Source organism: Centropristis striata, chromosome 7 (assembly GCF_030273125.1).
Source record: "Centropristis striata isolate RG_2023a ecotype Rhode Island chromosome 7, C.striata_1.0, whole genome shotgun sequence".
Lineage (NCBI taxonomy): Eukaryota > Metazoa > Chordata > Actinopteri > Perciformes > Serranidae > Centropristis > Centropristis striata.
In genome coordinates this window covers 7,406,121-7,478,209 of record NC_081523.1, presented here as the reverse complement: position 1 = coordinate 7,478,209, position 72,089 = coordinate 7,406,121, and the positions used below count along the sequence as shown (strand labels likewise).

The 72,089-nt window shown below is 37.0% G+C and overlaps 1 protein-coding gene across 1 annotated transcript; it reads right to left on the bottom strand.

The window, feature by feature from the left end:
* Positions 1 to 26,062: 26,062 nt before the first annotated feature.
* Positions 26,063 to 69,514, bottom strand: LOC131975027 (calcium-binding protein 7). Its single transcript, XM_059337554.1, has 5 exons — positions 68,602 to 69,514; positions 41,291 to 41,434; positions 39,512 to 39,624; positions 34,181 to 34,331; positions 26,063 to 28,854 (listed from the first exon to the last, which is right to left on the bottom strand). The coding sequence occupies exons 1-5, from the start codon at positions 68,708 to 68,710 to the stop codon at positions 28,724 to 28,726; spliced, it is 648 nt and encodes a 215-aa protein (XP_059193537.1). The 5' UTR covers positions 68,711 to 69,514; the 3' UTR covers positions 26,063 to 28,723.
* Positions 69,515 to 72,089: the final 2,575 nt, after the last annotated feature.

The following is a 72,089-nucleotide window of genomic DNA, read 5'->3' as shown; positions in this document are numbered from 1 at the left end:
TACAGACATGTAGACGGATATTAAACCTCTGAAGTCCAGGAGATTTTGGTTCAAATTTGTCAACTTACTATGCATTAACCCTTTGGAGTTTGGGGCTATTTTGTTGGCTTTTGACTCTTTTTTTTTCATTCTGCCTGTATATGCGACTTAAATAATGATTACCATGCCATGCTGATATCATCTTTTTCAACCTTACTTCATTTCGTCATTCATTTTGTCATTTTGACTTACTGGATCAACATTTAAAAAAACTAAAAAACACACAGAAACACACCAAAAAAAACAAAACAAAAAAAACACGTAAAAACTAAACAAAAACGCACACAAAATTACAAAAAACACAAATAAAAAACATACAAAAAACACTTTTTTTTATTTTTATTTTTTTTACAAAAAACATAAAAACACACACAAGAAACAGACAAAAACACACCAAAAGTAAAAACACACAGAACACACACATAAAAACCACACAAAACACACAAAAATGACAAAAAACACAAAAACACACACAAAAATGAAAAAAATACAAAAAACACAGATAAAAACACACGAAAAATAGCCTAAAAGAACACAAATAAACAGTAAACACAAAAGATTGCATTAAAAATGTTGAAACACACACTGCAAAATCTGAAAAATCTCTGCAAAAAAAGTAAAATCATGTTACATTTGGTTGTCGTGATGTAAACCTTTGCTGAAAAAGAGTTGATGCACTAAATTGGACATGGAAACTTCTGGAAAAGACAAAACTTTAGAGAAAAGCTGACAGCAGGGCTCCATGCTTCTTCGTTTTTACCTCATGAAGAAAAGTCATGCTCTGGCACTTTCATGGACTCCAGAGGGTTAAAGACTGAAGGTATTTAGCAAACATGCATGAAAAATCTGCATTGGAAGAGGTTGAACAAGCTTTTTAAAGTGCTGCCAGAGCGGCCACATGACTCCTTTGTGTCATTAAAGAAAGAGTGAAGACCACTGTCACAACAGTTATTTCAATTCTCCTCACAGTGGTGTCTCTCAGAGTCTGGCCTGTCATGGACCAGCTCTGCTGATCCATCATTACCTTCGGCTCTAACTTTGTTTTGATGCTCCGCCGTCGCCGCCAGGCTGTCGGCCTTTGAAATATGCATCATGTCATTGTTTTTAATACAAGACTCCTGAGCAGTGGTGGAAAAAGTATTCAGATCCCTTACTAAAGTAAAAGTACTAATACCACACGGAAATTATTGCACTACAACTAAAAGTCCTGCATTCAAAACTGTGATGGGCAACTGGAGGCCCGGGGCCCACATACGGCCCGCACCCTCACTTGAAGTGGCCCTCAGTACAACTACATGCATTTGAGCATGAAATCTTAAAAGTGCTGTGTAAAAATGCACAAAATTATTTCTTGCATTAATGTTGGTCTGCTGTTCTTGCACTGAAAAAAAAAAGTAAGTGATTATTTTTTATTTGCTTCAAACCTTTTGTATTCCTATTTATACTGTTTATGAGATTTAAAGTGGTGAATCTGCGAGAAAATAGTAGCTTTTTTCCCACTTTTTTCGCACAGATTTGCCATTTTAAATCTCTTAAATCTGCAACTTTTTTTCTTGCAGATTTGCCACTTTAATCTAAATTTGCAACATTTTTCTCGAAATATTACCTGAAGTTACCAAACAGTTCTTTGCCCGATAAAGGGTTAATATTAATAATAATAAAAAAAGGAAATGAACCCTTAAAAGAAGATAATTTAAGTGTTCAACATGCCTATTTTATCTATTAAGAAATCTTATCAAGTGAAATTATCTGTCCATGCAGCAAGATAATTTCCCTCAGATTTAGTGTTTTTATTAGTTTTTAGACACACCATTTTTGCAGTCTGCATATTGGATGCTACCATCTTTTGAAAAAAATGTCTCAAAAATGTTTCAGTGTATAAAAAGAAGAAATAAAATGCACCGATGGTTGCACAGCCTTCCCATGAGAGTTCTAATGAAGCAGAAACATTTTTAGTCAAAAATGGAAACATATCTTACTCCATTCTGGCTCCAGATACCTAATAATCGAGCCAGGGCTCTTGCCAAGCGAACGTAGCCCATCTATCCATCCATCCAGCACTGGAAGTTGTGAATTATACTTGCAGATAAAATTTAACTAGACCATAAAAGGCATCCATCTGCCTGTCAAATCCCTTGTCCTTGGTGCATTCTACAAGTAGGAGTTATTACTGTAACTCTTAATGAGTGGGAAACAAAGCCGAGCTGAAACACCGCCAGATCAGAGTCGTAGTCAAGGACACTGAATACAATCTGAGGATTCTTTAGCTGTGGTGGGTATTAAGCCTCCCTGCAGTTAATGAACAATTAAAACAATGTGTTATACCAAAGAGAGATACGGAGGGAACTTCAGGAGGAGAAAAGCATCTTATAAACCATGTAACTGGTTACTACGCTGCAAAACAAAGAAAAGTTGGGTGAACTCAGAATTTTAAGACAACAAACTTCCATAAAATTTTAAGTTGGACAATTAAACAAAATATTTTAAGTTTTGTTTTTGAGTTTGCTCAACTCTTGAATTCTGAATTCAGATTTTTGTCAACTCAACTGTAAGTTGTACTAACTTATAATTTAACATTGTAATAACTTTTAATCCTTACTTCTGCAATGTGCTGAATTGGCACGATTGTAACGCTGCTATGAAATGTCAGCTAATGTTGCGATTTTGAGTTAGCATTGATACGCTAATGGATACTCTTGTAGCTGTAACAAGTAGCGCTGCTAGCATCAGTTAGCCGCTAGCATCAGTTAGCTGCTAGCTTTCGCCGCTAATGACCGAATTTCATCGCTTTCCCGCATTTCACAACAAAGAAATAAGAGTTAGCAGAACTATTGTCCCTTGTTGTGAACCCCAACTTAAAGATATAAGTAACAACAACTCACCAACTTGTTTTTGAGCAGACAACTGGCTTCCTTTGTTGTGCTAACTTACATTATTGCCCTAAATGTCAATTTATATTTCCAAGTTGTACCAACTTAAATCACTGTTTTAGGCCAAAAAATACAAGTTGGCTTTTTTGCAGTGTATTTGAAGCTGAAACTCTGGTGTTGGTCATGGTTACTGGCTGGAAAACTGATGAATGAAAAGCAAAATGCAGCCTAAAAATGTGCAACCAAGCACTTCATCCAAATAAACCTGGGCTTGTGTGCCTTTTGGCTTCCTTAGTCATGAATATTCCCAGACGAGCCAGGTTGGTAAACACAAACATGCTGTCATGGATCCACTCGGACACAAAATCCAAACAGTTACGTATCCGAAAGTAATTTATGCGGATTTAATTTTAAAATGTGTAAATAAGTCGAGGCTTGAGAGCACTCATGTTAACAGATGATAAAAACACTGTAGGCTACATGGACAGGTGTGCTTTAATTCAGCCTTTGAATCCCTTTACTCCTGCCTGTATACACCACTTAAAAAAGCGTAACAATTTTTGTGTCTTTTTTTGGTCATTTTGTCTTTTTTGGTCTTTTTGTGTCTTTTTTTGTCATTTTGTGTCTTTTTTTAGTCATTTAGTCCAACATAAAATGTGATTTTGAATCTTTCTTTTAACTTTCAAAACACTATCATGCTCAATAAAGAATTTGAAATGTTGCAAATGTGAACAAAGGTTGCAAATATAACATATAAGAGGGTTACATCCAGTTATATCCTTTTAAACTAAATATAGTTGAGCTTGTCTCCAGTTTTACTTGGTATATCATCATCAAACTGAAACTGGCCTCATGGAGTTTACAGCCAGAACTTTAGAGGTAAATTTACAGTAGGGCTCCACGCTGCTTTGTTTTCTAGTCTGGATGTGATGAAGAAGTCATGATTTGGAGCTTTTGGAGACTCCAGAGGGTTAACCGTATGTGATGATTAAAGGGTCTGTCATTGAGTGAGCAGGTGGGGGTTAACAATCTCTTTCAAGGACACTTCAGATTGACACTTGATGGATCTGCAGTAACCTTGGCTGTCGCAGCACATGAACCGTCTTCCTTTCATCACCTGAGAAATATAGCATAAGACCTGCTTCAGGCAGGCACTCAGAAAGAAGCAGAGGCTTGACTATAGTGACCTGTTTGATCTTATGTAGTTATATGTGGTTTTCTGTGCTGTGGCCCTGAGAGCTCAACACGCTGCAGAGTTAGAAAACACATGCAAATACACATAATACATGCACTGAAAGAAACATTTTCCCCAGTTTGATGACTCATGTGCAGCATTTAGAAAATTGCTCCATGAAGCTCACAAGTCAATGGAATATTTTTCCAGGGTGCATTAAAAAGTATTGCACACAATTTTTTTTTTAACAATGTTTGTATTAATTTTCAAAAAGAACATACAAAACACATCAACACTCACCTCACTAGCCACACAATGAAAAACAGGCAAACCCTGCTGCACACACATACACACAAAATAAATAAAATAAATAAAAATACATAAATATAAAACAACAATTACCACAAATAATAAAAAATAATAATTGTTACACTCAATAGCCTTACAGATAAATATAATCTACTGTTGCTTGAGAAAGTCCATTAAGGCTGCCCACACCTGCCATTTCTCTAAATCCAAGATTGTGTAATGCAGTGGTCTCAAACTCAAATTACCTGGGGGCCGCTGAAGGCAGTATCAAAATTATCAAAAGACACAAAATTACCAAAAAAAAGACACAAAATGACCAAAAAAGACACAAAATTCTTTAAATAAGACACAAAATTACCAAAAAAAGACACAAAATAACCCAAAAAAGTAATTAAAGGGACCTTCCACACACAACACGGTAAAGTGCCATTCATATAAAACTCACATTAAACTTTCATATCAAGGTGGGGGCCACAAAATATCGTCCCGAGGGCCACAATTGGCCCTGGGGCCGCGAGTTTGGGACCCATGCCTTACGAGGAGCCACTGGCTTGGTGCTGGCTTTTATGCACCCAGTCACAATGGCCTAAACTGAAGACAGAAGTCTTATGATTAAACAGTAACATAAAATATACTACATGCTGTATGGCAAAAGAAGCAAAGGAGGATCAAAAATCTGCATCCTTGTGGCTCCGCTAAGGCACACCAACGTAAAGCATTCCTGTAGCGATTACAGTTGGCTCTTAAAGTTCTGTACTTGATTCCTGTGGTATAAGGCTAGAACCTTCAGGTTTAATGCACTTATTGTAAGTCGCTTTGGACAAAAGCGTCAGCTAAATGACACGTAATGTAATGTAACATCTTCCCTTCTCTCCCCTTTGTGCTCCTGCTCTATCACTGTAAAATAAGCATGGGAAATTATAGAAAAAATAGCTTAAAAAAAAGTGAAATCTGACACAAGTGATACAGAGTAATGATGTGCTGGTACACTGTTATGGCATCACATAAACTAACTTGTACATGATGATTTTTGAGACACTCTGTTAATCGATGAACTTTAACTTTAAAATCGTTTTTGATTTCTTGTTTTTTAATCTCATCGTAAATCCAAAGTTCTCAAACCTCATATTGCAAATTCCGTATGAAGTTTTGAAGTGTAAATCTCCTGCCATTTGTGGCTTTTGATTCGTGCTTTCTTTGTTCTCAAAAGAACATTTTGATGAAATGACTATGAATATAAATATGAAGGCTCATTTGGGGCTTCTATTAAACAGCAGAGCTCCACTTCCAAGCTGGGACCGAGCAGTTGCAGGCTTGCCAATCGTTTGATTCAGACGGGACTCTGATATCCGTTTGAGGTGTGTTCTGACAAAAGTATTAAAGCCTTTCTGGTCTGTGGGATTTCAGCAGGATAAGAGCAGTCACACTAATTGATTGGTGCGTGCAAATGCGACAAAATTACAATAAATTTCAGAATAATAGCAGACTCATTACCCCCTTAACTCTCCCACAAGTGCTCTCACATGAACTCTTATTTTCCGCATGTTGTGGTGTGTTTGTGTTTTGGTTCTGGGGTGGGAAAAAGCAAAATCGGCAGCCACCGAGCTTCTGAGAATTCTCCACAGGCACTTATGGGAAAACATGTTTTAACTGTGATAGTTTGCCGGATGATCGAACTGCCTCCAAGCTTGACAGTTGAGGGGAAAGATGTTAGAGAAGATGGTGCCAGGCTTTATAAAAAAAATATAAAAAAATCGAATATCTGTTTTCCAGCCTGACAATTCTTCATGTGAAGCCCAGCACATCAAAGAAATAAAAGCGTAAAAGTATTTGACAATCAAGATATAAAGATTAGAATTTATGATCAGAAGAGGGCACAACTTCCATCTCAGAGTCACATTTATCTCCACATTTTTCATGAAATATTTATTCAGGCTGTATGGTTTCAACATGGCCTCACAGGAATCTGTGAAATCCACTTCATCAAGATTGCGGATCGGAGATGGCAGCCATATAAAGTCTATGAGAACCAAAATATCTTCCAAGCCACATAGGTCAATCTTGGTGTCAAAATATATATTTGGTGGGTCAAAGAATCATTTAAAGCTATTGAGAATATCGAACCTGGTCTCACAGGAATCCATGAAATAGCCACGAATTCGCTTAACTCAAAATCCGTGGAATAGCCTCCGGAATCACTCAAATTTCCGTGAAACTGACACGGATTTCGCTACAATGCAAGTTAATGACAGTCATATCCCGTGGCTATTCCATGGATATTTTTTCCTATTGGTTTGTTCCAAGTCACGTGACTTTCAAGGTCCCGGCGGTCAGAACAGAAAACATGGCGGACAGTTCTCTCATTTTTTGTGAAAAAATCAATATTTTGACTTAGTTTCTGCATAAAAATGGATTTTGATCACATTTCTAGCGTGAAATATTTTTTCACGCTTTTTTTCACGTTTTATTTTCTAAATATTCACTCAGTGAATGTACATAATCACTTTGTATGTTGGAATAGCCACGGGATATGTCTGTCATTAACTTGCATTGTAGCAAAATCCGTGTCAGTTTCACGGAAATTTGAGTGATTCCGTGGCTATTCCACTGATTTTGACTTAAGCGAATCCGTGGCTATATCACGGATTCCTGTGAGCTTCTTCATGTGAAGCCCAGCACATCAAAGAAATAAAAGCATAAAAGTATTTGACAATCAAGATGTAAAGATTAGAATTTATGATCAGAAGAGGGCACAACTTCCATCTCATAGAGCCACATTTATCTCCAAATTTTTATGAAATATTTATTCAGGCTGTATGGTTTCCTAATATTAATGGTTTGTTTATATTCTCATGCACAGTCTGAAATGGAGCCACTTGTATTCTGACCATGAAAATGTCTAAGGGAAAAAATATATAATGTATTTATATTCACTGGCTATTAACCTCTTTAAAGCCTCCAGTTAATGCACCCTAACCATCTCATGCATATTCTTAATGCTCTGCTTAGTTTTTTCTACCCACGGGCCACTGGTAGACTCCTGGGGAGAGAGCAGCTTCAATTCAATTAAAACTGGAAGTTCGGTGACTCCTGATCCAATCAAGCTCTTGGCTGGGGTCCATGACCATGACATGAATGATAATGCAGCTGAAGACAATCGCAGAGACAGACAGAAACATGACACACTGGAATCCGGGAGGCAGTGATGGAAATTTATAGCTCTGCCATGAATTGAGAACAGTGACACCGCTCATATGTCTATAAGTCACTGCTGTGTGATCGCCAGATGTCTGGAGACACGATGATGCTTCAGTTTGAATAGAAGGAAAGGCTGGGAGGGAAAAAAGCTTAAAGCTTAATTAAATGAATTAGCTTAATTGTCCGATTGTTGTGGTTCAGTACTGCCAGTGAGGTCTACACTGCAAGAAAGCCAACTCGTATTTTTTTGGCCTAAAACAGTGATTTAAGTTGGTAAAACTTGGAAATATAAATTATTGACATTTAGGGCAACAATGTAAGTTAGCAGAACAAAACAAGCCAGTTTTATGCTCAAAAACAAGTTTGTGAGTTGTTGTTACTTATATCTTTAAGTTGGGGTTCACAACAAGGGACAATAGTTCTGCTAACTCTTATTTCTTTGTTGTGAAATGCGGGAAAGCGGTGAAATTCGGTCATTAGCGAAAGCTAGCGGCTAACTGATGCTAGCGGCGCTGCTTGTTACAGCTACAAGAGTAGCCATTAGCATATCAATGCTAGCTCAAAATTGTGGTTGCAACATTAGCTGACATTTCATAGCGGCGTTACAATCGTGCCAATTCAACACATTGCAGAAGTTAGCAGAAGAAAGGATTAAAAGTTATTACAGTGTAAAATTATAAGTTCGTACAATTTACAGTTGATTTGACAAAAATATGAATTCAGAGTTGGACAATTGAACTAAATATTTTAGGTTTTGTTTTTGAGTTTGCTCAACTTAAAATTTTATCGAAGTTTGTTGCCTTGAAATTTTGAGTTCACCCAACTTTTCTTTTTTTTTCAGTGTATGTTGTAAGTCAAGGGGCTGTGGTTTAAACCTCTGAAGTCCAGGAGATTTTGGTTCAAATTTGTCAACTTCCTATGCATTCATTTCTGTCTCTGTTTAGCATCTTTCAGTCTGTCCTTACATCACATGCATGGCTCCTTTTTCTCCACACAAACTTGGCTATCAGTCAGATTTTTCAGTATAAGTATAAAGCTGCCAGGAACCGAAATTACAAACAAAAGACACAGGTGTCTATGGAAATGTACAATTTTTTTAAACCATCTATACACTCACAAAAAAAAACCCACAGAAAAAATAATAAATAATAAAACCGTCTATTTACATACATTTACTTTAAAAATGGTCTAGAAAACATAAATGTCTAGAAACATAAATGTCACACTATGAAAAGCTTCTATGATTGCACTTTCAACTGGCTTTCTCAGCTTGTCTACATATCATATGTAAATAAAGGTATTACTGAAAATAAAATGTGTATTTTCAATAAATAGATGGACTCCAGAGGGTTAATTGTGCACAAAAATGAGAAATGTCATTGTCGTGCAAAAATAATTATTGTTGGTAAGTCTCATTGTTTCAATCAGTGTATTTGTATCTTCCAAATATACTTAAATGAGCTAAAATAAAGGTTTTGAATGCCTAAATATAATCTTTGCCGTTTTTTAATGTGCCCCTCTGATTAAACACTGGCCCCTGCTTGGCCCCCACAGTAAAACTGGTCTACAACCGCCACTATTTGTCAGAGAGTTAAAGTAATTTAATTTAAATAAATGTCTGTTAGGGTCATATCTATGGCAGATATATTGGGAGAAATACACCTAAACCCAGTACAAAGACCAGGATATGTTGGGGAGCAGCCTTGGAGTCGGGTCTATCCGCAGGGAGCTGGACGCCGTGACGCCTCTGGACGCCGTGACGCCTCTGGCGAGCGATGCGCCTGTCTGTGCAGAACTCAGCCTGCTGCCACCAACAGTGCACCGAGTGCTACGCTCGCTGGTTCCCATGGAGATGCCGCATGACAGTATCCAGCTGAATATTTGCCCAGAACATCAGACAACAGTGAATACCAACACTGCCTCGGATGGCCTCTTTATTGATATTAACCATGAGCCTTTAACAAGGCACCAGCCTATAGGGAAATAGGGGAGAACAAATGGGGGAAAACTCAAAAAGAAATGGAGAAAAAACAGACTAAAAGCTTGCAAAGACATGAATGGACACAAGCTTTACACACAGTGGCGGTTCTACACAGGGGCCTACAGGGGCCACTCCCCCTGTGAAGAAGTCTTTGGCCCCTGCTGTGGCCCCTGTGTCAAATTAATAATAAAAGGATAAATTTATAACAATGAACAATGGAACAATTCTAACCTTTTTTATTGTTCAAACAATATCTCATTGTACACAAAAGGAACCCATAATGTGTACATTGTATAACAGTTTAACTCTATGGAGTCTTATAGGGCTATTTTGTCCATTTTTTTAATCCCTTTCATGTCTTTACGTGTCTTTTTTGGTCATATGTGTCTTTTTTGTGTCTTTTTATTTTTTATTTTTGTCTTTTCTGTCTTTTTTATTTTATTTTTATGTCTTCTGTGGGGTTTTTTGTGTCTTTTTTGTCATTGGTGTCATTTATGTGTCTTTTTTGTGTCTGTTTTAGTTATTTTGTGTCATTTTTTTTGTCATTTTGTGTCTTTTTTTGTCATTTTTATGTCTTCTGTGGGGGTTTTTGTGTGTTTTTTGGTCATTTGGTGTCTTTTTCAAGACATTCAAAGATTTTGAATGCTTGAATATCATCTTTGCCGTTTTTTCATGTGCTAATGTGACCCTCTGATTAAACACTGGCCCCTCCTTGACCCCCACAGTAAAATTGGTCTAGAACCGCCACTGATTACACAAGGTAAAAACTTGACTGTCAGTGAGGGAACACTGCAAAAACATGAAGCTTACCAAGTATTTTCTTCTTATATCTAGCAGTAGTATGTTAATTATCTTGTTTTGACAGATTTGATGCAGATTTGTACTCGCCATTAGGGGTGGTTAAAAATATCGATAAATGTAAGAATCTCAATTCTGAATCGATTCACACACGGTAAGCTTGATGTTTTTTGCAAAGTATTGTCTTCTTATATCTAGCAGTAATATCTTAATTATCTTGTTTCAAGTATAATTTAGCTACTGACCATAGCTTTATGTGCTTATTTTAAGAACATCTTCACAGGGATTTCAGTCTTGTGTAAAGACTTATTTTTAGGATTGACATTGTGAGCTTTTTCATGCTTTTCAGTCTATTCAACTGTTGAATATGTTGAGTTTTTACCTAAAATATTGGTTTCAATTGAGAGTTTTAGTTGCATGTAGTTTAAATGCTATTTCAAAAGCATTTTCTACCACCAGTATCTACCCACAGATACTGAAATGAGAAAAAAATGTCCTCGTTTCAAGTATTACTGGCTTATTTTAATGTTACTACAGTTGGGCTTTTCAAGCTACAGTTGCTCAAAATTAGTATATTTGGATTTATTTCAAGACATCATTGTTTTTTGAGTACCGAGATATTTTTACTTATTTAAAGAATTCTTACAAAGAAAAATGTACTCACTGCACTGGCAGATAAATTTGCTTGTTTCAAGCCGTATTTGCTTAATTCTAGTTATTTATTTCTCATTTTTTTGTCAGTGTTTTCAGTTATACACTGCAAAAACCAACTGTTTGTTTTTCCAGACTGTAAATCTTGCCTAAATGATCTGAGATCAGACACTAAAAACCCAAGAAGGTATTTCTGGAGGACGTCTGAATATCAGAAGCGACTACATAAACCTGATCAAATACATAATCTCCTGATTCATTCTAACATTGAGTTCCTGTCTCCTTCTGAAACACGACTTAGTTTTAATACCTGGATATAATTGCTACTGCAAGGATAGATACTCAGGGAAAGATGGTGGTGTAATAATGTATGTTAAAGATACCCTTAAAAGCTGTGGAAATGTAATCTCAGCTGGGATATTTAGCTTTAAATATTCATTCATTCCCCTTTGATGTGCTGATCCTTTATAACTCTCCATTGCATGAAACTTCAGCATTACTTAAAACTTCTTATATAATGAAGAAGATTCACCATCATAAAGAAAAATGTAGTTGAAACATAAACTAGTTTGACAAAAAAAACACCATTAAAAAACAACAACCAGAAAGCTAAATCAGAAATTTTCAGACCTTGATTGACTTTATTTCAAATAATTCATGTTGGGTAATTAAACATCCAACTTAATCACAAGTCTAGTCTATCTGATCATAACCTGACAGTATTTTGCTCATTAGGAAAAAAAAGATTTTCAGCTCATGCCAGTAATTCAGTGACGATAAAAACCCTTCCAAATCTTAACTGGGCACATTTTCAGTCCAAGTTTCAACAAATTAGTTTGGAAGAAATGTGACAATATGACGATTTGAGTAACTGCTGCAATAACTTAATTGGTACAGTCAAAATATAATGGAGACACAGTTCATTTTTCCAAATTTGGATAAGAAATAGTAGGTTTATAGTAGGTTTATTTCATTTTTGCACAGTTAGAATTACATAAAATGACAAAGATAACAAATAGTGTAAAGTGCAGGGAGAGGCAGAAAATCCACCTAAAATTTCAGTAGTAGAAGTAATAAACTGATAATAGAAAAAAACATATGTATAACATCAACAAGTTATGACAATAACAAAAACTATTTAAAAAAATGAACATGTTATAAAAGTGTATTTGTGTGTGAATTAGAATTTTAAAACAGCAGTTAAATGAGCTTTTAGACATCTTTTGAAACATTTTAAATAGATGGAGTCCTTTTCCAGATGGGAAAAGGTATTTATCCATAATTTAGTCCCTAAATTGAACAATAAATTGACCTCTGCGTGTCAGAAATCTTGGAGGATGAAGATCTAAAGACTGACGCGTTGGATAAGAGTGAAAAGAAATCATACCATAAAAATCTCCCTGAAATCAAACTGCAGCGCTGATGTCATAACTTTCTGAATCCCTAAGAAACAAGGTGGTTACAGTATATGATTCTGGAGTCCTTGGACTCAAGGATGAAATTATTATATTTTGGAGATCTTGGTTCAAAGTCACTGTACTGTGAATCTGTCTGTCCAAATCTGGTGAACACAATATCTAAGGAAAGCATCAAGGGAATTTCTTCAAATTTGTCACACGTGTCCATTTTGACTCAAGGATGAACTGTCACTGTACTGTGAACTTGTGTCTGTCCAAGGCGGCAACCTCCAGGTCTGAGCATGGAGGCAAACCAGGAAGTACCTTAAGCTGCATTCTACTAAAAATTCCAGCAGGGGGCGCTAACTTTGGCTGCAAAAACATTTCTGTCCATTCATTTCAATGCAAAATGAGAAAACTTCTAACTTGATTTATTACCTCAGAGCATTTTTTTAGGACAACACTATGGTCTCAATCGCAAGTTAAACATCTAGCCGTCATCAGGAGAGAAGCAGAGCAATGCGTATCCACGGCAACGTGTCAATAAAGTTATATATAACGTTATATAGATATAAAAAAAAGGACGTTTAGCGGTTTGGTCTCATAACTTTGACCTTTTCACTGTATTTTCACTTAATGACAGTTTATTTGAACGTTTTGTTCATTAAAAATGTCTTGTTCAGGAGTCGCTGTTCAGTTTTCTGAGGTAAGTATCATACATTTTGTTTTTGTTTTTTGCTAGCCAAAACTAACATCCCAGTTAATGCTCCAGCTAATGCTAACATGAGTCAGTCAGGTTGAGGTGTAGAGAGGCTGTAGTCAGTGTTGTCAGATCCCTCTCGCTCCGCCACAGTCCAAATATGGTCTGCTTCCTGTATCGGAAACAAGATAAGTGTAACATGAACTCGATGCTTCCAACGGGCCACAAACCAACGGGTGACGTCACGGTCACTACGTCCATTATTTATGTACAGTCTATGGTCCTTCCCAGTCTGAACACAATATTTTAAGAAACAATTAAGGGAATTTCTTCAAATTTTGCACATATGTTTATTCGGACTTAAACCTCTGAAGTCCAGGAGATTTTGGTTCAAATTTGTCAACTTCCTATGCATTCGTTTCTGTCTCTGTTTAGCATCTTTCAGTCTGTCCTTACATCACATGCATGGCTCCTTTTTCTATATCAGTCTATATCTTCAGTCTATATGCACGTAAATTAAAAATAGTAATAGTTTTCATTGCAGAAAGAAAATTCACAATTTAAAAATGGTCTAGAAACATAAATGTCACACTGTGAAAGCTCCTATGATTGAACTTTCAACTGGCTTTCTCAGCTTGTCTACATATCATATATAAATAAAGTTATTACTTTAAATAAAACACATGTATTTTCAATAAATAGATGGACTCCAGAGGGTTAAGGTCCAATTTTGGAGCAGTCACACCAATCCTGTTCTTGGGAATGAGATATCTCTTTGGGTTGAACTATTACTGCATTTTGTGTTTCTGCCCAGAGAGAGAAATATCTTTTTCAGCTTCTGGCAGTTATAAAATGAAGTCTCATTGTTTGCGAGACCGGAGCTTTCTGTTAAATTATTAAGGATGTCATGTATAAGTGAGGCTGTGTAATAACCCCCTATACATTTAGAATTTGTGGAGGAAGCACACATAGTACAGAGCCTTGTATCTGTCGACTCTCTATAATCCTCCAGTACCTCGTGTGACCGCCTCCTGCAGCACCACAGCCTCTGCAGCAGAGCCTCTGAATCTGCAGTGGAGGGGTATTATCCTCCCTGCAGAGGGGCCTGACTCTGCTGATGGCCACAGGCAGGCAGAGGGTCACGTCTCTCTAAATGCTGAGATCCAGGCGCCGTATATTTCAGGTATTACCAACTGCTCATGAAATTGACTAACCGTGGCCTTTCACTTGCTGTGGCCTTAAGCTTCAATTAAGAGCTTTGTAAAGGTGAAATGATTGGGCAGGTTTCCAACTATATCTCATTAGGCATTAGAGCAGCTTTCAGTCTTTTTTTGGGAGGGATGGAAAGTTACAATAGCTCATGCACAAACACTGTGTTTACAACAACTTCAGATAATTCAATTCAATTCAATTCAGTTGGCTTTATTGGCATGACGTAACACTGTACATATTGCCAAACCAAGCGTCAGAAAAAAAAAGAAGAAGATAACAGTAAGGAAAGCAACATTTACAATAAATGATTATAATTTTATCATTCATTTTAAAAGAAAAGAAAAACTAATAACAATAAAAGAAAGCAATATTTACAATCATTGAATTACAATCAATCAGATAATATCACAAACCTTAACCCTCTGGAGTCCATCTATTTATTGAAAATACTCATATTTTATTTACAGTAATAACTTTATTTATATATGATATGTAGACAAGCTGAGAAAGCCAGTTGAAAGTTCAATCAGAGGAGCTTTCACAGTGTGCCATTTATGTTTCTAGACCATTTTTAAAATGTGAATTTTCATTCTACAATGAAAACTATTACTATTTTTAATTTACATGCAAATAGACTGTTTTGTAGTTTTATTATTTATTTATTTTTCTGCTGTTTTTGTGTGTATAAATGGTTAAAAAAAATGGTACATTTCCACAGAAACCTGTTTTGGGTTCCTGACAGCTTTATACTTTGTTAATTAAAATAAAATGAAAAATCTGACTGATAGCCAAGTTTGTGTTGAGAAAAAGGAGCCATGCAAGATACTGAACACAGATAGAAATTAATGCAAAGAAAGTTGACAAATTTGAACCAAAATCTGCTAAACTTCCGAGGTTTAACTGGCAAGCTGCATAATCTGAACACAAATCTACCTTTTTGACCACTCATTTACATGTTAATTAGGTAGATTTTTTTAATTTTTGCACAATAAAACAAGGACAAGAGACTCAACAGAAAAAACAGATGCAATTTGTGCAGGTGAAATTAAATAAACTTTAATTAAAAAGGGCTTATAGAAAAATTCTCACCTTTTTTTAATAAGGGAAATTACAACAAATACAACTGTTGTGTAATCCACAAAATTAAATAAATTGGCAAATAATACAAAAAACTATCACAAGGTAAGCAACATTAATCACACAAATGAATGAAATTATAATTAAAATCTTAATGAATAAACCAACATCCAGATGTTTTTTTTTTTCCTCAGTTAAATTAATTCTCCTGTTCATTTATTGCACTTTTAAATGTTTGGGGATTTTTTAAGCCAGAGACAAAATAATTGAAATATTATTTGTAAGGTCTTAAAGAGACCTTCCTGGCAGGAGTAAAATAGATAGTTTCTACAATATATTTTTTGCTTATTTACTGAGTGACTTCGAAAAAGGACCAGTTTCCAAATTCTATTTAATTGTTGACGATAGTACCAAGATGGTACAAAGTTAGCCAAAATATTTTACAACTGCAGCCAAAATGCCATACATCAGGTTGAAATATGACTGTGGCACCTTTTACACACACATATACACACAAAACACAGCCTTTAAGCACCAATATACAGTATTTTAACTCACTATGACACTGAATTTAACCTTCCTGTTGAAAATACAACCCAGTTTAATACATTAAAGGGTAAAAAGCTTTCTGTCAGCTTTAATAGTCTTTGAAGTCTTAAACCTAACAATTAAAGGAAACTGAGAGTATGTGAGTATTCTGTTGAAATACAACAAAACGTCTAACTAACGGACACACAAAAAGTCTTAATTGGACTTGGATTTTAGTTCATTTTGCCTTCTGACCTCTCAGTAACCGCGCTGCTCAGAAGGGTGTAAAACAAGACTCTTTGCAGGCTGAAGCTCTGTCACGTAAGCTGAAAAACACCAAAGCTCTTCCTCCTTGTCAAGAAAGAACACACATAAAATAAATAAAAACATTAATAAATAACCATTTATAAAATAAAAGCTGTGAAGCTTCTGGCAGCCACAGCTGGTCCCACATCAGCAGCAAACACTCCATCTGGCCCCATCAAATCCAGCACTGATGGCATCAAATAGGTCCCCAGATCCTCACTGACATAAGCAAACTGGCCTTGACCTCGGGGTCGCTTTGAATGACATCTCTTCCTGGCAGGAAATATAACATTGTTTAAATTCCTGGAAGTCTGTTGATTACTTTTCATCACCCGAGCTGTGAACGTGCTGGAAGGTGGAGCAGGATGGGAGGAGGCGGCTGCCAGAGCTGGACAGACGTGCTGTTCCGGTGATTGATGGTTTGAAGTGGCAAGTGGCTGCAGATGAGCAGGTTTGGCCATGTGGACGCCTGTTTGTGAACATGGACTTTAGTATAAAGACTGCTGGTGTTGCAGGCTTACCGTCACATTCTTGTGAACGTGACATTTCAGAAATGCCTTTCAGGAATTTCTTCATATTTGGCATACATGTCCACTTGGACCAGGGGTGGGCAATTAATTTTCGCAAGGGGCCACATGACCAATACCACGAAGGTTGCAGGGGCCGGACCAAAACTCTGAACTAAATTCTGCTCAATATTAATTTAATCGCTTTATAAAATACAGTAAATTATCTGGTTTTGAGCTGCTACTGATGAGAATACATGTTATCATAAGACTGTTAATGTGGAGTAAATCAAATATAGCAGTAGTAGTAGTAAATACTCCAATCACTATATCACTTTTCCATTTATTTTAAACACAACTGTAAATTACCTTTAGCAAGGTTCCTATTGGTGTTTTTGTATTATATTGCTTGTTTTTTATGTTTGTACATTTTCTCGGTGTTTTACAATGTTGTGGTGATTTTATTTTGAAAAGGTGCCGTCCAGTGTGAAACGGGTGCTTTAATTTGAAAGGTAGTGACAAGAAAAAACAGGTGGAGGTTAAATGAAAAACGAACTGATTATATTTTGGAGGTCTTAGTTCAAAGTCACTGTACTGTGAAATTGTATCTGTCCTAATCCAAACACAATATTTCAGCAAAACTGTGAGGGAATTTCGTCAAATTTGGCACATTTGTTTGATTTTGGAGGTCAATGGTCAGGGTCACATCGATCCTGTTCTTGTGAATGTGAACGTGAAATCTCAGTAACACCTTTAGGGAATTTCTTCATACCTGTCACAGACAACCACTTGGACTTAAGGATGAACTGGTTCGAGTTTTGGAGGTCATAGTTCAAAGTGACTGCACTGTGAACTTGTGTGTGTGTCCCAATCTGGTAGCTCAGGAAAGTATTGGGAGAATTTCTTCAAATTTGGCACATTTGTCCACTTGGACTCAAGGATGAACTAATAAGATCATGTAGTCAATGGTCTAGGTCACTGTGACCTCACATCTGCCCAATTCTTGTGAATGTGATCTCAGGAACGCCTTGAGGGAATTTCTACAAATTTGGCACACATGTCCACTTGGACTCAAAGATGAACTGATTCAATTTGGGGGTCAGAGGTCAGGGTCACATCCGTCTTGTTCTTTTGAATGCAATAACTCAGGAACACCTTAAAATAATTACATATATTCAATCGGACTCAAAGATGAACTGTACTATACTGTTGTTGTTAACGTGAAATCTCAGGAACACTTTTAGGGAATTTCTTGAAATTTGGCATACGCAAACGTCCACTTAGACTCAAGGATGAGCTGATTATGTTTTGGATCATGCATGTCCCATTTTTTGTGAATGTGATACTTCAGGAAAGAATCAAGCAAATTTCTTCAAATTTGGCAAAGGTGCACTTGGACTCAAGGATGAACTAATTTGATGTTGTAGGTCATCGGTCAAAGACCTCACATGTTACGTTCTTGTAAACCCTATCTCAGGAACATCTTAAGGAAATTTTTTTAATCATAATCATCACAAACATCTACTTGGACTTAAGGATGAACTGAGTTATTTTTCTTGACATCATTTAATGCCATAACTAGGGAACAGAAGGGGAAACATTTGGTAGGATACTGAATTGTTGACACTAATATTGTGTGTGCCTGTGAAACTTTGATTGTATAGATCTTCTACGCTGCTGGGTAGAAGATCTATACTTCTTCTTTAAAGCAAAATCCATATTTGAAGCATTGTCTGATTTCATGACTATATAAGTCTGGACAGACAAGGGTGTTAACTGCAACTTGGCTCAAACCACAAGGCGGTAATTCTAGTTTTTTCAGCATTGTGTCTGACAAAAACATTTCCTCTGTGGGTTTGAGAACAGAATGCAGCAATGGTTTAGCACAAACTGTTCAGCCAAAAGATGAGAGAATTCTTAGAGGGGGAGGGACAAAGTTTGGTGTATCAATATGCTAAAAATATGAGAGTGGTTGTGCACCAAATCTATAACATACAGAGGCCTTTGCTTGAAGCCGTACATCTATAATCTTTATAGAGGAAGTTAAAGTGCAGCATTTACAGAGCTGTGTATTCATTTGCAGCCCACAATAACTTGGGTCAATGCCATTGATCACTCTGAACTTTCCTAAATGGTTTAACTTTTCTGCACCTTTGTTTTCTATTAATTACTGTGCATGGTATGTCCTTTTAAAAAGCTCATTTAAACAATTCTAAGTTTGCCCTCACTTAAATTTTGAATTGAATTGAAAGAATAAATCATTCATAAGCCCGGATCCCAGTTTCATCTATGGAGGCTAAACAGGCTCATCAGTAATGGATGAGAAATGTCTCCATTTTTCTGCTGCTGCTGTGAGAACCAGTCCTTTTAATCACTCGCTCTCCGTGGGAAATCATGGTGTGGCCTGATGCGACTGCTAATGTCGCCATTGAAAACAATATGATCTGACGCTGCAATATGCACTGATACAAATGACGGTGCTGCTGTTTCAGAGGGCTTGCTGCATGTGGGGCCTATAGATCACAAACCAGTAATCTTTATGCAGCCTGGGCGCTCCAAATTGATGGTGATTGGCAAACAATCCAGACAGTCCCTTGACGATTAACTTAGTGCAAATGTGTTTAGCACCTTATTGGGAAATGATAATGATCTGTTGTGCTCAGACACCCAGGGGAGTGGGGAGGATAAAAAAAAAACTGGCTTGAAGAAGAATGTGCAGCCTTTAATGGTTTGAAGTGAAGCTCAGTCTTTTTTAGAATTGGTTGCAAATATTCTCTCATCTGCACACAAATACACAGAATGCACCTGACTGGCAAACAATCAAGCAATTAGCAATTTTACATTCAATCTTTTCTTGCATGAATATTGCTGTCGTCCCATGTGAACATTTGCTTATCCATCTAAATATGTTTTTTTATGGCTTCAGAGATCCCCAGACCAAACTTTAATTTGCTCTCTAATTCGCTCCCTTCCATAAATAAATTTGATTACCACTAGTGCTGCAGCATATCGGCTTAGCTCGAGTGCTTATTTAGGTTTGGTAGAGAGGAAAACACGCTCAATTGCCCATTTTGTTTGTGCAGCTGCAATGAGATTAACAAAAGTTCCTCGAAGGGTTTACACAGCTCTAGGTGTTTTTTTTAAACCTGTTTTCATGTCCTTTCTCTACCGCCCATTGAGCCCATGCCAAAATCTGGGTTTAGAGTTATATCTCAAGTCATATTAAGAACTATGTCAAACCTTGGCTTTCTTTTGAAGCAGCATCAAGATGTTTTTTTTAAAGGAAAAGCCTTTAAGCCCTGCCAAGGAGGGAGATCGTCCCTGTGTGCATCAAGCCACTGGCGTTATGCAGAACTTCAGTGGGAGCCCTTTACGGACTGATGCAATAGAGCTCTCTCTGAACCCTGCAGTTGAGTAATAAAGTAACCGTGAGTCACTGATCCCACAGAGGAATCTGGGATAAATCTGGCTCCTGACTTTTTACCACCAGGTAGAAACTGACAAGTGCCTCCTCCTTTTCCATTATGATTTATGTCTTCATGTGGAACTTCATTTTCTGACTTTCATTGATCATCAGGTCACCGTAATGGTTGAGGCAGCAGCTTGCGCACACAATTTTTTTTTCTTTTTCTATTTTTGTGTCTCCAAGGTTTCTACACGGCTCACAAAAAAAGATGAATGTCACGCCACTTATTTCTTTTTGATTACCAGTGTTCACCTTGAGGCATTCAGTAACTGATTAATGTTGAGACAAAAGAAATGAAATACTTTTCCTATTTCCTCTCCCTCTGGGAATGACAACACCGTTAGTCACTCTGGCGAGGGCTCCTGCTGCCATTTGGAACCTTGTGGAGCATATCAGGCTCGAAAAATGTAAAGGACACAAAATAATCATCAGTTTCTGTTTTTTTTTATAGTGACCTTCCATAAGATGGAGTAATGCTCAAAAAAGCTCTCTTAAGGCTGTTATGCCGCCCTCAAAGTCTGTGCAAATATTTCATTCACAAATGTATTTTTAACATAAAGTTTTGCCTTGAATACATGTCATATATTCATGTAGAACTTCCCTAAAGCGACAGGGGCGCTTCAGTTCTCTCTATTTCAATACATGTGTATCTTTTTTAGCTGTTTCTATTTCAGGCATCAATAACATGCAGCATCAATCATCATACTGCTGTCTGATTCCACGAGAATGTTACCAGCGCTGACACTTCCAACAATGTGGCTCCTTTTTTTAAATTACTATGCAGAATTGACAGTTCACAGATTTGAATGGCTACTGGCAAAGATGGAAACTACATCAAGATGCAGATTTGCAAGAGCTGTGCAAGTAGGAATAGAGAGTAATTTAGGATAAAGCGGCAACCTCCGGGTCCTGAGCAGGGAGGCAAACCAGGAAGTGCCTTAAGCTGCATTTTACCGAAAACTCCAACAGGGGGCGCTGACGGTGGCTGCAGAAGCATTTTGGTCCATTAATTTCAATACAAAATGAGAAAACTTCTCACTCGATTAATTACCTCAAAACATTATTTTAGGACAACGCTAAGGTCTCAATCGTAACTTTGACCCCTTCACACTGTATTTTCACTTAATGACATTTATTTAAAGTGAATATTTAGAAAATAAAACATATATTTCTCGCTAGAAATGTAATCAAAATCAATTTTTATGCAGAAACTGTTTTATTTTCTAAATATTCACTCAGTGAATGTACATAATCATCAATATGTTGGAATAGCCACGGGATATGACGTGGCTATTCAACGGATTTTGAGTTAAGCGAATCTGTGGCTATTTCACAGATTCCTATGAGACCATGTTGGATAAAATAGTGATAAAATAATTGTACCTTACTCAACCTAACTGAGCCATGTCTAACAATCTGCTATATGTATGTTAGGCTCATAACAAAACTCAAGGCACGTAGGAGTCAGCTCTTCATTTTGAATTACAGATGCACTTTGCAAACCAAGCATGCGTTGGTTACAAAATACAAGCTGGTTATGGTCAAAATGCCCAGCTCAAAGCTTAAAACTGTAGTCCACTAACAGGTGGCATCATGGTGAATATATTCATTGTTTTTTTACAGCCTGTGGTAAAATTGTGTGTGCTTTTTATCAGGAAGAAAAGGATGTTATCTGGGTGGTTGGGACCCTTAACGGGACACTTTGCCAAACCTCAACCAGCTTTGTGTCACTGCAGTGTGGGCAGCGTGTGAATATGAACAGAGCACACACTGCCCACACTGTGGTGACACAAAGCTGGTTAGATAGCTGCAAAGTAGCTCTTTATGATTCTACTAGTCTTTTTTTTGCAGCCCCCATGGTGTAGAAATCCTTTAGACAGGGTAGAGCACTGACTATTGTATGTTAAGCTGTTTCCTGTCAGAACACTTTCTATGTGCAGGAGGAGAAATTCCTAGTATTTGAGGGGATACCTGGAACTTCCTCAGACGTCTTAAGGTGAAAGTCTCTGCTTTGCTTTTCTCACAACTGAGTCAGTATGAAGTGTCAAGGCCAGGCCCTTTATGTGGACACCAAGGTACTTGAAACTGTCCGACCGCTCCATGGAGATGATATTGAGGCAGCCCGTAGTCCACTATAAGTTCCTTGCTTACATTCAGATGTGGATTGATGTCCTGACAGCAATCAGTCAGGTCCTTTACTTTATTTAGATAGGCCTTTTTTTATTGAGCTTTTGCTACATAAGGAGTGTTTCCATCAACAATTTCTATGTGCATTTTGAAGATTCGCATGAAAAACACTTAATGGAAACACCAAAATTCAAAAGTTTTGAAAATGCGCATAGAAATTGTTGATGGAAACACTACTTTATTTAGATAGGCCTTTTTTATTGAGATTTTGCTACATGAGCAGAGGACCTGAATGACTGATGTCAGGACATCAATCCACTTCTGAATGTAAGCAGTCATTCAGGTCCTTTCAGATTATGCGCATTTTGAAGATTCGCATGAAAAACGCTTAATGAAAACACCGAAATTCAATACAACTTTCGAAAATGCGCATAAAAGTTTTTATGCTCACTTGAGGTGGTTTTTGTCTTTTTCTAAAAATAGTTAATGCGGTAAACTGGAGATGGAAACACTTTTTCCAGATCAGTTTCCGAGTTGAAATGAAATAACAATTATAATTTGTCCAGTTGAATCTAATTCCTGAAGACTTCTCTCCATTTTCTCTCGGGGATGGCCAAAGTTTTTCCGATTAGCAACCTCTTTTTTGTTGTATTTTCTCTACCTCTTCTACTTTTAATTGACATATTATCCAACAGCAATACATTACAGCGCCATCTTCTGACCAAAGTACACTGATGCCGCTTTGTTTATTCACTCTAGACTAGTTAATGTCCTTAATTTGCATTTTAAAAATTTCACTTCCGTATTCGACTTTACACACATGACTATAGTCATGTTTCCATTACAGGGAGTACAGCAGGGGGCTTGAAATGCAGCCATGGGGTGCTCCGGTTTTAAGGATGAGGGTGGAAGAGATGTGTTAGCCCCCCATAACCAGCTAGGGTCAGGAAATCAAAGATCCACATGCATAGTGGGGGGTTTCATCTCAGCTAATGAGCTTTGTGGTAAACCATAAAGGAACTATGAACAGCAATCTCATGTAGCTACGTCTGTCTGAAGCACAGTTTTCTGATATTTTTCATTCTTTCTGATTTTCACTGTATACCATGCACCTTTTTGTTTTTATACAACCCTTACTTAGTGAAAGACTAAACATCTATTTAGATAGAAGTGCACTTGAACAATCTCTCACTCCAGTAAAAAGCAATGAGCTTCCTCCAAAGCACTGACATGTCTATTCGGCAATTTAAAAGATAAAGTGTTTAAACCTGTGAAAACCACACTAATGCTTTTGTCGAGTGCTGTATCTACCCCAAAACACGCAGTCATCATATTGCACAAAATAATCATAACTCTCTGTACAAACGATTCCACAATTACATCAAAGGCAGCCTGGATTTCCAGCATTCACTATTATTGGCTAACTCAGTTTTGGGAAACAAACTCTCTGCCTCCTGGCAATTCTCGACACTCCTAATCTCCTCTCACCACCTACGTGCATTTTCAGCAGCTCAAAGACGGAACACGGTGCTGTGAGCGAGACACCGGCGTCACAACATTTACTGGCTAAAAAAGGACGAGATGTTTCCTTTTTGAGCCCAGAAAGCAAATGTACATGCAGTGATTTTTTTTTCCTTCCAGTATGTTGATGAATTACTGCCTCTTTCATATTTGACCACCTAACCAGCGGCCATTACAGCCCACTGTAGCTGAGGCTGCAGCCAACTAAATGATGTTTATAGATGGTTTATAGACTGACTATTAACCATTTACAAAGTGCTATACAATTTTAATCTTTAAATGTTTTCAACCAATTTCTTAAAGGTATATGAATCATTTCAAAATCATTAACCCATTGAAGCCTGGAAAGCGGATACGTCGTTTTGTAGTATTTGTATAAGCTCTCAAATACTTTTTGAATTTCATTTCTATCTGCTACAGAGGCTGAAAAATCTATTATTTAGTAGAAGCGTTGACACTTCTGTTGAATTTCCAGAAAAACTTCAGGTTTTAGGGGATTATTTTAAAATCACCCAGAGGTTTTACAGGCAGTTTTTACAGGTGTTTTAGGCCTAAATGGGTTAACATACTTAATATGGTGTTAAAAATGTTAAATTGAGTGCAACTACAACTATTGATATTTAATCTTTAAATGTTTTCAACCAATTTCTTAAAGGTATATGAATCATTTCAAAATCATTCTCATACTTAATATGGTGTTAAAAATGTTAAAATGAGTGCAACTAGAACTATTAATAAACTATTAATTATAATTTAATTGTTTGTTAATGGTAAAGTAACTAAACGTACATTAATATACCATCTATTTGTCATTTTTAAATTATGTAGTTAGTTAAACATTAATAAATGATGTATTTACCATTCTAAATGGTCTATATACGGTTTATAAATGATGATTTCTATCTGTTTACCATTTATAAATGATGGTTATTGTAAAGTGTTACCTGCACCTTTTGCAATTTAGTGTGTAAAGATAACTCGGTAACGCTTTATATTAAGGTCCTTGTAATAACCATTAATTAACAAGTAATAAGGCCCTTGTAAGTCCTTACAAGATGCTTATTAACATTATTGTGTGTTTATAAGCTTATATAAGTGTTAATAATGGCATTACAAACACCCATGAGCCACCCATTATGTCTTTGCCATGCCTTTATTAATCTTATTTTGTTTGCTTATTGATATTAAAATATACTTTATTGCTCATCTATTATAAGTTAACTATAAGTTAACTATGCTTTTTGCAACTACCGGATCTAAAGCGAGAACAATGCCTTATTACTTGTTAATTAATGGTTATTAAGGACCTTATTATAAAGCGTTACCCATTAACATACTTAATATGGTGTTAAAAATGTTACAATGAGTGCAACTAGAACTATTAATAAACTATTAATTATAATTTAATTGTTTGTTAATGGTAAAGTAACTATAAACGTACATTAATATACCATGTATTTGTCATTTTTAAATGATTTAGTTAGATAATCATTAATACATTTTGTATTTACCATTCTAAATGGCCTATATATGGTTTATAAATGATGATTAACAAGTAATAAGGCCTTGTAAGTCCTTACAAGATGCTTATTAACATTATTGTGTGTTTATAAGCTTATATAAGTGTTAATAATGGCATTACAAACACCCATGACCCACCCATTATGTCTTTGCCATTCCTTTATTAATCTTATTTTGTTTGCTTATTGATATTAAAATATACTTTATTGCTCATCTATTATAAGTTAACTATAAGTTAACTATGCTTTTTGCAACTACCGGATCTAAAGCGAGAACAATGCCTTATTACTTGTTAATTAATGGTTATTAAGGTCCTTATTATAAAGCGTTACCGATAACTCAAGTAGATAATTGTGTGTCGTACATATAAAGCAGAATTTTTCTTTTTCCCTCCAGCTCCTTTTAGACTGTAACAGTCGTCACTAGTGGACATAAGAGATATAAGAGGTGGTTTTATTGGGATAAATGTGACAGATGGGGCCAAACACTCTGCTAAGCCAAAGGGTATCTCAAAATGGAATAAAGGCAATCCACCGATTCAGTTAACCTTGAAAAATCCATCACTTTCTGTGGATTTCAATCTGAAATGTCAGGATGTCAATCGATAACAGATCCTCAGCGTTTCATGGAGTCGCGATTTGAGGATTTCACAAACCGAAAATAAATGATTTCACAGACACATAACATGGTCGTTATTTTATTCATGTGAAATACCATTCCACAGACATAGAAGAAGAACATCGGGTGGAGTTAATGAACAGATATCACATGGTCAATAAACATTTTTGCAAGATCCAAAGACAAGTATCAAAGTACAGTACGATGGAAATAGAACATTCAGTAGACTATCAACATGTTCGTACAGTTTTTTTTCATCGGTAGAAAGAAAATAAATATTGATTTGTACATTTTTCTCTGGTGATAAAATAATAAACCCATGGTTTGTGTGTTTGTATGTATGCCAAAGTGTCTCAAAAGAATAAGGCAACAAATTAAATTGTTATAAATTTATTCCCCATGAAAATGTCCCCTCGGTGACGGTGTTGTAGAAAACGAATGAGACGGTATCATTTGTCAGTCAGTTTATATTCTATTCCATCATATTCTTATCACAAAAATAGATACATCTATGGTAAAGTAATTCTTTATGCCTAAACTATATCAGGAATTGGATGAACAATCATGGCGGTGAGTTGTTGTTGTGCGCTGCAGCACATCTTAAAGTGCAAAAATGGAAACAAAGGTATCTGTAATAAATGGGCTTTTTTTTTTTTTCTTCTTCCTCGTGTTCCCCACAGACTTGACACTTTTGACAAATTGCCCGAGTGCATCAGATAATCGTTATCCCGCCTGGCTCTGGGCGATAGGGTAGTCTAATTTTGTTGCTTCTGTGAGGTTTTGGCTTGTGTGTGATCCAAGTTTGAGGAGCTGCCAATAGAGATCCTAAAAAAGGGATATTCATAAGATGTGAATTATTTACATCTCTGTATTGCAGTCTTGTTTTGAGGGCATTTTGAAGGGCTTTTTTCCTGTTCCAAATATGTCTTTTTTTTCTTAGTTTCAGGTAAGAAATCCTTCCTAAAAGAAGTCAGCGAGCACAACACTTGTGCTGGATTTCTGGTTATCTTCTCAATAATTCAAATGTTAATTTCATCAGTTGTTTATTGAGCTTGCTCTGGTTTATGTGTCCCAGTTCTGTTGTCACAGATTTCCTCCAAAGCTTTGGTTGAAGTTCATATGTACAATACACATTGATAATGAAAGACCTAACCCAGATGCATGCACGACAATCTAATCTACACCCAATCGAAATGAACGTGGTGCTTCACAGATATTTATGTTTTATTGCAACAGTTTACACCATTTGGCTCCTCAACGTTTCCACTCATCTCTGTGTCTCTGGTTGTATTGCCAAAACCTTTATTTTGAAAAGTGCTATAGAAACTTTTCCATCCTCAACAGTTAAAAGGTCCATTGGTGTTTTTAAAAGATTCGTGTCGGTCAAAAAGCAAAGTGAGATGTCGACTCTACGTACATTTATTGCTCTATAGCAACGCATCCAGACAGAAAACCAACAACTGAAAAAAAAAAAAAGAACAAAATACATTCCTGCGCATTTGTATCCGCACTACCAACCAGATCAGTTAGATGCATATTATTTAAATGGTTGACTGACACAAATCTTGGAGTTGTTTGCTCTTGGGTGGCGTGGGAGGCGCCCAGCAAGGCGAGGTCCACTGCACAGCGTAGCAATCCTACATTTTTTTTTTTTTTTTTTTTTTAAATTTACGAGCATCTTCTACAGCAGCCCTTCTTTTTCATGCAGTTGTATGCTTTACTCTTGTTGTGATTGCCGATACCCCGCACCACACACAATTGCTCACAGTTGTCATGTAGTAATTGAAAACAGCTGTTACACAGTCATAATGAGTAATACATTGATAAGAACTTTTACAAATGTGTCAAGACGACTTGTTTAAATCCATGCATTTCATGCATAGATGATGGTCATCCTCCGAGGCCTGCAGAGCCTCACAGCGGAGACGGAGAGAGTCGAGTGTTTTGCTGCACGTCCGGCCCGTTTCCTGTCCGTTTTTCCGACTTCAACGCCTTCCTCCCCGCCAGCTCTTTAACCTGCTGCATGTCGCTCAGGCTGAATCCCTGCAGCCTGCGAATGAGCAAAAAAAGTATCCACGCAATCACATCCACCTCCCTGCAAACCCTATTATTTGTTTCCTACCAAGCTGCTGTTATTCTCAAGTGGTTTTTTTGAACAATGTTGCACCGCATACGATATCTCCACAACGCTGTGCACTCCAGACTTTTACACATAACAAACCCCTTCCAGGCTCAGGAATACATTTTCTCCAATGTCCCCACAATATTTCACAGATTTCTTTCTACCGACAAACCGCATGGTACACTGGACAAATACACAACTGGACACTGGTCACTACACTTCTCTTTTATAGCTGCCACCGTACGAATGCAACACTGCTCAAATGCACATAGCTAATCAATACTAAATGTTGTATTACGAAGAGTGATATGTATAGTCAGCTGTCCACTTTAAACACAGCGCTGTCTCTTTGTTTGTGAGTTCCTGTTGTCCTCTGCAAGTTGTCAGCATGTCTCCGGGCAAAAAAAAAAAAAAAAAAAAAAAAAGACAAATTCCTGCACATGTAGTGTCCTTGGTGACTCCAGTTCCATGTGTGGGCGTGTTTTACAGCTGCGTGATTGTCTGTTAGATTTGTTATATATTTTTTTTAGCTTGATCTCTGCAGTCATTTATCTGTAAGGCAGCCTTTAGGTGGTGGTCAAGGCTGAAAAAAGCAGCTACTCCTATTTCATGCCGCTCCGCAGCACCTGATTGGCCGCGATGAGCATGACGCTGATGATGAAAGCGATGGCGAAGGCGCATATCAGGCTCTTGCGAACACAAGTTTGCTTCACTTGCTGCGTCGGGCTGGAACCTGGAGAAGAGATAAGAGAATAATACAGGAGGTGAAAAACACGGTAACACTTTCTATGAAGACTACATCTATAGTGCATTATGAGCGCATTCATAGTGAATTATAATGCTCATTATAATCAATCATAATGCATTATGACTGCACTCATAAACACATATAAAGCTTCATGATGCACTATATGAACAGTTATAAATATAGCTTATAATGACTTATAAATCCAAGTGTCTTATGAGTGATCTTGACTGGTTATAAACTACAGGCTGACTGATGAGGCTTATAATACATTACAAATCATGATGAATCATGAAACATCATGATTAGCTATACTGCATTATAGATGCGTCTATATGAACCTCACTTTACTTAAAGCATACATTGATCATTTATTTATACTTATGGCATCCTATGAGTCCTTATAACAATTGATTGTTGAGGTGTGTGTATAGAGGGGTATGAGTAGTTGTAATGTATTATAAGCCTCATCAGTCAGCCTGTAGTTTATAACCAGTCAAGAGCACTCATAAGACACTTGGATTTATAAGTCATTATAAGCTATATTTATAACTGTTGATATAGTGCATCATGAAGCTTTATATGTGTTTATGAATGCAGTCATAATGCATTATGATTGATTATAATGAGCATTATAATTCACTATGAATGCGCTCATAATGCACTATAGATGTAGTCTTCATAGAAAGTGTTACCAACAACACAAAAAAAGGGAAAGACTTTACCTGAAGGTCTATTGAATCATGTGTTATTTAATGCTTGAAAGATATCTTGATAGTCATTTCCGAGTGAAAGAGCTCATCACAAAACCGTACAATTACATGAACACAATTATAAGGGATGAACACAGCCAAGAAAATTTGTTTTCACACCTGTACGCTGCGTAACTGCATCGAGATTGAAATGTTGATTGCCGTTTTGGAACGACAAACAAATGGATCAGAGCCTGACTGGCATATTAAAGGATGATCTAAACAGCAGCGCTGCACAGGAAAGGTGTAGTTTACCTGCAATATCATCATCCCGAAGCAGGGACCAAGGAAGGTTGGAGCAAAGCAAAATGTTCAAATAGAAAAATTTCTGTCTCAATAGATGATATTTCAACCTGCTTAAGAGTGATATTGCTTTTGATTTATCTTTATTTCCTCCAGAGGTCATTGCCGCTCTCTGAGAACAGCAGCTCACGTCTTCAAAAAGTGTTTTCCAACACACACAAAAGAAGATTTTCACTTTGAGTTTGAAATCCCTGACCTAATGTGTAGGTTTGGTGATTGTTGGAGCCAAATTACCTTGGGGGCCGCTGGAGGCAGTATCACAATGACCAAAAAAGACACAAAATGACCAAAAAAGACACAAAATGACCAAAAAAAGACACAAAATTACAAAAAGATACACAGAATTACCAAAAAGGACACAAAATTATTTAAAAAAGACACAAAATTATTAAAAAAAGACACAAAATTATTAAAAAAAAGACACAAAATTACAAAAAAAGACACAAAATGACTGAAAAAACACTAAATTACTTAAAAAAGACACAAAATGACAAAAAAGACACAAAATGACCAAAAAAGACACAGAATTACCAAAAAAGACATAAAAATTATTAGAAAAAAGACACACAATTATTAAAACAAGACACAAAATCCCCAAAAAAGACACAAAATGCCAGAAAAAAACTAAATTACTTAAAAAAGACACAAAATTACCCCCAAAAGACACAAAATTACCAAAAAAAGTAATTAAAGGGACCTTCCACACACAACACAGTAAAGTGCCATTCATATAAAACTCACATTAAACTTTCATATCAAGGTGGGGGCCACAAAATATCGTCATGAGGGCCGCAATTGGCGAGTTTGAGACCCACGCATTAGATAAATGACCACATAAAAAGCAAAACAAAGTCCTCTGTAAATTACCAATTTAGGAAAAACTCCACCCTCTGATGCAGCAATTTGCCATTATTTTATATTGTGGAGGTGTAATTTACTCCCTAAACCTGCCTGTACTTCAGTTAAGGATTTCCTCAATTTCTGACAATGACTTTCAAATGAGGGGTTCTCCATGCAGAGTCTGTGTGGGCGGATGGAGCTTTAGCGATAGCGTTGTGATTTCTACGGGCGAGGAGAAGGCGAGAGAGGAGAGTGGGAACAATGCCATTTGCTGTGCACAGTTGCTCAAATTACAAAACAGCTGCCTAAGAGGGCACAGCGCTTCATACGCTGCTGCTGAGTGGCTGCAGTACATTATGATCTATCGAGGCCGCTGAGGGGAGAAATTGGTATCACTGCTGTTTGTACAACACGCGCCTCCCTCTGGGGCTGCTGGGTTTTACTGCAAAATGATGAGACTAAAAAGATGTGATTGTAAGAAGTGTTTAAAGGAGAAATCTGTTATGTGTTAGATGAAGTCTTTCACCACAAGCTATATAAATGTCTGTTTTACTATAGGGGTGTTTCCATTACAATCCAATACCCGGAATGAGGCGGGTCTCACTAACCGAAACGCCCCTAATTTGAATATGAGCCGTCCGGAGCAGACTTTTCACGGACATTTTTTCGCCCCTGTAGAAGAGCAGGGCTGTTTTTCTACCCTGAAAAAAGAACGTTAAACAGGATGTGACGTAGTACTCGACGCCACGACAACACGCGCCATTTGTAAAAGCCGGCAAAGAAGTGTTGGCATCTTTTATTTAGCGGCTTTTCAGACCCCCCCAGACGACAAATCCAGCGACTTTTTTTGTTGTTAATGGTGACTTTTGGAGATTCGTTCTTAGAATTAGAGAGTAGTTAGAGTTAGAGTTAGTAAGAACAAGTCGAAGCTGCACATTCCTCCTGCAGCAGTCTCTCCCAGCTGCAGTCACAGAGCCGGAGGGGATGTTAATCCCTTAGCGTCCAGTCTGCAAATTGCTAACAGGCTAACAGTTAGCTCTGTAGCAGTACAGTGTGTATGTGCTGCTGCTGCAGGAGGTGTTCACTTAGCGATTTCTTTTTGTTTACAACAAGCACCGGACACTCTGTGCACAGTTATCGATGCCGGTTTATTCACGATCACTATGTTTATGATCAGCGGAGACGCTGTGCATAATTCGCCATGCTGCTTTGTTTATGATCAGCTGCTTATGTTGTGCACACGGTCGAAACTGTCGCTAAGTGATTAGACTTGCTCTACTCAATACAGTGCAACAGAGGAGTGTTGATCAGGTCTGCTGGGTCATCTTCACATCGTTAATATTATAAATGTCGGCCTGTGATCGTCCTATAATAATCAAACACATTACTATAAGTTTGCAATCATGCATCCTACTGTTTCAAAGTTTTTGTTCTTGATTTTATCACATGAATGCAGTCTGTGGAACATGTAAATGATAAGAAAAGCTTGTCTACCATGCATTATGATTAAGTAATTAATAAGTAATTAATTTGGTGATCTGTCAGGCATATAATATCAATTTGCCATCCACATTTGTTTTGATCTTTTTTCTTTCTGTGTTTCTCAAATTTAGTTTTTTACGTGATGTTAAGTTGTCTGACTGTATGCTATTATAAGATACGATCACAATATGGGATAATATAAGAAAAAAACAATGAACAAAATAGAAAAACGATATATTATGAATAGACACATAGACTATTTTTTTTATATTGTTATAAGGAGTAAAGTGAGAAAAGTGCAGATGACATGGCAGGATGTAATATACAGATATATTGCACATGATAATGAACAGAATATATTTTGTGGTGTTATAACCCTTATTAAAGTTACTGTTTTAAAAAGGGAAAAAAATGAAGTTGTATAATCTTTGATGCAGTTTTAACAAGAGACGCTGCTTGCATCTTAATTTCATTCAAATTAAATACCATGAGCGGAAAGTTTGTTTCCATGCATTATTGTTTGGGTTTTATTCACTTGAGACATCCACCTTTAACATTTGAATATAATGAAAGTAAATTAAGTTTATTTGTGGTGCCGAAAGCTTAGAAACAATGCCTGGTGGTAGTTAAAATGCATGCAACGTAACTGTAGCGGTCCTGGTTGAATTCCAGCTGGGACTGTAGTTGCATTATATAAAAAAAAATGCACATCAACACCAAAGCTAAACCAAAGGAACCCAAAGCTATCGGTTGGATATTGATTCAGTCTTTGGGGGACAAAGGTTGAGCGGATATCTGGATATGCCCAGGAATACTTCTTCTATGTGCCGTTCATTGTTTCCAATGCAATTAAAAACTTAAGACATGAGAATGGACATGCAATTAAATGGTTTCACAAGTGGCCAGTTTATCTCAGTATGCTAAGCTACTAAAAGTTAATTTAAGGGCAGACGAAGAGTTCTAAGATTGCATTTCGATCAATGAATTCCACTTCTTTTGCTCTCCACATGGACCGTTTACTCAAACGTGACTGTTCAATACTCAAACAGAAACCACATTGTTTCTGATACCAAAAGCTGCATGAACTGTATGGAGTCTTGGGCTATTTTGTCCATTGTTGAATCCTTTCCATCCTGCCTGTATACACCACTTAAAAAATGTTTAAATGCCATGTTGGGGTTTTTTTTTTCCAGCAAAACCTCACCTATATCAACATTTTAAACGAAAAAGATGCAAAGAAAAAACAACATAAATGTGATCTTGTGGGACTCTGTTTTATTTATGTCTTGTGTGTTTAGCGTAACAATTTTGGTAATTTTGTGTCTTTTTTGGTCATTTTGTGTCTTTTTTGGTCATTTTTGTGTCTCATTTTGGTAATTTTGTGTCTTTTTTGGTCATTTTGCGTCTTTTTTTAGTCGTTCTGTGTCATTTTTGTGTCTCTTTTTGGTCATTTTGTGTCTTTCTTTGGTCATTTTGTGTTGCATTTTAGTCATTCTAAGTCTCTTTTTGGTCATTTTGTGTCTTTTTTGGTCATTTTGTGACTTTTTTTAGTCCTTTAGTCCAACATAAAATTTGATTTTGAATCTTTTTTTTACTTTCAAAACACTATCAAGCTCAACAAAAAAAATTTAAATGTTGCAAATTAGAACAAAGGTGTCAAATATAACATATAAGAGGGTTCCATCCAGTTCTATCATTTTATACTAAATATATTTGAGCTTGTCTCCAGTTTTACTTGGTATATCATCATCAAACTGAAACTGGCCTCATGGAGTTTACAGACAGAACTTTAGAGGTAAATTTACAGTAGGGCTCCACGCTGCTTTGTTTTCTAGTCTGGATGTGATGAAGAAGTCTGGATTTGGAGCTTTTGGAGACGCCAGAGGGTTAAAGTGCAGATATGTTTACGGTGTGAAAGTATTAAAGTTCTTGCTTACTGTCTATATCCACCTGGCATTCCTCAGGGTTCTCTATGTGGTTCTCCTCGGTCATGATGATGTTCTCGATGTCTTTCATGGAAAGGTGATCACAGAAGGTGTCGTAGAGAAGCCGCTTCAGCTCCTCCACCGTCAGCTTCTGCATGTCACACTGCAGATAGACACACATAACTGAACATTAACTTAGACACAGGCTGCTGGACATGATAGCACACACACACACACAGACACACACACACACACACACACACACACACAGATACAGTAAACCCAAAGAATGTTGGCACACACACACAAAGCATAAAAAAGAACAGTTACAGCAGAAATATCAGTATATGTAGGACGTTTTTTTAGCAGTTATGGTAATGTATATAAAGTTTTAACACATGTATTCATGCTTCCAAAGCTGACATCCAATCAAAATGCAAGGTTTCCCCAGTTTGATTCCCTATTGCACTATTATAGAGGTGTGATGAGATCAAACTCCTCATTTTGATTAAAACCTGCAGCATGGTTGTAATTTTTACGTTTTTTTTTAATTGTGATTTTGCGTACACTATAAAAAAAAGAAGTATTATCAACAAAGTGTACTTGTGCTCATTATGGAGTTTGGCTCCTTTCAGTGTCATTTTATTAGTCTTATACTGTAGCTTTTTACAGGCGTAGTGAGACGATTTTATGCATGTATGCATCCATTGTATTTATAACCATCATATCATATCATAGCAAAGACCTACTTACTCATTTAGTCTAGCTTTTAACTAAGTTTTATCTTTAAATAGAGCTTAATTAGCTATATATATATTTTTAGTATAATTATTAATTAGGCTTTATGATGGTAATATGAATTATTATGATCTATCTATCTATCTATCTATCTATCTATCTATCTATCTATCTATCTATCTATCTATCTATATATATATATATATATATATATATATATATAGATAATGATATGATTACATAAATTTTTATCTGCCGTTTCCTCACTGAAAATTGATGAGATTTAAGATGCCGTTTCCTCAGTTCTTGTTTTTACTCTGCAGTCTTTTAATTGTTTTGAATGTTCTTACTACCTTTAATAATCATTAATTTATTAATTGCTTGGTTTGTGGGCAGGTAGGGTGTGAGTTAAGCACTTTGTGTTATTGTGTATGTTATTTGTATGAAAAGTTCTATATAAATTGATTGATTGATTGATTATGATTTGGGAGCGAAATCGTAATGTAGTGTAACTACAGCTGTTGACTTAATTCAGCTGAGTAAAAAAAAAAATACAAATTGCCTCAAAGGAATAAAGGAGCAAAAACATACCTCCAAGTTTAGCTCTTGAGTAAATCTTTGTTATAATCCACCACTTGTATTACATCAAATTTAAATCAAATCAAATAAAGAATCCGTGAATGAATACAACCCAAAAAAACTAACAACAAAATAGTCGTCCAGGATCTGTGGCAGTTTAGAAAGCACATCTTTGCTCCTCATTTTCTGCTCAGCTTGAGCCGCGCTCACCAGTGTGACCGGAGGCTCTGTGTGATCAATCCAGCAGCACATGCTTGATACTACTATTCTGTTATATAATGTGAAGTGAGACTATGCAGCCTTTGCAGAAGTCCCTCGGGTTTCTCGTCTCTCCCGGCAGGTGTCTCTTTTTTTTTTCTTCTTTTTTTTAACGTACGCTGACTGCACCAAGAATTCCCACAAATCCTTCTATCTTTTCTATTTCACACTCAATTTGGAGCCTCACTTTCTGACAGTTACACGAAGCTACAACAAAGGCGGCTCAGACTGGAGCTCCATCCCATTAATTTCATCCCACTGTCAAAGTGAGCAGCTGATTATCTAATGAGGTGTCTGTAAATAAATTAATATCTATTTTACATAAAAATTTGACTTTAATGTTCTAAGTAACAAGACCGTGGCCACACGCGAGGAGGCGGAGACATCAAGTCTTGATGAGGGACACAGTTCTTAAGGGAATCCAAACCGCTCCCAGATTAAAATCAATTTTGGTAGTTTTGTGTATTTTAAGTCATTTTGTGTCTTTTTTGCCATTCTGTTTCATTTGGTGTCTCTTTTTGGTCATTTTGTGTCTCTTTTTTGGTCATTTTGTGTCTTTTTTGTGTCTTTTTTTAGTCATTCTGTGTCATTTTGTGTCTTTTTTGGCCATTTTTTGTCTCTTTTTGGTCATTTTGTGTGTCTTTTTGGTAATTTTGTGTGTCTTTTTGGTAATTTTGTGTCTTTTTTGGTCATTTTGTGTCTTTTTTTAGTAATTCTGTGTCATTTTGTGTCTCTTTTTGGTCATTTTGTGTGTCTTTTTGGTCATTTTGTGTCTTTTTTTAGTCATTCTGTGTCATTTTGTGTCTCTTTTTGGTCATTTTGTGTCTTTTTTGTGACTTTTTGAGTCTTCTGGTTTTTGGTGGGTTTTTTTGGTCATTCTGTCTTCTCATTTTGTGTCTTTTTTGGTCATTTTGTGTCTTTTTTGGTCATTTTGTATCTTTTCTAGTCCTTTAGTCCAACATAAAACTTGATTTTGAATCTTTTTTTTTTTTTACCTTCAAAACACTATCAAGCTCAATACAAAAAAATTGAAATATTGCAAATGTGAACAAAGGTTGCATAGTATTTCACACTCAATTTGGAGCCTCACTTTCTGACAGTTACACGAAGCTACAACAAAGGCGGCTCAGACTGGAGCTCCATCCCATTAATTTCATCCCACTGTCAAAGTGAGCAGCTGATTATCTAATGAGGTGTCTGTAAATAAATTAATATCTATTTTACATAAAAATTGACTTTAATGTTTTAAGTAACAAGACCGTCGCCACACACGAGGAGGCGGAGATATCAAGTCTTGATGAGGGACACAGTTCTTAAGGGAATCCGAACCTCTCCCAGATTAAAATCAATTTTGGTAATTTTGTGTATTTTTTAAGTCATTTTATGTCTTTTTTGGACATTTTGTGTCCATTTTGTGACTTTTTGAGTCTTCTTCTGTTTTTTGGGGGGTTTTTTGGTCATTCTGTCTTCTCATCTTGTGTCTTTTTTTTAGTCATTTTGTGTCTTTTTGGGGACTTTTTGAGTCTTCTGTTTTTTGGTGGGTTTTTTTGATCATTCTGTCTTCTCATTTGTGTCTCTTTTTGATCATTTTGTGTCGTTTTGTGTCTTTTTTGGTCATCTTGTGTCTTTTTTTAGTAATTTTGTGTCTTTTTTGATCATTTTGTGTCTTTCTTTAGTCATTCTGTGTCATTTTGTGTCTTTTTTTGGTCATTTTGTGTCTTTTTTGTGTCTCTTTTTTGGTCATTTTGTGTCCTTTTTAGTCCTTTTGTGTCTTTTTTTTGTCATTCTGTGTCATTTTGTGTCTCTTTTTTGGTCATTTTGTGTCTTTTTTAGTCCTTTAGTCCAACATAAAATTTGATTTTGAATCTTTTTTTTTACCTTCAAAACACTATCAAGCTCAATACAAAAAAATTGAAATATTGCAAATGTGAACAAAGGTTGCAGAGTATTTCACACTCAATTTGGAGCCTCACTTTCTGACAGTTACACGAAGCTACAACAAAGGCGGCTCAGACTGGAGCTCCATCCCATTAATTTCATCCCACTGTCAAAGTGAGCAGCTGATTATCTAATGAGGTGTCTGTAAATAAATTAATATCTATTTTACATAAAAATTGACTTTAATGTTCTAAGTAACAAGACCGTGGCCAGACACGAGGAGGCGGAGACATCAAGTCTTGATGAGGACACAGTTCTTAAGGGAATCCGAACCTCTCCCAGATTAAAATCAATTTTGGTAATTTTGTGTATTTTTTAAGTCATTTTGTGTCTTTTTTGGTCATTTTGTGTCTTTTTTGTGACTTTTTGAGTCTTCTTCTGTTTTATGGGGGGTTTTTGGTCATTCTGTCTTCTCATTTTGTGTCATTTTGTGTCTTTTGGGGTCTTTTTGTGTCTTTTTTTAGTCATTCTGTGTCATTTTATGTCTCTTTTTGGTCATTTTGTGTCTTTTTTGTGACTTTTTGAGTCTTCTTCTGTTTTTGGAGGGTTTTTTTGGTCATTCTGTCTTCTCATTTTGTGTCTCTTTTTGGTCATTTTGTGTCTTTTTTAGTCCTTTAGTCCAACATAAAATTTGATTTTGAATCTTTTTTTTTACCTTCAAAACACTATCAAGCTCAATACAAAAAAATTGAAATGTTGCAAATGTGAACAAAGGTTGCATAGTATTTCACACTCAATTTGGAGCCTCACTTTCTGACAGTTACACGAAGCTACAACAAAGGCGGCTCAGACTGGAGCTCCATCCCATTAATTTCATCCCACTGTCAAAGTGAGCAGCTGATTATCTAATGAGGTGTCTGTAAATAAATTAATATCTATTTTACATAAAAATTGACTTTAATGTTCTAAGTAACAAGACCGTGGCCACACACGAGGAGGCGGAGACATCAAGTCTTGATGAGGGACACAGTTCTTAAGGGAACCCGAACCTCTCCCAGATTAAAATCAATTTTGGTAATTTTGTGTATTTTTTAAGTCATTTTGTGTCTTTTTTGGTCATTTTGTGTCTATTTTTTTGTCCTTCTGTGTCATTTTGTGTGTCTTTTTGGTAATTTTGTGTCTTTTTTGGTCATTTTGTGTCTTTTTTTAGTCATTCTGTGTCATTTTGTGTCTTTTTTGGTCATTTTGTGTGTCTTTTTGGTAATTTTGTGTCTTTTTTGGTCATTTTGTGTCTTTTTTTAGTCATTCTGTGTAATTTTGTGTCTCTTTTTGGTCATTTTGTGTCTTTTTTAGTCCTTTAGTCCAACATGAAATTTGATTTTGAATCTTTTTTTTTACCTTCAAAACACTATCAAACTCAATACAAGTTGCATAGTATTTCACACTCAATTTGGAGCCTCACTTTCTGACAGTTACACGAAGCTACAACAAAGGCGGCTCAGACTGGAGCTCCATCCCATTAATTTCATCCCACTGTCAAAGTGAGCAGCTGATTATCTAATGAGGTGTCTGTAAATAAATTAATATCTATTTTACATAAAAATTTGACTTTAATGTTCTAAGTAACAAGACCGTGGCCACACGTGAGGAGGCAGAGACATCAAGTCTTGATGAGGGACACAGTTCTTAAGGGAATCCGAACCTCTCCCAGATTAAAATCAGCCTATTAACAGCCCAGTGGATGTGGCAATTAAATGTGGATTTCCTTTAAAGTCGCACTGTGACACAGTCTAAATGTTGCTGCGCTCGGAGGTTTTTGCTCCAGCTGCAATTCTGCTGTCTGTCTTCTGGCTAATAGGGAGGGAAATGAGTGACTGAATAAATGAGCACCTTCCAAAAAACGGAGTCAAAGTCGGTGCCGTGGAACTTATCTGGCAACCCAGCTGCCGTCAGCTTTGGGCCCAGAAGAGTGACAAACTCCTCAAAGTCCACCTGGCCGTCGCCTGCAGGAAAGAGGAACAGTTGGTTTTTATTGTCGCAGGTTTTACTGCCTGCAACACTGCCCTAACAAAGCCTAACTGCAGTAACTACATTTTTGGTTGAATTTCAATTATAACTCAAAATGAACTCCTTGATGTCCGTTTTATCTTGTGACAAAGTTTTTAGATTTCAATTTTGCTTTTTTTTCAGAGAAAAATTGCAGTAACTACAAAATCCGGTAACACTTTACAATAACCCTCATTTATAAATGGTAAACAGATAGTTTATTAATGTTTAATCGTCATTTGTAAACCGTATATAGGCCATTAAGAATGGTAAATACATAATTTATTACTGTTTAACTAACTTAATCATTTATAAATGGCTAATGGATGGTATATTAATGTAACTTTATAGTTAATTTACCATTAACAAACAATTAAATTATAATTAATAGTTTATTAATAGTTTTAGTTTATTTATTTTTTTTATGTCATTTTAACATTTTTAACACCATATTTAGTATGTTAATAATTTTGAAATGACGCACTTTGTAAATGGTTAATAACTGGTTTATAAACCATCTATAAACATCACTTAGATGGTTATTGTAAAGTGTTACCCAAAAGCCAACTCAAAACCAAAGGAGACCTCAGTAATAACACTTACCACCATCTGCTTTGGATAAATATGAGAATTTAAACATAAAACCAAAGCATAAGATCTGATAAGGTATAGCCTTGGACTTTTTCATTGTGTTGAAAAGTGGGGACAAGAAAAATAGACATTCTAAGTTTATTTGATTGGGAAATTATTATTTGGATAGTAATTAAGCAAAAAAAGTGAGATAAAATTATATTCAGACTCAAATATAACATTAGCTTGTCATATAATGTCTAAAATACACAAACCTTTGAATAGAGCTGTTAAACACTTTTAAATAAATGTATAACAAAATCAATTTGAAAATGTTTATTCACTGAAAACAAAATATAAAATCTGAAAAAAAAGACAAAAACATTGTACTTCCTGCACTCTGGTTTTGCTTTAAAAGGTTCTAATAGTAATGCAGAAAAAGTAACAGTAACTAAATTTTTTGGTTCAAAGGTAAAATAAATCATCGTTTTTGAGCTTAAAAAATTACATCATCAATACATGTAGACCAAGGATGGGCAACTGGAGGCCCGGGGGCCGCATACGGCCCGCACCCTCACTTGAAGTGGCCCTCAGTACAAATCACAGTAAGTGGTTATTTTTTATTTGCTTCACACCTTTTGTATTCCTATTTATACTGTTATATGCATTTGAGCATGAAATATGTTACGTTTCTGCACTGTAAACATTTAAAATTGCAGTTTCATTATATCTGGTTAATAGCACGGTCCTATATGTGGCCCTGTGGTAGTGTCCATGAAAAATTGTGGCCCCCTCCAGCATTTAAGTTGCCCATCCCTGATGTAGAAATTAATGCGTCATATCACTTATCTACCTATAACCCATTTGGCTGGCCAGTTTAAAAACCTTAAAAATCTTTAAAGCAGTTTTTCTCAGTTTCACCCTTTGCGTTGTTACTGCAGTTTGACTTTGTAGGGCAGTACAGTCCAGTTTTTCTGGGCAAATGGAGAGTAAATGCTTCAGTGCTTTTCTGACTTAAGATAATAAAAATCCAAGCTGTGTTTTCTGCCTCACCGTCCATGTCCAGTCTCTGAATGATGACTTCCAGCTCCACCTCGTTTGGCATGTAGCCCAGGGAGCGCATGGCCATCCCCAGCTCCTGTTTAGAAATGAACCCATTCCCATCGCGGTCAAACACTTTGAAGGCCTCGCGGATCTCTGCAGAGAACACACACACACATACACACACGAGCTGAAGTCTTACGGCAAAGCAGGATATGAAAGTGGGAAATGTTCCACGCAGCAAAGACACATTTGTTATGCCGCATCAATGCTTGAGTCATAGTTATATGAGGGTTGGCAGCTCAAGAGAACAAATTCCACCAGTAAAATGACAAAAAAAAAGAGCCAAAATAAAATAAATACCCTTGAACAAAGAGCTAAAAAAACAGGACAAATTTTCAACATTTTAGAGCGCGATGCTCTCTGCTGTCCTTGTATTTGAAATTTTACGGGGATGAATCAAACCTATGAAGTCTTTTTCTCTCTAAAAAAGCTTTAAAGCCAAAAATAACCTAACAAGAATATGTTCAGCTGTCATATGAGGTGGGGAAAGTGTCACAGGCTGCTGGTTGCATTTCCTAGACTCCCGTCCGTACTGTCATTTCTTAGAAAGGAAGAATGACATTAAGGTGATAATGTGATATCCAATATTTGAAACAATTACTGTCAACCCAAAGTGTGCAGAGTTGACATTAGAAATAAAAGACTACCCTGCACTAACAAGCAGGTTTTAAGAAGCTCCACTGCCTTAAATGTATAACAAAATGTAACTATGGTATAAAAAAAATAGGTTTTGCTGCTGTACATTGTCAGTTTAACTCTTTGATGCACAACATGGGTCTAAAGTGACCCAGCAGAGTTTTTATGTTCTATATCTTTGCAATAAATTATTTTCGTCATTCAGTATTCCAGGTTTTCCTCAATTAGTTTGTTTTTGATCATCATACATCCTAATTTTCATTTTTCCCCTTATGAATTTTTGAATAAAATCCTTTTTTGTGTCACTACCCTTCTAATCCACAACATGGGTCAAAAATGACCCATATCCATTTTTAGCTAAGCTAAAAATGACCCATATCCATTCTTGCTAAGCTAAATACTTAGCTAACTTCTTGGCTAAGTATTTAGCTAAGTAGCTAACTACTTAGCTAATTTCTTGGCTAAGTATTTAGCTAAGTGGCTTGTTAAGCTAACTACTTAGCTAACTTCTTTGTTAAGTATTTAGCTTAGCAAGCTACTTAGCCAAGTAGTTAGCTATGTAATAATACAAAAACTTTTTTTCTTCATAAAGTATGAGAGGCAAAATGGAAATAATGATCTGTTGTTATCAAAAACAAGATATTTAAAGAATACTTGGGATATTCAATCATAAAATAAGTTGATATCAAAAGATAGAGCACAGAAACACAGCAAGCATTAAATAACATGGAAATAAATGCGTGTCATTTTTGACCCATGTTGTGCATTAGAAGGGTTAAAGAATCACTCCACTGTTTTTTGCATTAAGATCAGCTGAAATCATTAAGAGTTCTGCTCAGCCTGTGAAAACAGTTGCATAACATCTCCTGCAGCTGCGGAGGGAACTTTTTAAGTCTGATGCAATAACCCTAATGATATTTTTATCTCCGCTTGTACTAGAGTCTGCTACTCTGTTTCCCTACTTCTAAATAAGTTATTTCTGTTAGAAATGTGGGGGAGTTTAAGATGTGTATTCATGAAACCTTTAGTTCTTGGTACCAGAGAAGAGGAGGCTGTCTCAAAGGCTTCAATTTAGTAAGACCAGAGTTTCTATAATTTGTTAAACCTTTGGACAGATGTGATGCAGCTGTGTACAGATTTAAAGCTAGAACAAAGGTCTTTTATACCTTTAAAAAAAACATGACCCTTTAGTAGTAATTCATAGTTATATTCGCCATTAGGGGTGGTAAAAAATATCTAAGTGTAAGAATCTCAATTCTGAATCGATTCACACACTGCAAAAAACATCATTTTCTTCTTATATCTAGCAATAGTATCTTAATTATCTTGTTTTGAGTATAATTTAGCTACTGACCACAGCTTTATGTGCTTATTTTAAGGACATGTGTCTTTTTGTAACAAAAATGAGTGAATAACCTCTTCACAGGGATTTCAGTCTTTTGTAAAGACTTATTTTCAGGATTGCATTGATAGCTTTTTCATGCTTTTCAATCTATTCAACTGTTGAATATTATGAGTTGTTACCTAAAATATTGGTTCCAGTTGAGAGTTTCAGTTGCATGTAGTTTAAATGCTATTTCAAAAGCATTCTCTACCCACCAGTATCTACCCACAGATACTGAAATGAGGGGGAAAATGTGCGAGTTTCAAGTATTGCTGGCTTATTTTAATGTTACTGCAGTTGGGCTTTTCAAGCCACAATTGTTCAAATTAAGTAATTTTGGACTTATTTTTAGTCCTAGTTGTTTTTTTCAGTGCCTGGATATTTTTACTAGGAAGTCTATGTAGAGTAAAATGGAGAAAAAAGCTGCAAGAAATGTAGTAGGTTCTGTGATTATTAATGGTAGCACTTGGACACACATTGAACTCAACAATCTCCCAGGGAAGAAGCTTAACATGAAAGGTTTTTTTTTTGTGCATGTGTTGCATGAAACTTTTTTTTACCTTTTGTCTTCACTGGTTGTTGGACTTTGTTGTAAGCTAACGCTAGCCCGCTAACATTAGAGCACTAGCAATCGCCCACTAATGTTAGCACGCTAACTCGCCTGCATCAATCACACTGCAGTTAAATAAATAAAAAAAAAATGTGTGTCATTCTCTTATTTGGTCTCTCTCAACAGCACAGATCAGGGTCTCTGGAACCAGTTTTACCCGCCAAGAGACAGTTCTTTGGCGGTGGAAAACCAAAGTTTGGGCAATTGGGCACCGGCCGGGAACCGGCTCTGGTCAAAAAGGAGAATGAGAGCTAATGTTAGCAGCAACTGAGTCTACATAGAGTAAAATGGAGAAAAAAGCTGCAAGAAATGTAGTAGGTTCTGTGATTATTAAGCACTTGGACACACATTGAACTCAATACTCTCCCAGGGAAGAAGCTTGACATGAAAGGTTTGTTTTGTGCATGTTTTGCATGAAACTTTTTTTTACCTTTTGTCTTCACTGGTTGCAATAATTTACAATGTAAATGCACAAAAGCAAACCCCTCTGTGTATTGAATCCAGAATTAATTTTGAAGAAGAATAAAATCACGAGATACCAAAAAATTCACACCTTTTACCAGCCAGGAGACTAAATTTAAAGTCTGTTGTTTGGAGCTGTGTGCATGGAGGAGTCTTGCTTTGTTCTTTCTGGATGATTTTGGTACTTTTGACCATGTTGTGTCGTGTGTAGCGGGTGCCATGGTTGTTGTGGGTGCTCTGTTAAATCTCGCTTCCACTGTCTGGTTCACACTGTCACAGTGTAACAAATTAACTCGACTCTAACCAAAAAACTAAAATCTATCCAAACATGGAAAAACCAATGCACCCATTTGTGTCTCCACTTAGTAATGGAAAACTGGAGTAATGTGCCTCGTGGCATTTAGAAGCAGCACCAGCAGTTATTTTGAGATCAACAGAAGAAAAACAAGAGGGCCACTACACCCTGAATACACAACTACCCAGAGAAACTAAAACCTCCATGGAATAAAATCCAATAAAAAGATGTCACAGTACTGGACGCACAGTTCCAACAGTTTGCAGCAGAGTGAAACAGAGAAGAGGATGCCCCCCTGCTAACACAAAGCTACAATCGCTACAGGAAATCTTTAAGCAGCTAATTCCTCAGTTCAGCCACACTGCGTTCTCCGCTTGTTTACTCTTCATGAGGGACTCAATCCCTTCATTTATATGCAATAACATCCACAACCGAGTCCCCTACCATTTTAGACTTGTCACATCTTCGTGTCACACGCCTGATTAGTGCACAAAAGAGCAGAGCAGGAGATGAATCTTAAGATGGAGATGACGCTCGGAGTAAAACACAAAATCACGTGTTAAACCCGTAATCTCTTTAATCTGCTGGAATCAGAAGACTTAAAAATGCATCATTAAATATGACTTTTGCACGACTATTTATTGTGTGTATGATGAGGTTCAGGGAAATAGGGTATTGTGCAGAGGATTACATATTAGGTTGCAAGTTTGTAAATGGGAAAATTGCAGAGAATGAAATGAGACTAATGCTAAATAATGCACGGCGTCTCCGTTACACTTGACTAACAATAACAACCTTCAAGGTAGTCGAAATAAAAATTCAAATTTGAATTTAAATGACGTTCCCGTCCCAGTTTACAGGCAATTAGCTGTTGTTAAGTCACTGAAGTGTAATGCTAAAACTTTATCAATCCACTGTGAAGTCTTGTAAATGGGGGAATTGCAGCTGCGGTGATTTACCGGCGTGTAAGAGCGGCGGCGAAATGTTCGAGCCTCGGGGCTAAAAAATCAACAGCATGACGAATACTTTAGTTGGGAAAACAAAAATATATAAAAGCACCAATGAAGAAAAGCAGCATGTGTCATTCTGTGTGTAATGTGGTCTGCTGGAAACAGTTTGTTGTAATCAAGTACGCATGCAGTGAATAGAAAGCGTGCCACAGGGACACGGGTACTTTGCAATCATGTATTACAATGGATTACATCTGGGCATGCAATTTATAAAAAAATCCCAGCAGAGTGACATTCACAGCAGCTATTTTTCACATTCCCTACAAAATGTCTTACTGGAGGTATACTTTGAGTCATTGAGAGCCTCCAGCTGTGTTTTTTTCCCTTCCCTGGATGTGATCTTATTGTTTGTAGAATAACAAAACCTCAGTATCCACCTGAGGTCCCGGCTCCATCTGTTTACTTTAGAAAAAGGGGCTTTCCGGCAGACACTCCCTGAAAAAAACATGTTGCCGCCACGCAGGAGGCAAACACACTCTTAAATAAGGTGCCAAAACAATTTTAGCGAATACTCCATCTCCCCTGAAAGCTTTATTTATTGATCGAAGGCCAAGGTGAGCAAAAAAATATCCCCACAGGTGCGTGGTTTATACTATATTTGAAAAAAAGGTAACACTTTACAATAACATCATTTGTAGATGGTAAATAGACCATTTATGAACGATAAACAGATAGTTTATTAATGTTTAATCATCATTTATAAACCGTATATAGGGCATTTAGAATGGTGAATAGAAAATGTAATAATGTTGAACTATAATTTATAAATGCCAAATAGATTACTTTACCATAAACAAGCATAATTATTAGTTTATTAATAATTTTACACTCATTATAACATTTTAAACACCATATTAAGTATGTAAATGATTTCAAAATGATTCTTATACCTTTAAGAAATCGGTTGAAAACATTTAAAGATTAAATATGTATAGAATTTTGTAAATGGTTAATAATAATTGGTTTATAAACCATCTATAAACATCACTTAGATGGTTATTGTAAAGTGTTACCGAGAAAAAAAAAAAAAAAAAAGTTTGTGTTGTGTTGTAATGAAATACAGGCACAATTTGTAGTGGGAGGATTTTCTCCTCTGTCACAAACCATTTACAGAATACAAATGCCTCAGTGCTGCAGGGCCAGACATATATTATGAATGGCTTATCAATTCCAGTGAGATATACAAGCATATAGCCGGAATATGTATAGCTATGTTATGAAAAGCACTTGAAATCAGGACAAATAGAGCAGTAGTACTAGAACATACTGACAAAGTGAGAGCACACGATACATAATCCCCACTCCAATTTATCAAAAGAGGCCGACTAATCATCCTCTGAGAGAATTAATTTCTCTTTTTGACCACACGCCATCCAGATAGAGTGCTATCTCTTTGACAGTTTATCTTTCTTAATTGTCCCCAGGAGAGACAACTATATTCTCCCATTTTTTAATTTACTCCGCGAGCCCAAAATGGGCCAAATCCACATGTATGCCCCCACAGTGACTCCATTGTAATTGAGAAACTGCCTCTGTCAGAATCAGAACGGCTCGCTCCGCCTGACTGTGAATAAATGCTCTAATGTTTGGGCAGGATAATTCAGGTCATCTGTTCAGGCCTACACCAATCAAAGAGAAGCAGTTGGCAAAATTTCACCACCGCTTAGTCATGTAGCCTTGAAATAAATGGATCTAAATACGAGGTGTTCATAATTAAAGCGACAGTGGGTCAGTAACTACTTTTATGTTTCCAAACCAAATCATAGAGGAAATAATAATAACAAAGCAGCAGATAGAGATGGTTTTGATGTCCGTAATGACAGAATATTGGCACTTATTGTATCCAACATTACACCTGTTACACAATACCATAATTAAAAAATGTGTGGTGTAGGTTTGGGTTGTTTTCATCATTCATTAATCTCATGATTATAATTGGATATTATATAAAATGAGCAGAGAAAATAATGAAAAGTGTCCCACAGGCTGGAATCATCAAACTGCTTATTTTGTCTGAACAACACTTCAAAACCAGGATAATAAGTCTGTTATTTAATACAAAAGGAGCCACAAACAAAGTATTTTATGATGAACATGTTGGCAAACAGTTGCCCATTGAAACAGCAAATTTCTATGTGGCATCATTTTATTTTTCAGCTCTGTTTTGGTTTTTACTTTGGTACCTTAGCAACTTTTTAGTTGCTAAATGCCCCGGCAGTGTTTACCAGCTTGTTGCTAACTTTGTCTGTCTTACTCTGGTAGTGGATAATGAGCTTTTGGAGCTCTTTTGGTTTGTTTTTAGCTGAAATCAGCTGAAAGAATCAACCAGAGAAGCAACAGCTCAGGGGAAACACAGCCCAGTTGCAACATCAAAAAAAACTTGCATGCTATACGTTTCTGCAAACCACAAATACATTAATATGCAGTGGTGGAATGTAACTAAGTACATTCACTCAAGTACTGTACATACATACAGTTTTGAGGTACTTGTACTTTACTTGAGTATTTCCACATATGTAACTTTATACGTCTACTTCAGTAGAATTTAGAGGCAAATATTGACAGCTTTAGTTACTTTTTAGGTCAAGATCCAACATAAAAAACTATTTAAAATAGCCTAATAGTCAAGTCAAGTCAAAGTTTATTTATAGAGCACCTTTAAAAACAACCTTAGTTGACCAAAGTGCTCTACAGAATATTAAAATACAATAAAAATCATACACAAATATAGTAATAAATAAAAACAATGAAAACAATAAAATACTAATTATAACTAATAATAATTTTTAAAAAAGGGAAATAAAAGAATAAAAAGTTTTTAAAAAGCCAAGGATTCCTGCCTAGCTGGGACTGAACGACAAGGAGAATAAATAGGTTTTGAATAATGTTGTATAAGTAGTTAAATGAGCCTTACCCTACAAAATAAAAATGCTGTTTACATAAATGTATCAATGATAATCTTATAACATTTTTGGAATATACAGAACAATCTGAGTGGGTCCACTCTGCATAACAAGTACTTTTACTTTTGAATTGAAGTTTTGAATGCAGGACTTTTACTTGTAGTGGAGTAATTTCACAGTGTGGTATAAGTACTTTTACTTAAGTAAGAATCTGAATACTTTTTCCACCGCTGTTGATATGAAACATTTTTAGCAGCCTTTAGCATCGCATGTGACTGCAATGTAGTTTAACCACATCACAATCTACAGAAGGAGGAGGTCATGATGGTTGGATGGCTGACAGGTGTTTGGGTCAATGCTTATGTTCCATGTGAAAGTCAATGCTGTTATTTTAAGTTAACCTGTAAATCAATTTCCATATGTTTATACGGCACATTCTACATTGTGCTCTACTTCACCTACATTACTGCGTTCAACAGATTCAAGATTGAATTCAAGATTCAAAGTGTTTATAATCATATGCACAGCAGAAAACATGTTTCCCTGTACAATGAAGTTCTTGCTTTGCTGTCCACAGAATGCCAACCACTGTAAAAGCTAAAAAAATATACTATATATATACTAAAAAAATGGACAAGATAACAAAATTTAAGGCAGCATGTGATAATAGAAAAGCAAGAATAATAATAATAAATCAGTGAAAATGTAAACAGTGCAATGCTGCATGTGCAAACTGAAAATGTAACAGTTCAGTTATATGAGATAGTCCATGATTATTGGCAGTGGGAAAGGAGTTCTTTAGTCTGGTGGACCTGCATGTAACACAATAGTTGTGTTCATGACATGGTGTCAATAAAGATTTGAAAGAAACAACAAGTGGGGTTTTGTTTTTTATCCGTACCATGTTCTTTTTCCTAACCTTAACCAAGTAATTTTGAAATCTTACCATAATTAAGTAGCTTTTTTTTAATTCACAATCTTAATCACACATTTAAAACTGCAACCCAGTGTGTCACAAGAAGGAAATGAAAAAGAGTTGCAGCAGTTCAGAGATGCTGAGATTCAGCATGTCTGTGGGGACATCAGTGGTTTGCAAGATGCCAATATTTATTCTGGCGACTGGGTGGGGAATAGCAGAGGTGTGCAGAGTCATTTTCAGTGTGTGTGAAAATGAAATTTGACCTCTTCTGAACCGCTTGAACCGGCATAAAAGCAAGACTTGTAATGAACCTGATATTTCATTTAAATAAGAGTGTCACCATTTTATTTTCTTCCTTCCTTTTCTGCAGATTTTATTATTGCTTCTGGCTTCTTTATACTCCAGCTGATCTCACTTTCAGCCTCAATTACATCTGACTTTATTACCTTTTAGTAATATACATTTTAAGATTATTTTTAGAAGCTGCTGTTGTTGCATCTTCTCGCTCGGTCTCTGAGACCACGGCTCCACCGGGGACATGTGAATATTTTTGTTGAAAGCGCGTGGTATTTGCTTTGAAGTAGAAAGGTGCTTGTTGGCCTTCAAAGATGCCATGCGGTCCCCCGTGGTCTGATCTGACAGAGGATGAAAAGCCCAAGTTAAGATCGCGAGCTGCGAGAGCCAAGCATCTGAAGCTGAACTCCCACAAGAGAAAAGGTGCAGTGTGTACTCCCATCACACTGCTCCTCCCGTACACTGCTGTATATCAATGAAGTGCACTAGATCCTCGCGGCAGTACAGAGACACGCAACCGTCTGTGAACTGAACGGAGCACTAGACAAAGCCAGGAATCACTTGGAAACTGAGCTGATTCATGCAGACAAATAGAAAAAAAAATTCTTGGATTCACGAATGAGGGTGAAGCATCAATGACAAAGAGCATGGCATCCACTTTCTGTGCGGCTTTTTTCCAGTAGCCTCTCGAGGATATATCGTGATAAACACACTTTAAACCTCTGAAGTCCAGCAGATTTTGCAAATTTGCAAACTTCCTATGCATTCATTTTTGTGTCTGTTCAGCATCTTTCAGTCTGTCCTTACATCACATGCATGGCTCCTTTTTCTCCACACAAACTTGGCTATCAGTCAGATTTTTCATTTTATTTTAGTTTACAAATATAAAGCTGCAGGGAACAGAAAAATACAAACAAAAGACACAGGTGTCTATGGAAATGTACCATTTTTAAAAACCATTTATACAGACTAAAACAGCAGACAAAATAATAAATAATAAAACTAAAAAACCAGTCTATTGGCACGTAAATTAAAAAAAGTAATAGTTTTCATTGTAGAAAGAAAATTCACATTTTAACCCTCTGGAGTCCATCTATTTATTAAAAATACACATGTTTTAATTACAGTAATAACTTTATTTATATATGATATGTACACAAGCTGAGAAAGCCAGTTGAAAGTTCAATCATAGGAGCTTTCACAGCGTGCCATTTATGTTTCTAGACCATTTTGTAAATGGGAATTTTTTTTCTACGATCAAAACTATTACTATTTTTGATTTACATGCCAATAGACTGCTTTGTAGTTTTAATATTTATTATTTTTTCTGCTGTTTTTGTGTGTAAAAAAAAAAAAAAGAAGAAAAAAAAAAGGTACATTTCCATAGACACCTGTGTCTTTTGTTTTTATTTTCGGTTCCTGGCAGCTTTATACTTCGTTAAATAAAATAAAATGAAAAATCTGACTGATAGCCAAGTTTGTGTGGAGAAAAAGGAGCCATGCATGTGATGTAAGGACAGACTGAAAGATGCTAAAAAGAGACAGAAATTAATGCATAGGAGGTTGACAAATATGAACCAAAATCTCCTGGACTTCAGAGGGTTAAAAATGGTCTAGAAACATAAATGTCACACTGTGAAAGCTCCTATGATTGAACTTCCAACTGGCTTTCTCAGCTTGTCTACATATCATATATAAATAAAGTTATTACTGTCAATAAAATGTGTATTTTCAATAAAAAGATGGACTCCAGAGGGTTAACACATGTGTCATCATCTTTGGCTGTATACATATATTAAAAAAGGAGAAAATAATCATTAATAAAGTGGTTGAAATGAACTCTCCTCGCATCACATGGGAAATATTTACTTGGGTTTTCGAGGCATGCCTGCAGCAAAGCGTTGCCCCTTTTCAAGCTAAATTTAGCATCAGTGCAAACTTTTGCTAATTACATACGGAGCACTTTAAGCAGAACAGGGGAACGCCGGAGCTTTTGTAGCGGTGAAGTGTCCGTGAATGTAATCTGGGGCCTGTTTCTCGAAACTAGAAATCCGCTTCGCCTGTGTCAGACCTGCATCTGCTCAGGGCTGCTTAGGATCTGTAATTGCAGCACACCCACTCTTTATGTAAGACCTTATCAGTGTGAGAAAAACACTGCTTGGCTGTGGGTGTGTGTGTGTATATATGAGTGTGTGTGTGTGAACCAACTATTTTTAAACACCCATAGCAACCTTAATCCATCTTTAGCTGGATATGGGCCGACTTGGGCACCCGGAAGATTTGAATATTACCATAACAGGCTTCTAATAAGGCTCTGGAGGATTCAAAGGGGCTATATGGCAGAGTGTAAGTCGTCTGTGTCTTAAGGAAAAAATCCCATCTTTGGGTTTGGGTAGAAACTCCTCCCATTATAAAATTTGGAGCGCTTTAATCTCGCCAATGCAATGATTACGTGACCTTAGGGAGGAACTGGAAGTCGGAAAAAGCAACAAAAAAAAAGTTGGAAAAGGTCGAGGTGCTTTATCCGCAGTAAGAAAAAAATCCCCAGGCCAACTTCTTTAAACCCCACTTGACCTCGAACGATTGAAGTCAGTGAAAGGCCGTGAAATTTTTAGCCCGCCTCTGTTGCTTCATTCGGCTTTTTATTTCCAGCTGGGAGGGAGGAATCATTGATCTGTCTCCATTTTTTTTCCTCCTCCCTCGCTCTTATGTTTTCAAAGCTGCAAGTTCTCATCATCACAGCTGATACCAAGCTGAGCCGGGGCCAATATCCACAAGGCGAAAACCCGTGAGAAGCACCTCAAACAAAGGTCAGAAGTGAACAATCCAAAGCCTCCTCTCTGCATTACAGCTGATCCGACACTCCCTCATCAGTTCCGCCGCGTTAACGGCAGGCACTCGCTTATGGATCTCGTTTTTCTACCGCCGGATTTAGTTATTGTCTGGTGTAGACTTTGCGGTATTGTTCATCAAAGAAAGGAATTATTACTCAGGGGAAAATGCACTTCACCTTCCAGAACTCATCACAGTTAATTTCACAGGTAATAAAGTCTGCTGGATCCACTCCTGCATGGCAATCGATCAAAATGGGAATAAATGACTCAACTTTAACCCAGCTGACAGACGTAATCACGGCACTTCATGATATTCTCTGCTGATACGCACCACATGTTTTCCATCAAAACCCAACGTGGCAAGGTAAGATGTCATTACAGCAGCTGATTAACTGAGAATTTATGCAAGGCTGTGGTTGTTTAATGTGATGTAGATGTCTGGAGAAAATACATTAAGTGGTAAAAAAGGGAAACATCAAACGCCCTTTTCAACCTTTTCGTTCAGTTTCCATTTGGTTAATTGGCTGAATACGATCTTGTGTGTCATTTGCAACACATATTTACTCTTTTTTTTTTAGTTAGCGGAGACATCTAGTGGCTGTAGGGATTATGAATGAGGCAAAAGTGACATTGTGTGAAAGCAAAGGGGTATAAAGAATGACAAAGTCCGCATAGGGAGCGAGAAAGGGGTGGTGGCTGGGTAAAACCAGGCGGCAACCTCCGTGTCTGAGCAGGGAGGCAAACCAGGAAGTGCCTTAAGCTGCATTCTAATGAAAATTCCAGCAGGGGGCGCTACGTTTGGCTGCAGAAACATTTCTGTCCATTAATTTCAATGCAAAATGAGAAAACTTCCATTTCCATTATGACCAAGCGGCAACCTCCGGGTCTGAGCAGGGAGGAAAACCAGGTAGTGCCTTAAGCTGCATTCTACCAAAGATTACAGCAGGGGGCGCTGACGTTGGCTGCAGAAGCATTTGGGTCCATTCATTTCATTACAAAATGAGAAAACTTCTCACTTGATTTATTACCTCAGATTTTTTTTTTTTTTGAACAACACTATGGTCTCAATAGTTTTGTAAACTAAATTGTTGCACATTTCTATGTCAACAACGTGACTACCTTACTTCCAGCATAAGTGCATTTATTTTACTTTTTTATGATCTTTTGTAATGCCAAACCATGTTTTGTTGCCTAAACCTAATGAATGTTAACAGTGTTTAAAACCATTATGTTTGCACATGAGGACATGTTGATCTCCTGCAAATTAGGAGCGCTAATTTTGTAAATGCTTCTTTTGGTCATATTTGAGTGGAAGGAACGAACAACATATGAGGTCGTACGGTTTGGAGGACCTGTTCGACTGCCAGTAGCAGCTTCACATTTAGTGATATCAGTCTTCTCGTTTAATTCTACCTTAATTTACCATTAAAGTTTTAGTAAAACCATGACAAAACCAACAAAATCTTCACAAAACCAACCCTTTTTTTGAACCCTTCAGAAGCAGTTTTACAAAACTTGTGGTTCACAAGCTGTGGTGCTGGGTCACTTCACCCTCGTAGAAATGACTCATTTCTGCTCACACCTTTATCACCATCTGTGTCAAGTAGAGCTTTTTTCATATGCTGCCTGTCTCATCCAGGCAGGTGATACAACCCAGAGAGCCATTTTGAAATCCATTCCTGCCTGCCTGTCTCTCTGTCTGTTTGGCAGATTGTGTAAAACGACCTTCCATCATGCAGGTAGAGCGGGAACAGTTGAGGATTGAGTGGAGTGATGGGAAGACGAACAAAGTGAGATTTATTATTCCCAGCCTGATTAAATACAAGCAGGGAGCTTTCGTTGGTGTCCCCACTGCAGCAGATATGTAATGTCACGAACCAGGTCCTTTTCCAAAATGAATGAAGTTAATCTTCTTGTCCTGCTTGTGTGTTCTTTCTTCACTAAGGTGTGAAAAATAATTTTTATATATGTGTGGTTTTTAATGACAATCTGACACTTTTCAGACACAAGTGGCAACCTCCGGGTCTGAGCAGTGAGGCAAAGCGGGAAGTGCCTTAAGCTGCATTCTACCGAAAATTCCAACAGGGGGCGCTGACGGCGGCTGGAGAAGCATTTGGGTCCATTCATTTCAATACAAAATGAGAAAACTTCTCACTCGATTAATTACCTCAAAACATTATTTTAGGACAACACTATGGTCTCAATCACTAGTAAAAAACCTTCAAGACAATATGATGTTTATTGTGTAAATTATGGTCTAATTTAGAAGAAAATAGAAGACAAAGAATCGTATGATTTGGGGTGTAGCTACCTTTGATTGACAGGTCACTGACAAGGCGAGCCGTCATCAGAAAATAAGTAAAGTAATGCGCATCCATGGCAACATTATTATTATATATATAATATATAATATAATACATATATATTTTCTTTTAAAAGAACGTTTACCGGTTTCATATCGTAACTTTGACCCTTCCACACTGTATTTTCACTTAATGACATTTATTTTTATTCTTTTTTACATTTTGTTCATTAAAAATGAACATACCAGTTAATGCTACAGTTAATGTAAACATGAATAAGCAGCGACCTATTACTGATTTATTACCTCAAAAAAATGTTAGGACAACACTATGGTCTCAATCACTTGTAAAAAAAATCTTCTATAAGACAATTTCATGTTAATTGTTTAAATAATGGCCCCATTTAGAAGAAAATAGTATGATTTGGGGCGTGGCTACCTTTGATTGACAGGTCACTGACTGAGGCGAGCCGTCATCAGTAGAGAAGCAGAACAATGCGTATCCACGGCAACGCGTCAATAAAGTTAAGGGGGAAAAAAGAACGTTTATCGGTTTGGTCTCATAACTTTGACCCTTTCACTGTGTTTTCACTTAATGACATTTTTATTGTTCATTTTAAAATGTCTTGTTCAGCATGTGGTTGGACTAACAGACACTCTATATAGTTGCTGTTAATTTTTTCAGGTAAGTAATGTTTTGTTTTTGTTTATTGCTAGCCCAAATTAACCAGTTAATGCTAAAGTTAATGCTAACATGAATTAGCAGCGACTTCTTTCAGTCAGGTTGAGGTGTAGAGAGGCTGTAGTCAGTGATCAGATCCCTCTCCTCCTCCACAGTCCAAATATGGTCTGCTCCCCGTTTCCGAAAACAAGATGGCGACAGACATAAAGAAAGATGGCGACGAGCGTAACACCGAACTCGATGCTTCAAAAGTCCACAAACCGACGGGTGACTACGTCCATTATTTATATACAGTCTATGTTCAGACAGAACAAACTGATATTTCACTACAGATCTATGCAACAGTATGTCACCATCCTGCTTCAGTGTTTCATAGAATAAAAAGTCACAAATCCAACACCACCAAAGTCAAATTCTGACAATGAACTCTGAATGTGCCTCCGGCTTTATCTGCATTCAACTTGAGTAATTTAACAATTACAGCAGTCAGTGCTGTTGATGCCGCACGTCTTTCTTCTTTGTTAATCATTAACAAAAGCCGTCTGAGTTATGAACAGATGTTTGCCAGACTTGTAAAATTGTCAAAAGGATTTGAAAGGCAGAAAGTGGAAATGTAATAGTGTTGGCAGTGGAAAAACACATTTATTTGCCTGATTCATTTTTTTCCCTTTCAATATTATTTCAGTGAGAGAGGATGCTTTGATGAGAAACTTTCCTTTTCCTGTAGGAAGGTATGAAAAGCTTTTCGTGTGAGCTAGAGGAAACAAATAGTTTGTTAGGGGATCCAATTCAAGGGTAAATTGAGGTGAGGGCTTTTTGTAAGAACAATAATTGAACTAATTCTGGCTTCCTTGGAGAGAGCCTTGCTAATAGCAGTCAATAGCTGGAGAGGAGAGGAAAATAAGTGTTTGGTTTTGGTAAACACATCTGGATTGTTTGCATACTCCACACTCGTGAAAATGAGCCAGCATAACCAAATCGTTTTAGCAGCATATGTTTTTAAAATGGTCGCAGTTGACCCCTTGGAAGTTCACCCCCACAACGCCCACTGATTCTGCAGCAGCAATACATTATGTGCATAATTTCTGTCTTGCCAAGCAGATGCCGGTGTCTTTAAATATCTTCATTTGTATTCATGTAAGTATTTCCAAAGGAATGGAAGTCAACCCTCCACCTCAGGGCGAAGGAATGAGTCAATGTTTTTCTGCTGCAGCTACAGTAGGAGTGCAGCAGAAACATCAAGATCGCCTCACAGGCAGTTTATGCCATTAGGAACACAGTGGTGTCAGTGTTTTTCTGAGCAGCTGTCAATCAAAGCCAATTGCAAAACCCCTAAAAAAAAACTCTGGCAAGGGAACGACTATAAATGTTGGAAAAGAAGCCCCGTTAGTATGTGTTAAATTTTTTACGACTGAGAGCAAACTATTTTCTGACTCTGTGTTTTGTCTTTGAAAGTATTCTTAAATGCATATTTATGACTCAGGGATACACATCATAAGAGAAAAACTCCCCAATTAGTCCTGTCCATAAGCCAAGAGCACTGACTGACTGAGTTTCACTGGTTGATTTCACATTCAACTCAATATTTCTGCCCCCACGAGTTTCTTTTTCTCTGAAACATTTCAAACAAACCCTGAGCTGTGATCAAGGTGTGTAGCGACCTCGATTTGACATGACATGCACCTTCCCAAAAAATTGATGTGAGGGTAATGGCAGCTACAAAGACATGAAGTAGAAATCAAAAGAGCTGTGATTTTTTTTTTTTCCCAGCTTGGCCTCCTTGTACTCGGACGCCCATAAAGTTGGAATGAAATATTTTTTACCTCTTTCCATGAAATGAATGTGACAATGTAATTTATTCCTGACAGTGTATCTTCTCAAAACTTCATTAATTGTGGTTTCATTTTCATCGTGATATGTTTGGAAGAGATTGATTAACCCTCTGGGGTCTGAGCCGTTTTTGGCCGTTTTTGAATACTTTTGATTTTGCCCTTCATGTACAACATAAAACATGTTTACTATACCCATATTTGGTGTCCATTTTTTTTTTCACGTATATGATCTGACAATTATTTTTTCAATTTAACCTACTTTATCAACATATTGAGCCCAAATATACACAAAAATCATGAAATCCGAGTTGAAAAATTATACTATTTACTACAATAAAACCCACAAATGCTCAATGAACTGTTTTGGAACTTGAAAATGTAAACATAGGATGCATATATGAACATATGAAAGGTAAAATTTAAATATAATAAAACTATATACAAAAAAGTTCCATAAAAACATGTATATTTTTAGGCGTTTTTTTTCTTGTTAGCTCAAAAACAAACTGTGCAAAATTACATATCATCACTATTATTTATCTTATCTTATTATCATATCTTTGGTTTTTGCGACTGTGTGTTTTCTCCCACAAGAGTTGGTGGAGAGGAGATTGTCGAGAGCGAAACAAGAGTTCACCGCCATGATAGCAGTTCTGTGAGGCTGCACTTAAGCACAATGGTGCTTTAAGATACATGCTAATGCCAGCATGCTAACATGCTAAAAATTGGTGATTCTCAGGGCACAGTCATCTGCAAATAGTCACATTCACTCGCAGTGCCAAAGGAAATTCACTTCTTCGCATCAGTTGGAGTTAAACCTTGGTGAACTTTGACTGACAAAGTTGGCTCAACCAGTAGCAAAGAAGTGCATGTGTAGACCACACTTGGCTGATATTGGGTGTATTTGTTTGGCAAGCCAAGATGGAGGAGACATTGCTTTTCATGCAACAGAAGAAGAAGAAGAGGAAGAATGCCAATAAGTGAAAAACAAGATACATCTGGTCTTGGTTTTGCAGGCTTGGTTGAAAGTTATTAGACAACGTAAACCTGACCTGCTGGTGGTGCTGGATGAAATGTGATCGCCAAAATTACTACAATTCATCTACAGTGAGGCTCCACTGTTTGTCTACCATATTTCACTTTCCTATTCAGTAGCTGTTGAGATGTTTTTCGAAAACTGCTGCACGACCAAACCCAGAACCTGCTAGAGGGGGATTATATATCTCGCCTGGCTTGGGAACGACTCAGGAAGAGCTGGAAAAATGTTGCTGGGGAGAGGGACGTCTGGAATAGTTGGTGAAGAGGAGATTGTTGAGAGCGAAACAATACTTCACTGCCACGATTGCATTAGCGAATGCTAATGACGCCCCCCCGTTCACATTCACTTGCAGTGGCAAAGGAAATTCATTGAGAATGGAGTTAAACTTTGGTGAACTTGGCTGATATTGGCTGGGGTTGTTTTTGGCGAGCCAAGATGGAGGAGTCATTGCTTTTCATGCAACAAGCTGTTAAGAACAAGATATGTTTACCATTATCGTGTCAATTGCTGCAAAACGAAATACAGCTGAGACTGATTGGAATTATATTTGTTTTGCAGGCCACCTGCTAGTGGTGCTGGATGAAAATCTTGAGCCAGACTCGAATGTTTGTCAACCAAATTTCACTCCAATCGGTAGCTGTTGAGATATTTTAGAAAACTGCTGCACGACGAGACCCAGGACCTGCTGGGGAGATGATATATATATATATATATATATATATATAAGAGCTGGAAAACATTGCTGGGTAAAGGGATGTCTGGAATAACTTATTTAGTCTGTTGCCCCCGCAACCCGGCCCCGGATAAGTGGAAGAAAATTATGCCTCATCCATCCAATTGTCTACAATATTTCATGTTCCATTTCAGCAGCTGTTGAGATATTTCAGAAAACTGGCGGGAAAACAGAAAAGACCCACTGATAGAGCCGTTCCTACAGCCAATGCTGCAAACATTACTAAAACCATTAAGCAATTTTGAGAAGGTCTGAGTCATCATCTGCTTTTCAGCAACACAGGAATAACATCACCACTGCAAACCCTCTGCACACTGCAATTGTCGCTCTATCAAAGTGGATAAAATACGTAAATACAGCGACTGCACAATATTTGGGACAAACATTGCTTTTAATTGGGATGCATTTCTTTTTGGGCTTCTGCACTCTACATCCTCAAATAAAAACACAAAATACCTTTTTGGCATACTGAGTGTAGCTGCTAAAAAAGCTATAACGTAGCTATAACGTAAGGAAATGGCTTAAAGTCAGACAGCCCGTCTATAGATGAGTAGTATGACATCATCTATGAGATTTTTTCTAATGGAAAGAATCACTTTCTCTGTGAGGCTTCAAAAAGCCAAATTTGAGGAAATCTGGGAGAAGTGGAGATTGTACATCGCCCCGAAATGCCCTTCTTATTAATTAATATTATGTAACTTTTTTTTAAAGCATATATTTATTGTTTTTTGTGTTAATATAACAACATCCAACAACCAAAACTTCACAAACATATGGCAGCAATGAAAACAATATTTTAAAATTAAAATCAATAATACTGAAAAGGACCAAAACAAATGAATAATTAAATAAAAATAGATAACAAAAACAAATAAATCAAATGTAAAAAAAACTAAAATAAAATAAAAAATAAACTGTGGTGAGTATTCTTACTGTTGGTTACATTCCCAACAACAAATTAGATATTTTTTATTATTTTATTGTCCCACCGCCTCCTCCATATCTCCATTAAATCTTTTTTTATTTTTTTAAATCTGTTTTTACTTCTTACTGTAGATGGAAACACCCCAAGTTCTGTTCGTTTGTTTATAACTAGATAAAAATCTGAAAATATGGATCACAGTGTCAGCTATTTTCATCAGCTATTTTCATCTAGCTATGTAATTTAAGTAAAGTATAGTTATTTATAGGTTTAAGAGGGAGGGTCGCGTATAAGCCCTTTGGGCTTTTTTATCTTTCCTGCATTTTCTTTAACTGTTTCTTGTACTGTTCTTTCTTTATGATTGTATGTTCTTTAAGTGCAAACAACAATAAAAAAAATAGAAAATTATCAAAATGGTGATGACTGTTGTAATGTGATATTGAAATGTGATTCTAAATAAAGACAAAATGTAAAAAAATTTCATAAATACAGCGACTGCTATTCAGTAATAAGACAAGGCTTCCCACCATTGCTTATATCACAAAGTCAGTGAAAAGAATTTAAATAGAATCTCTCCAGCTTTGACTTTGGTTCCATTATTCTAATCACTTCCTGTTTGCAACTTCCCAGCTTCCTATCTCTGGAGGGAGTGTGTTTGATCTGGAGATGAGGGGAGCCCCCCCTGCTCGCCACGAGCGCCAACGAATAGAGAGATAACGTCGTAGGCGGCGTTGATTTCGATTTCTGCAGACAGTTACTCTGCGAGTTTAAAATGCTCCTTGAGAGATTTGTCCCTGCTGGGGCTCTGTGACAGGTTTGGCTCGGGAAACACTTTCATGTTTTCTTGACAGTGATTAAGAGAAGGCTTTCATGCCCAACAGAACACACTGGAACTGGAACAGAGGGAGGGAAAACAAGGAACATTAAACATGTTTATGGATATGAAACCATAATTTCGGTGTATATTGACATATTAATTTGAGGAAAAGTTGAACTGCAGAAAAGGGATACCTGCTTTGAATGTAATGTTCATCAAATAAAGGAAATTCCCCTTTCAGCTTCTCTCTTCTAGTGGTGGTATACAATATTTAAGCCAGGGATGGGCAACTTAAATGCTGGAGGGGGCCACAGTTTTTCATGTTCACTACCACAGGGCCACATATAGGACCGTGCACTTAACCAGATATGATGAAACTGCAATTTTAAATATGTTTACAGTGCAGTAACTTAACATATTTCATGCTCAAATGCATGTAGAACAGTATAAATAGGAATACAAAAGGTTTGAAGCAAATAAAAAATAACCACTTACTGTGCTTTCTTTTCTTTCTCAGTGCAAGAACAGCAGACCAACATTAATTGCAAGAAGTAATTTTATGCATTTTTACACTGCAATTTTAAGATTTCATGTTTTTGTTAATTTTGTGTCTTTTTTTGTTCATTTTGTGTCTTTTTTTGTTCATTTTGTGTCTTTTTTTGTTCATTTTATGTCTTTTTTTGTTCATTTTTTGTCCTTTTTGTTCATTTTGACCCTTTTTTTGTTCATTTTTTGTTCATTTTGAGTCTATTTGTTTTCAGTTCAGTAACTTAACATATGTCCTGCTCAAATGCATGAATAACAGTATAAATAGGAATACAAAAGGTTTGAAGCAAGTGAAAAATAACCACTTACTGTGATTTATTTTTATCAGTGCAAGAACAGCAGACCAACATTAATTGCAAGAAGTAATTTTGTGCATTTTTACACTGCACTTTTAAGATTTCATGCTCAAATGCATGTAGTTGTACTGAGGGCCACTTGTGAGGGTGCGGGCCGTATGCGGCCCCCGGGCCTCCAGTTGCCCATCCCTGACTTATACAGATACATATACGGACTCAATCCAGTTCTTTGTAATATCTGGTAGGGTATGTGGCCATAAGTATGTGGACAGCCCTGTTAAAATGGTCTGGGTATGTTTCTTAATCTTAATAATTCAGCATAAATTTATGTTTATATAAAGCAATTAAACTGACGGATTATTTTAATTAAAGTAAATCCAATACTCCCCCCAAAAAGACACAAAAAATTGACATCTCTACACCAAACTAATCCAAGTATGTCCAGTAATCCATGAAAAAAGACACAAAAATAACTGTTGGTGTATCTCGACACCAAACTCCATTCATTTTTTTGCCAAATTTTTAGCAAAATCTGTATTTTTATCTGCTAAAATGCAAACAGAATTCAGTCCTGTTTCTTAATATGTTAAAACAACGCAGACCTAAAAATGCTCTGATATTAGAAATTGGAGTTTTTAAACCTAACTCAATTCTTTCTTTTTTTTTTACGACATTTTAGTGAAATCTGTCACCAACTCGTTTCTGAAATCTTACCATACATTAAAGTTGTAAATCTAAATCATATTAAAAGCATATTAAATCACTGAGAGATGAATTTGTATTGAAATGTTCATGAAAAGAACTAGCATGTGGATGGGGAATGCCATAACATCTGGCTTTTTTTAATGAATTTATTTATTTCTGTGGTTTCTTCCCTCATACATTATTTGATGTTGAAAAACAGGAACATAATAAAGTGAAATACAAGAACAAAATGATTTCCTGTTGTCTATCTTCATGTCAGAATTTATTGACTAATTATGAATAAATCATGTTTTCACACTTGGTCACAAATGAATAAAAGGTGTTTTGAGGTTTTTGGAACAACTCTCTGGAGAATCTGTCAATAACAAATCAAATTTGGGCCTAACTCATTAAAGAGATAGTTGAATGTTGCTTGAGGGGAAGATGTATTCTTGTTAATTTCTATTGGAGGGAATGAACAAAACGGCAGACGTATGTCCTTGTATCTTGGTAAATTTGGAGTTTTCTTTGTGATTCTTCAAGTCTAAAAATAACAAAAAAATGAAAGCAAAGCCTGAGCAGATTTGAACTGAAACGATGAATAAACTGCAGTGATCACAACCTTGTCGGAGAGATGCAAACACTCTGCTCCCGTCTTCTCTTTTGCTTTGTGTCTACAGGAAACTTCTGGTGTCTGTTTACATGAGCCTCACTCTGGGACCTGTTACAAATACTTTAAGCTCAACCCTGGGACTATTCTGAAGCTGCTTCCAATGGAGCTGTTGTTAGGCAGTGTGGAAATGGGCTACCCACTTAATTCCACCTGCAGTGATATTGACACTGTTTGTGTGTGTGTTTGTGTGTGTGTGTTCTTGTTCTTCCTACATAGTGAGGACCGGAACACGTTTTTTAACCAACAGAGTGAGGACATTTTTGCAAAGTGAGGACATTTCGGCCAGTCCTCACTTCTTTAAAGGCTTTTTTTGAGATTTCAGACTTTGTTTTAAGTGGTAAAGGTTACATGATAATGATAATTAACTGAAACTGTTTTGCGTGGTTACAAAACTAAAAATTATAGTGAAAATGTCCTTCATTTTCGTCTTTGTCAACTTTTTTCATACATAATAAAGATGGATGAGGCAAAGGAAATAAAGGCAAATTTACTGTGACCTCTTTTAATCTCCCACCCAACAAATACCCCATTACAAAAAAATAATAATAATAATAAAAACTAAACTAAAAGTAAAGAATTAAAAAAAATAAAAATACTAAACTAAAACTAGCAAACTCACTTAAAAAAAAAAGAATTTGAAAACAAAAATTCACAACAAAATTACATAATAATAATAAAACTAATTAAAAATCCAAAACTATTATAACCTTAGCAGGGAATTCACTATTACAATGAGGGTCCTCACAAAGATAGAAGTACAACAATGTGTGTGTGTGTGCGTGTGTGTGTGTGTGTGTGTGTGTGTGTGTATCAATGGTGGAGGAGGTATAAACTATATCGAGCTCCTGTAATATGACCAACTGTTTTTCCCCGTCCCTCTTGTGTAGGAGGGGAAATGGAGAATACGGAGTCCAATTCAATTTATGCTCACATCGTCGTACATTCAGGTACTTTTCTACCGCCCTCCCACCTTCGACCACACACACACACACACACACACACACAGCCTTATAGAGCATCAGAAAAATAGCATTTTGTTCCAATTATAGCTTTGACAGCCTTCTCGGCTGCAAAGTATGGTGCCATTGGTTCAATCCCTGGGGTGTCCAAGCCAGTAATTGAAAATCAAGTCCTTGGCTATGCGTGCCAATAAGGTTTGAGCCTCTTCCCTATACATGCACACACACACACACACACACACACATATATTCGCTAATGTGCAATTTCGTTTCGTGACAAAGCCCCGTCTCCCTGACGGCTGAGCTGACGTGTGTGACACTTAAGACTTCCAGGCAATTCTCGTCCGTCTCTCAAGAGATGTGACGAGACACAGACTGACGTTTGATCAATGTATTATAATTTAGAACTTATCGACCTTTACATTGTGTCTGCAGTCCAGGAACCACGATATCATTAACCCTTTGTGTTCTGTTGAAATTGTGCTTGACAATATTATTGTTCTAATTTAGTTTATTCATCTTGGGCCCACAATATATATATCCTTTATTGAACCTGGTCTCACAGGAATATGTGGAATAGCCACGGATTCGCTTAACTCAAAATCCGTGGAATAGCCACGGAATAATTCAAATTTCCGTGAAACTGACACGGATTTCGCAACAATGCAAGTTAATGACAGTCATATCCCGTGGCTATTCCAACATACAAAGTGATTATGTACATTCACTGAGTGAATATTTAGAAAATAAAACATATATTTCTTGCTAGAAATGTGATTAAAATCCATTTTTATGCAGAAACTAAGTCAAAATATTGATTTTTTTTCACAAAAAATGAGAGAACTGTCCGCCATGTTTTTTGTTCTGACCGCCGGGACCTTGAAAGTCACATGACTTGGAACAAACCAATAGGAAAAAATATCCATGGAATAGCCACGGGATATGACTGTCATTAACTTGCATTGTAGCAAAATCCGTGTCAGTTTCACGGAAATTTGAGTGATTCCGTGGCTATTCCACGGATTTTGAGTTAAGCGAATCCGTGGCTATTTCACGGATTCCTGTTAGACCAGGTTGCCTTTATTTAACCAGGTAAGAAGTCACGTTGAGATTTAAAAAATCTCTTTTCCAAGAGAGACCTGGTCAAGAAAGTAGCATAAAAAGTGACAAGTTACAACATTTAAACACAGTTAACATAAACAATTAAACATTAAATACAAATACAGCTATCACAACATCAGTGAAAGAGCCTGAAATTATTTTTTTATCCTTTAGAATCGATTTAATGATATTATAATTACTCCTTATACTCTCTGCATATATTCATTGGTTTTATTCTTATGTGTATGTATCTTATGTCTGTGTTGTTGTGATTTTGGAGCAAAATAATTTCCTTCAAGATTAATAAAGTTGTATCTTATATTATCTCTTTAATTGCTTATTTTTTAACATTTCTGCTCCTTTTTAAACGTTTTCTTCATTTTTTCTGACCTTATTAATCCCTAGATGTGATTAAATGTGCAACCCTGTGTGTGGCAATCGACAGAAACCATTGTTATTATGTTAAATTTGGAAATACTTCAAGTTTTTCTATGTTATACAGACTATAAATAAACATATGTATTACTTTTTGTCAAAAAAATGTATACTTTTAGACCTATCTGTTATGCAATGTAGATATATTTGAGATTTCAGAGGATTGTGCTGCATAAAAATACCACAGGGCATTTAAAAATCCAATGTATTTAGCCATGTTTTACAAATAACCCAAGTAATAGGGACTTCTAAAAACCTCCTCAGTTCATAATCATGTTTAAAACAGATTTTCATGAAATTCAGCATCAAGAATCAAGCATTTTAAACAATATTAAGTATGTTTTGAGCTTTGAAAGTGGCCCTGGCACCTAAAAGGAACATTAAGATTAAGAAAAATACTAAATTACAGCAGAATTCCAAAAGAAATGTCCAATAAGGAGACAAATGTATCATGCAACATCATATTTCTTGGGAAGAAAATGTGTTGTGATCCCAGCTGCTCACTTGTAACACTGTCCTCCATCTTTGAGCAGCAGAAAATATGATGGGAAAATGCTCCTGGAAGCTAGAAAATAACAAATCCTGGCACATTGTGAAGTATTTCTGTATGTGATGACTTTCCTGAGCTCGTAATCAACCAACCAATCAGCCCTGACACAAATACATTGTCCCCATTTTGTGCTAACTGACAGGAAAAGCTGTTTTTCTCAGTTACACTCTTGACAACAACAACAACAACGCTCAATCTCCTCGGTGACAGTGCCTTTAAAGTGTGCCTCCTTCTCAACCTGTAAGACATCCCTCACACGGGATCACTAATGCTGCACAACAGCTGAAAGAGGCTCTGTCACCGCTGTTAACTGTGCATTACCTCGGGCTAGTGCTATTTTCTCCACAAACATCCCATCGCTTCTCAAGTCAAACTGCCACTATAAGTTGAGCCGTAAAGCCCAAACGGCTCACTTTGTCTTGCGACTGAGTGACTGCGCCGCCACGGCAACACAAGTGGATTTGACTAACTCGAGTCGAAATGAAGTGCTGTCTGTTTATTGCGCCCAAAGCTGACTGTAAATTAAAGTGGGAGGGTGAAAAGGAAACTGAGATTTCAACAACCCAAAGCTTCTTCTGCAGTCAATAAAAGATGATTGAAATAAGAGACAGCCATCTTTTTTTCTTCTTTTTTTCAGTGCTGCTGCTGCTGCTGCTGTGCACAAAATATATCTCTGTCATGCAAGGTCTCTGCACACCCCAAATCAAGTTTGACAATAAAGCGCTGAGTGATGCAATGCTATAATCATGGGCACGACTTGGTGCAAAGATCACTTTTGGTTCTGACATGTTGACACTTCCCTTTTATCGCAGAATCATTTTTTGGGGGGGCTTTCAAAGCAAAAATATACAACAGAAGACACAATGGCTCCTTCTTTTCTTGTCTTTTCTGGTGCTGTGTGAGTTTTCAAACAGGTGTTGTGCAAAAAAACGCACCGAGCCTTTTCATTTATGGGTCAAAACCAATTCATATTTGGCTTCCTCCACTCAGATTTTTTAATTAATATCGGCCTCAGCAGTGAATAGCATTTCCCTGCCAACTGAATTGCAGATGCAAACCTCCTTTTGTGTGTCTGTGTGAGACAAAGGAGGAGTGTGTGGCTGTGTGGTTTCAATATGTGTGCAACTCCAGGTTTTAATTTCCACTTCATTTCTGATTCCTTCTTGCAAAAATTCTGCACCAAAATCCACCAAAAGGATCATCTCACAAGACTCCAGCTTGTCTGCACATCACACATATGCATTTCAGTCACAGCCTGATCAGAAATGCATGACTTTTCAAAGACCTGCATGCACACTGATGCGTCTGAGTCGGCCATGCAAAGCAGTCAAACATGTCAAAGCCGTGTATCTGCTTTGTTTCTCTGTGAATTATTGAGGTAACAAGGATGAGAGGTGCAGATCTTCCAGCAGGAACACGTCAGACACCTTACAGCGTCACCGCACAGAAAACATGGCAACAACGCAACAACTTACTGTCATCACACTCGCTTTGGGACTTCAGCAGCGTCCCAGGGGCCGTTATGATAATGTGCATATGTCGCAGGTTCACATCATAACTGCTCCAGGCATGAATATTCTCAAGATACTGAAAAAAAACTAACAACTGAGACTAGTTGACGTGCGTCAGCATGTTTGTTGGAGGATGATTATTTTGCTGATAGGTGCCACTGCAGTGCACATTAATGGAGAAATGATTTTGGGATAACTTTTTTTAAATGAGATGACGGTTGGATCATTTCGCAGATGTGGAACAAAGATTTCAGGGGGGAAAAGATGGAAAATCTAACACAAAAAGTGTGTTTCCAGACTTAATGGGCCAGTGAAACCAGGAATCCATGAAACAAATTTTTCACCCAGGAACCTCTGCCTCCAGTTAGAGCCAATGCATCATTGCTGTCCTCAATAAGCAACACCTCCTGGCAGAAAAGGTGCAGAGGTGCTCTTTTTTATGAACCAAATACATGTAACCAACCTTCTGAATGAGCTGCAAATCAATGAAAGAGATTTGAAACAAGATAGGTGATTTTTTTTTAGCAAAATTGCAAAAAAAGTGGTTATTTTTTGCACCCTCTCTTTCATATATCAAAAGCAAGACAATAGGGTGAATGTCGAACCCTAAACAGGCCTTTTTTATGCATTTTTTTATGTCATTTCACATCTCTACCCGGATCAGTGAGCGCTGTCCAAGGTGCTGAACGCGCGTCTTGTTTGAATGAGCTCCACCACAGTCAGCCACCATAACACTGGCACTGACACGAGCCTGTTATGAATAAACATAGCATAAAACACTGGCCTCGAGCACCCTGTAGGGTGCACGCGAGCAGGTGCAAACAATCTCACCTTCAACTTCGTCTTCGGGCAGGTTGACCGGGGCGCTGTAGGAGAGGATGTCCGGGATGGTGCAGATCCCCCGGTACATCAGCGTGGAGGTGACTGGATGCATCGGCATGGCTGCGACCTTTGGGTGCCACCTGCGCCCTCGTCATACAGAAATGTCTACAGAGAGGATCCCAACTTCCCCCCTCTACAATCACCGAGGGCACCGGAGAAGCGAGTCCATGGATGGGGGGAGCTGGGTGAGGTGGGAGACGGTGGATACCGCAGCGAGATCTTCCTTACGGTCACTGACTGAAGACAAAAATGTTGCTCTTACCTCATTGCAGTTCGATTATTAGCTTGAAAAACGTCTAATTAATGCACAAAAGTCACTACATGTAAAAACTACCTCAGGCCGAGACAATGCGCACATCTATACATCACCATCAAGCAGCACGAGCTCCACATCTGAGCTAATTAGTGCACGTTATCGATCAGATTTGTAGGTGATCAATCCACTTTGTGGTTTTTTTCTCTTCAGCGTCTGTCTGCTGCGAACAAATTCATGCATCCACTTGTTGGATACGTGCGCTCACTTGACGCACTCCTTCTTCAAGATCCAGCCACCTTCGTGTAATCCACTTGAAAGATTGCTGGAGAGGAGGGGAAAAAAAGAAGAAAAGTCTAAAATCTTGAAGGCGTGAGGAGATGGAGCGGTCTGGTCCAGCGTGTCCGGATCCACGAAAGATAATAATTGCTCGCTCCTAATTGGTCATTGGGTTCGGGGGCGCGTCGCGATCCAGTTGTTCCATCTTCAGTGTTTTTGTGATCGGAAGCTCTCTGTGTGGATCTGATATCTAGTCTTTCTCTCGCGTCTCGCCCCCGTCACTCTGTCTCTCTCATACATACGTCTGCACACACACACTCACACACACACACACACACTGTATGGGTGTAGGCAATCCCTCCCGCATCTCTCACCCACCCTCCCCTCTCTGTCTCTCTATCTTTTGGTTCAATTACTCTCCCCGTGCGCATTCCGGTTACTCACCGACTAAAAACCATAAAGTGTGATGGATGATCATGCATGGTTGACTTCCTCCTACTGTGTCGAAGCTATAATAAAAAAATGAATTCAAGCCACTTGCTTAATTTATAATCTATAAGGCTGATGACCAATCACTTATTTTGCATTTGAAGTTTTTTTTGCCATGACGCATCTTGCTGGTTGGAATGACGTGACCCGCAGTGGGAAGTATTTTATAGATTGTGAGATAGAAAGAGGGGGAAACAGTGTTGGAAGTGATTCTGTCTCATCATCTCCAATTGTATGCTTTGCTGCACCACTATCTGTGCAGAGCGAGCCCTTTGAAACGAGCTGTTGTACGTTTCAGCTGCATGGCTGGCTAAGCAGTTGGGGGTAAGATGTAGTAGGGTGATGCTGAATGGAGCCACTTGAATTTTTGATGAGCTGTCTTCTTAGTAATCCCCTGAAATGTATCTCTCTTTTGGAAAATAGTTTTTTTTTTTATGTCAGACAGGTGTCAAGATGTCTGTCTTTCTTTTTCTTTCATTTCAAACAGGGCCAGCCAGGGCCGACTGGGGTCCTAAGGTGGGGTTTTACTTTCTGGGCCTGTTTCTATAGGCACATATCAACTGGCAGCCTACCAATAAAACGGATTTATTTTATAATTATTATGATTGCCTGATCAGCTCTCACCAGCTACACAGAGCTTTAAAGTTAATTTCAGCTCGTTGTTTAACTTTACGGCTCACAATTTTACGTTTCAGTTCACTCTCATTTTCAGCCACAGCAGGAAGCTATTTTAAGTGAAAATGCTCCAAAAACCCACTGTACAATGCTCAGCACCAAGTGGCAACTAGCTTGTGAACACAGCAGCACATTTGGCAGCTAAAGAGCCTGCTATTTCCGTCAGGAGCTGGTGGAGACCAAAAACGGAGCAAAAAGAGACCGAATATTGGCTTTAAATTCAACAGGCTGCCGGTAACACGACTCCAAATGAAAGATGAAATTCAGATTCAGGTCAGGAGAAAAATACATATTTTGAATAGTGTTGGCGGAGGCTAAAAAAGTCATCACCAGAAAATGGCTAAAAACAGATGCACCAAAAATAGAGGATTGGGTAGAGATAATGCTTGATATATATAGAATGGAGAAGCTGACTTCCTCAACTAGACTAAAACCAGATATTTTTATACTAGATACTTTTATAATCTACTGGAAAAACTGGGTTGATTTAGTGTCTCCATTGAGAGCAGACTTTTTGCAGTAAGGGTGCTGTATATTGTAGATTATTGACCCTCTTGGTTCAGGCTACAAACTTGTTCATTGTTCACATGTTTATTTGATATGTTTACTCCCCAACAGGAGAAAAGGGACATTGCAAGAGAGGTGTGAAAATAAGGACAGGTGTGGAAAAGGTTTCATTTTACTTCACATTTATTCTACTGTAACTTTACTTGAGAATTTGTGTCTAACTATGTCTCTGCTCTGTGGTGGAGAAGTCTGGGAATATTCTACTACTGTTGGAAAATTGTACAGTATATGTAAAATATCGATGAATATTGATATGTGGAATCAATAAAAAACATCCTTCCATCCATCCATTCTCGTCCGCTTATCCGGGGCCGGGTCGCGGGGGCAGCAGGTTAAGCAGGGCATTCCAGGCGCCCCTCTCCCCAGCCACAACGTCCAGCCCCTCCTGGCTCCTCCAATAAAAAAGATAATATTAAAAGAAAAAAAAAAAAGATTCAGATTCTGAATACTTTATTCGTCCCAGAAGGGCAATTCAATTTAACAGTCAGCCTGTCCATAGTACAAAAATACATAATAAAAAAAACAGTTGAAGAAATAAATAATACATTGACATCATCAACAACCACAACTAGTGACCGTACAGCAGAGCAGGATGCAGAATGATTTTCTGTTTATACTGCATTTTGTGCTTTAAGCAGCCTTATGGCCGAGGGGATAAAGGAATTTGCATAACGGTTTGTCTACCGAATCGGCACATAATATTGCCGACCTGAGGGCAGGATTGCGAATTCACTGCCAAGAATGTGATCTGGTTGGGTTAAAATTCTATTTGCTTTCTGCACCACCCGCATTGAAATGAGTTGTTTGCTGACAAATTTGTCTTTATATATAATTATATCCAATCCACTTTATTTATATAGCACAATTTTAGCAAACACAAGGTTTCCAAAGTGCTGCACAAACAATAAATAGATAACACAACACAAAGAGATGTAGTAAACAATAGAACAGTAAAATGCAATAAGATCAAATACATTTAAAATAGGATTAAAATAAATAAAATAAAATGTAAAATGTACTGCCCGCACAAAATAAAATATGCATGTATACAAATAAAAACAAAAAATCATAAAATCAACATAAAATCAACACTCTACGTGGTGTTAAAAGCCAACGAGAATAGGTGGGTTTACCCTCTGGGTGGGTATATATATATATATATATATATATATAT

Bases quoted from the DNA above. Each gene is read 5' to 3' on its own strand.
- LOC131975027 (XM_059337554.1), bottom strand. From the start codon at position 68,710: ATGCCGATGCATCCAGTCACCTCCACGCTGATGTACCGGGGGATCTGC. The intron at 41,435-68,601 runs GTGAGATTGTTT...TGTTCTCTGCAG, and splicing joins GCCCGAAGACGAAGTTGAAG to AGATCCGCGAGGCCTTCAAA. The intron at 28,855-34,180 runs GTAAGCAAGAAC...TCTCTTCTCCAG, and splicing joins ATGCCAGGTGGATATAGACA to GTTCCAGCCCGACGCAGCAA.